At 35.5% G+C, this 60,948-nt stretch overlaps 1 protein-coding gene across 1 annotated transcript; it reads left to right on the top strand.

The window, feature by feature from the left end:
* Positions 1–588: 588 nt before the first annotated feature.
* Positions 589–11,260, top strand: LOC138709083 (hemolymph lipopolysaccharide-binding protein-like). Its single transcript, XM_069839596.1, has 5 exons — positions 589–631; positions 3,547–3,641; positions 4,705–4,822; positions 6,348–6,617; positions 8,964–11,260. Exons 3-5 carry the CDS (start codon positions 4,804–4,806, stop codon positions 9,119–9,121), a joined length of 447 nt encoding a protein of 148 aa, XP_069695697.1. The 5' UTR covers positions 589–631; positions 3,547–3,641; positions 4,705–4,803; the 3' UTR covers positions 9,122–11,260.
* The last annotated feature ends 49,688 nt before the right edge of the window (positions 11,261–60,948 follow it).

The raw sequence follows: 60,948 nt of genomic DNA, 5'->3' as shown, positions 1-60,948 counted from the left end.
GGAATGAAGAGAATATATATTTATTCTAGAAGAACAACTGGATTCACTACTATATATTATTCGAAAAATAAAACTAAATCTGCTAGAAAGGTAAAACTCTCATATTCTTCAAACAGCAATAAGAAATGAAATAGTATCAAATAAAGTGCAACAATGACTACATATTTCTCCACATTTATTTTAAATGACGGCGAAATAAAAAAATAAGATTACGCAGACTTGTAACAAATTTGGCAGACAAAATTCTTCACCCAAATTAGACGAAATTATTTTTATGTCGAATTCTGTGGGATATTTCCTCCTACAATTTCGGATTTCACTTAATTTTCCATTCTAGTTGTTTGTGAATAGTCTTTACAATTAGAAAGTAGTGATGACTGGGACAAAATATTCCTTATCGTACTGTACACTTAAGACTAAAGCAATATTCTAATTACAGTTAACTCCTGCACCAGACATAAGCAACAGCTTACTTCTCAGAAAGATTATCTTTGTGATCCGTTCTAATCCAATTTGAAATGGTGATTCGTCTGAACAGTACCTATATAAACACCGGACAGATCAACCTCAAGTGAGTAGCCTCTTCTACAGATCCAAGACGCACATTGGAGGTCGTTGAAAACGTTCATAGGTGAGTAAATGTCATAATAATAATAATAATAATAATAATAATAATAATAATAATAATAATAATAATAATAATGTGAAAATATGGGCTAGGAGTGGCAATATGGACTACCTCATTTTTTTTTTTTTACTATTTATGGTGTTGTTACCTAGCGAAAAATCTAAAAGTATATCGCGTGTCCGTCAGCCTGCGTGCACAAAGACACAAACCAGATGCCTTTGTGGTGTGGATGTGGTGTGTCCTTTCCGTTTTTCATCAATTTCAAAGTTTTTGCAGGTATACATTTTTAATTTTATTGAAAGAAATATATTTCGTGTTTAGAAATCACGCATAACATGATATTAGAGCAATATTTACAAACAACAATTACCATAAATAATCTTAGTAACCTTCATGAGTCGATGCTGCTAATATGAGCTACCGCTGTGTCAAATGGGATAGATAGCCCTTATTACCAGCACGTTAACACGTCCTGTATTTTCACTATCGTGATTTGCGGTATTTGTTACAGAATATTGCCACTGATGTGCACAGGTTTCCTACTTATGTTTCTTTGTATTTTTCCAATTTTATTTTTAAATTTTTGTGGTATCCCATACTTAGAGCCCACTACCTATAAAGGAAAACTTCTTATTTCTTTCAAAAAAGTAATTATATGCAAATATCTATTGCAACTATTGACCTTTAAGACTGAAAAAAATTGTATATGAATAATTATTTTGTATGTCAATGAAGATTTCCAAGCAATATGCCGCACCATTTTCAATTATTATGAGGAATACAATATGATAGGCCATATTTCCAACCTTCTCCTCTAATAATAATAATAATAATAATAATAATAATAATAATAATAATAATAATAATAATAACAATAATAATAATCTCTGATTGAGATTCTGACTGATATCTACATCTATTATCAGGCAATACATCTCACTTGACGATATGTGTCAGAGAAAGCACAAATGCTTGTACGAGTATATATTTGAAGTGTGAATAGTTGAATATGTAGCTAATCGGCGATGTACGCATTGGCGGGGGAGACGAACTAGCCACCCTACCCCATTATCTCCTGGCCTAGTTGCCTCATGATTGATGCCTTATTGGTGTTACATAAGATGTTCAAATCTGTCTTCGGATAGTTGACTAAACAAAAACAATAATAATAATAACAATAATAATAATAATAATAATAATAATAATAATAATAATAATAATAATAATAATAATCGCCATCCCTTCAAGTAGTAGGGCATGTGGCTCCTTACGGTCTCAAAGAAGAATTTTCCCTCCAGTCCAGCGTTTCTTGGGACATCCCAGTGATCTCTTTCCTTGAGGGAGATAACGAAGCATAGCTCTTGGGATTCTATGCGATGACATCCGTTGTAGATGGTCCATCCAGTTGGCATAGTAATTTTGTATATAGTGGAGAATTGGCTTCGGTCCCAGTTCTTCCACTATTTCCTCATTTCTTTTATGGTCCCATCTTATATCCTGCTGTATATCGCATAAATCACATCTCATTAGCTGTTATCCTGCTTTCATCCCTTCTTATTATCCATGCTTCGCTACCATAGCTTAACACTGGTCTTGCAAGGATATTATTTAGACGTATTATTGTGTTCTTTTGTACTAATGATGGTTTCATGATACTATTAAATTATTTCCATGGTTTTTATAAATTTTGTAATTTTATTTGTTATAATATTTCTTCCTCAAATGACAAATTATAACCCAAATATGTGAACTCATTTACTCTTTCCAAAATTACATTGTCCAAAACTATTTTGCTCAGTACAGGGCATTTTTCACTTTTGTCTTGTTTGTATTGATTTCCATATTATACAGGATGTTTCCGAGCTGGTGTTACAAACTTTCAGGGATGATGGGGAAGGGCACATGTATCAATTTGAGATAAGAGACCCTGGTCCGGAAATGACTGAGTCGAAAGTTGTAAGCAAAAATAGTTGTGTGGAAATGAAATTGTAATTTCGCACCACGTGCCCTTCTTCCCTTAACCTTTGGAACAGTCGTGGAAAGATGGTATGAGCCGAATGTCTCCTACGTGGGTACTAGGCCCGATACAATCTGTGAGCTTGTCTACTGTTCCCATTGGCTCATCCGTATTCGAAAATCAGGTCAGCATATTCCGCTCTCGTGTGCTCCTCCATTTCACTAAGACTGATCGACTGGACACTGCAACTTATACACATATACTGCTGTCTACAGACGTGCATATCAGGACCGACCATGTCCGTTACACATTACGCTATCTGCATTGCTTAAGTGTAGTTTCCTGTCCTCACCCCTCAGACAGCGCACTGAATCGAATATTGTAAGTAGACAACGTAAACAACGTCAGATGAATACAGTATGTGTAAGATGTACAGATAAATACACATAAATAATGTGTATAGAGGAATAAAATTATTTCATTTCCACACAACTATTTTTGTAACTTTAGACTGTCATTTCCGGACCAGGGTACCTTATCTCAAATTGATACATGTGCCCTTCCTCACCATCCCTGAAAGTTTGTAACACTAGCCCGGAAACACTCTGTATAGCTTTCCGATTATATTCAAATTACGTAGACAGTACTACAGATCATTTTCTGTGTTTGCTATTAAAACCAAATCATCTGCAAAAATCACGGATTCTATTTGTTCAAGAACAAAATGACGGACACATTCAACATTTAAATTGAATCTAATAAACTCCATATCTTAAAGAGTATAAGTGTGCTTTTGTTTGTGTATATCTTATTTCTTAAAAAGGTTATGGCGACTTCAAAATGTAACTTACTTTTGAATAACTTTATAATAATATAATACAGTTAAATATGTTTATTTCTCAGATGATTATGTTTCTATCAACTTCCTTGAAGGTCATCTTGTTTCTGATTTTTGCCAAAGTAACCGCCTCATCTTTCTGCAATTCCACGGGACAGCCACAATTCCAATTATCAATTGAAAGCTACAGGAACACCACAGGACAATGGGTTGCACAGGTAATAATATCCAATTATCGTGTCACAGGATCGAATTGTAGAATAATTTTAAAGTTCAGTTTTTACACAAAGATAACTATTTGAATGATATTTCTTGTGTAAATGATTGAGGAACTCAAACTTCCTACAGAAAATCCCCACATATAATTTATATTCACCATAAAATTCATTTTAAGTTTATATCGCTGAGATTGTTACGTGAAAATAATGTCATTTCAGAGTTATAACATAGTCATTACTGTCATTACGTACTTTCCAAGATGCAATTACCACTCGTAGCTCAATATGAAATCCACGGCTTATTTTGCGAACTTCAGTTTGATCCTCAGCAATGATTAAAGTGATATTTGTGATCAACATTACAAATTTCACTGTGTTTATATAATGTTCAGTTGTCTGCCTTCATTTTTATATACTTTTTCCGTGCCATGTTTTGTGCATTTTAGTGTATAATTTCAGTGAAATAAATAGGTTTGAAGCCTAGATCATATGTGCCTAAAATGCCTAGTTCTACTAAAAGAGAGCCTAATTTATTAAATTTGAACTTATTTAAGACATAAAGCTACAATTTCTAGTACAAGGATTTGATTGTTTTCAGTCAATGACTTTACTTTATATGTGTGTAAGGTACAAGTCCTATGCTTATCTATGTATATTGAATTTTTGATCACAAAGGCACATGAATTGATTTAAGGGATTATGATATTGCAGTATAAAAGTTGTATCTGATGATGTCGGCATGACCGGCGAAAGCGTTAATACAGTAATAAACCATGTAATGTAAGGATTTGTACCTTACACACATATAAAGTCCTTGACTGAAAACAATCAAATCCTTGTATTGTATATCACAGACTTTTCTGAAAAATTATTCAAAATGAATTGTAAAATTCTACAATTTCTAGTGCTTAAATACGATGTCTAGTTATTACACATGACAATGTATTGAGAGAATTGGACCACCGGTATATAACAGTGATAAATATATTATCATTCTGAGAGTGGAAAGTGTAGTGAGAAATAATTTAGTACACCAAAATTAGTTAAATGCCTTATATCACAGGTGAAATTTGACCATGGAGCAGAAAAAGATGACGCGGGCCCTTGGAAGGTGCACATAAATCACGCTACAGCGAAATGTAAAGGCAAGGAATCCGTCCAAATGGTGACCACAGTCAGAGGTAGGACATGGATGTTAATAAGTTAACTTTCAAACATCCTCAGAAACCGATTCCTATTATATTTTAATTATATGGAAAAATTATTTCGTGATTTTACAAAATTAATTTAATCTCTTATGAAAATGTTCTAACTATAACCAAAAAATGTTTCCACGCTTCAAATATATTTAAATACAATGAAATTAAATTGGAGAAACCTGAATAAATTTGGAGCAGATTATCTGTTTGTTTGTCTTTTTTCTTTCCTACTGTACGAATCAATTATATTTAATGGTCACTAGTATATTCAATTACTAATGCCGATAAAAATTAACTGATTAAAAACGCATTTATAGTATGATGGAACCTTCCGGGAAATTTAGCATCGCTGCACTTCAGAGCTTCTCGGCAAGCGTGCACTGTTTATCTATGTTCTTACGTTGTACCACAGTCTAGTATATACAGTCACGAAGCTCAATACGTAGGGAATATGCATCTATAGATAGTTGCTAACCACTAGGCTCGCTATTGTCGCCTTATCACAGACAATGCGAAATAGTACCGGCACAGTCTATCGTTCCTAGTACCCCCAATAACTCAAGCTTCGTGACTGTATATATACTAGACTGTGGTTGTACCTCACCAGTAGCAAGTTTTTATGTCAGTCTTTTCGTAGGATTCTAAAGGTGAAGACAATACTAAAATTTACTAATCGTGAATACAAGAATATGCTTTTAATTTATGGGGAATCAAGACTGAATTCCCATGAATCAGTAAAGCTGTATCAGATGATATTTCCTAACAGAAGAAAGCTGTGACACGAAGAGTGTTAGAGACTGGAGTGTGATTCCACCCTGTAGAAATCCTGGGATTGCGGTACTAGCGTACCTTTATGTGTTATATTTGTTCTGCACAGAACTGAGTACTACCCAAGTTCAAGTGGAATTTGCCTTTATTTTTTGCAGTGAAAGGCCTAGCTTTCGATGCAAACAGAAGCGAATCATTTGCTTATTATTATTCGACCGAGGCGAGTGGACTGCGGGCGTAATGTGAACTATCGCTATGACGTATTACTAACGCAGAAGCAGTACAAGTGGCGCTCCGGGCTCCAGGACTCCACTGGCCTCGGTCGAGTAATAGTACTGCATTAGACTTCGTACTTTCTCAGTTGTAAACAATGCATTGCACTGTTGCAACGTATCCACTTCCAAACTCTCAATAGAAACTCGATTTTTTCCATAATCATTAGAGATAAAGAAACGGTTATTCGAACTTATCTACTAGTTTTATTGATATATATTACGAGTTCAAGTTAATGCAGTTATACCCCTTTCCACCGTATGGGCTTGCCATATAAGAGTATTGAAATAAATATTTTCAATCATTCAAAAACATAGTCCTAGATTCGGACTTCGGATATTCTTTTTACAGGAAGGTAGTCTATGCAAGACACAACACATATTAAGTATAAAGTCAAATTCGGTAAATATTGGACTTGAGATGTTTGTCAATTCAGGACTTCAATTGTACACTACACTTGTTTCAGGTCCTCCGAATAGAGCAGGTCCGTTCTATGAGCTGATTCCTGGACTGGGGTACTACAAGTTCCACAGCGAGGTGAAGAACTGGTACGAGGCTCGCCAAATTTGTGCCCAGGAAGGAGCTCATCTATTGATCGCCAACTCCCCTGAAGAAGCAAAGTCAATGAGCGTCTTCTGGGCTCGTCATCCTAAAATAACCAATGACATTAGAAACGACTGGGCCCACATTGGAATACATGATCTCAATCAGGAGGGCAAATGGGTCACTATTTTCGGTAAGTTTTGGATTGATTTTTCCCCCTTTCCTGAAACGCAGGCTCCCACTAATGACCTTTCTGGTTTCAAAAACATGGAACTTACGTTTAATGAAACTCAGATGCTCGAAATTCATACCGACAGAAAAAGAAACTCAGAAAAACTTTTTCTTTTGGTACATCACATGTGGTAAAACTGCAGCGTAAAACATTTGTTCGTTCATTCATTCATTCATTTAGTGTTCTGCCCAAGGGCAGGTCTTTCACTGCAAACCTAGCATTTCCAATCTTTCCTATATTTTGATTTCCTCTTTGTCTCCTCATATGATCTATATATCTTAATGTCGTCTATCATCTGATATCTTCTGCCCCGAACTCTTCTTACGTTCACTATTCCTTCCAGTGTATCCTTCAGTAGGTAGTTTCTTCTCAGCCAGTCCCAACCAATTTCTTTTCCTCCTCCTGATCAGTTTCAGCATCATTCTTTCTTCACCCACTCTTTCCAATACAGTTTCATTTCTTATTCTGTCTGTCCACTTCACATGTTTCATTCTTCTCCATATCAACATTTTAAATGCTTCTATTCGCTTCTCTTCATTTCGTCGTTATGTCCATGTTTCTGTCTCATACAATACCACACTCCATACAAAGCACTTCACTAGTCTCTTCATTAGTTCTTTTTCCAGAGGTCCGCAGAAGATGCTCTTTTTTTCATTAAAAGCTTTGTTGGCTATTGCTGTCCTCCTTTTGACTTCCTGGCAGCAGCTCATGATAGTACTTATAGTACACCCCAAGTATTTGATGTTGTTCACTTGCTATACTGCCTCATTTATAATTCAAAAGTTCATCTTCTTTACTGTGCTTCCTATGACCACAGACTTCGTTTTGTTTGCATTTATCTTCATTTCATACTACTCACAGATGTCATTTGGCTTCAGTAGCATATCCCTTAGTATCATTTCCTCTTCTGCTAACAACGCCATGTCATTAGCCTTATCTTATGCACATTATTCTTGTTCCTCCTACTATCACTCCTCCCATGTTCTGAAACCAGAGTTGAGACAAAATGACTGCATACTCTAGCAGAAAGAATATCGCAGCACTTTGTCCTCTGGTTTTAGGACCTGTAGCACTTTATAATCTTCCACACATTCAACTTCAGTATTAGCAGTTCCCTACTGTCTCCGATGGTAGATCTTCACGTACCCCATGAGAAACTTCCGCGGACATGTTCAATTGAAGAATGTGATTCCCAAACGCGTTAAGTCCATTTTTATGAAAGAACTGGGCTAGTTTTTTTTTATGTACTGGTCTATGAACTGAGCGAGCTCTCAAGTGAAATGCACAATACCACAAACTTTTAGACAGGTACTGGTGTTACTTTGGAAGAAAACAAGCTTAAAATATGATAGACGTCTTAAACATAATGATATACAGAGTGATTCAAACTTTGTGGGTGTAATATAGAGGTAGAATTAAGACTAAAATATTCTATTCAACTTTTCTCGGAAATCCTTATTTTCAGAGTTATGATGCATAATGTCCTACTTTGCTAGGCATCAAAAACATGGGCCAGTAAAGACTTCGGATGTGTCACGTTCGCCTACGTAGCGACTGCGGTAGACGTTTGTTATTCGTACACCCCACAGTTGATTCCGACATTTTGAAAGACCGTTGAAAAGATGGGCAGACAAGTAAGCAATTGGTGCAAGTTTGCAATCGCAACAAATAAAGAAGGTATAAACTCTAGACGTCGGTGATGATGATTATGACGACGACGACGACGATGATGATGATGATGATGATGATGATGATGATGGTGGTAGAAAATTCAGAAAAATAAACATGAAACATATTAATCTTTATGTCGGAATCTCAATAGCTCCATATTCGAATCTAGAATAGAAAATGAATTGTATTAACAAAAGATGTAGGTGAAAGAAACTTTCGCTGCCGAAATATTTGGAAAACCTTGAGAGCTGTGTAACTTTGTTATGCATCGTTTCATACAAAAATTTTCACCCAATATATTGCAATTTTAATTTATCCCAAAACGTATCCGTTGTTTATGTTTAATGTGCAGATCAATGCATTATTCAACACAGACGAAAAAAATAGCGAAACTTGTTGAGAAGATAAATAAAGCAAGAGGTTTGTATTCTATATTGATGATTTCAAGACAAGATTACAGACTAGCTATAATGCGCAAACAAATAATGACCATATAAATATCATCCACTCTTAGGTGATTATGATTGTCATTTTTAAGTCAGTGACAATAGAGAGCGAAGTTGTATTGGATGGTTTATATCTGTAACCTAAGTTATATTTGTATCGTACTGAAATGTATTTTGATTTTCATTACAGACAAACCATTGAACACAACTGGCTATATGAAGTGGCTAGGGAATGAACCAAATGGTGGCACACACGAAGACTGTGGCGACATCAATCGATTCAATGGACAACTAGCTGATGTGGTGTGCACTCTAGAACTACCCTTCATTTGTGAACATGAGCTTTGAACCGGATAGTTTCATAAAACATTACTATCTCCTGCATTTTCTGTTCTTACTAAGATTTAAAATATATATCTTTTTCATTGCCGCTAGATTTTGTAAGTCCAACTTTATATTGAACATCTCGCTTCCAAATAGCATTTTTGGTACTGATATTACTTGTAAAATTTCATAATAGTATCTTTCCGAGTTTTATTTTTTAAAGTTCTTCTTACTGTACCATTTAAAAAATTAAATATGCCATCTTTTTCTATTAAATCTAGATTTCCATCAAGTGATAGGCCTATAAAATAACCTAAATATTTCAATCTGTTTACTTGTACAATGGAGTTATTTTCTATTATTGTTTTACATCTTATATTTTATATACCGCAGAAAGTTATAACTTCGCTCTTGTCAACTAATATTATCATATTATTCATATCCATATTTATATGTATTCATATTATTATCATATGGCTTTTTACGTAGTGGTTTCCCCTCACATTTCTGCATACGGTGTGCCACTACACTTTATTAAATTCAAATATATGTCCTAAAATATTTCTCCTATCATCTATATCTTCCCAATTACCTAAATATAAGCCTTATTTCAGTCTATTTTCTTCCTCCATTCCTTCTGCTATACAGTAATTTTCAACTCTTCGCCTTCTCTATCTTCCCTCAATCCATTCCCGAATACTATGCAATATTGCCTGCCTTATTCTTGTTTACAAACATTCCCGGCTACAATCTACTCATCCATCCCTACTATCATTGTCATCTTTCATTACTATTATCCCTAATTTTCTGTTTATCTTAAAACCTTTTATATCTCTGTCTAATATTCACTAATTTTTTCAAGTTTCTCATTTACATTACCGTACTACATTATTTCTCTCATTTATTGTTTCAATGTTCTACTGTTTGTAATACTTCCTTGTTCAATTCACTTGCCACTTTTTCACTTCATTGGATAAATTTTTACGATTCACACGCACTACTTGCACTCACTTTCTATCTCCTCCACTTCCCATATTCTTCCTCTCTCAATTACATAAAACCCTCAATATTATTTACTTACTATTTCTAACTAGTATTAGCCTCACTAGCTTTATTACTTTTCTTCTCACTGCTTTATTTTATTCATCTCCTTCTTAGCACTTCACTTCTTATTCCTCTATATAATACTTAGTTCCAGGTTCAGAGCCATAGTGGGTCAAGCGCCATTTATTAAAAACGGAGAAAACAAGTGAATACCGTAATTCAATTAAACATATAGCAAGTAATATAAAGTATACACATTAGTACTAAATTATATGTCATTCTTCATTAAATTATGCTGTTTACTTAATTTTAACCCTTGTTTTCTCCGTTTTTAATAAATGGCGCTTGGCCCACTATGGCTCTGAACCATTCATTTGATCTAATTCTCATATTTTTTATCGCATCAATGTCTCCAACTAGGTAAATTTCTCCTCTAGTTCACTTATTACAACTCACATGTCTTTGTTTGCACTTCCTTGTTTCTGTAACTATCTTAGATCTCGTTTAAAATTTTTACAAGTTTTCTCTAGTTTTTCGCACATCTTTAATAACCTATCAATATCGCCAACGGTCGCTGGACTTGGATCATCTCCGCTCTCCTTATCTGTTATATTCTCGACTTTTTCTTCTCTTCATCGCACTCCCTTTCGTAATTTACACTCGGACTTGGACTTGTCAAGACTCGTTTCATTACACTCTCCATATTCACCTTAGATGATTCTCTTATTATTCCCAACTCTAGACCCCTCACCTTCTTCTTTCCACTATTATCTCCTCACTCGATTCAATCCATCAATAGCTCCCCCTTCTTCACTAGACTCATTCATCATTACACAGACTAAACCTTTTTTTTTCCTATCATTCGCATACTTCTTTGCAGCCGTATCCTTTATGCCACTCTTCTTTGAAGTTTGCTTCTCCTTGTCTGCCAGCTTGGTAAAATTTTTCATGCTGCTAGGACTATCATATCATACACTTTTGTTATTTTATTCGTTTCGTATGCTGCTTTATGAAGGTTGTTATCAGAGATAGCTATAACTACTTGATCATTTGCAAATATAAGTGTTATAATAAAAAATCTTTCTGTTAAGATTATGTGAATAAAATTTAAAAAATGTATCCATTGTTGCCTATATTGGACGAGTTTTTTTCTTTTTCAATCCCATGCCTTTAATTATGATTCAATTAAATCAAAATATGATCTAGTACATTCTACATTCTATGTACTTTCTTCCTATAATGTTATATTTTAAATTACACAATTCCTAATAAATAAAAAAAGGTAAAACCAAAATCATGGAAACTGTCCAAATTGGGAAACTGGTTGCCTAATTTGGACTCATAGTGTCCTAATTTGTACCTGCAAAAATATATTAATAATAGTAAACAAATACGTAGAACAAGGGTAGATCTATTTATTATAAATCAATTTAATTCACTAAATTTTATGTTAAAAATTTATCAGATATTAACATTTGGTGAAAGAAGTTACACAATTCTTTGAACTTTAATGAAAAATTAAACAAAAAGAAGATAAATTAATTACAGAAACAATATTGCATTCAAGCTGATTGTTACACTCAGAATATTTCTCTTTGCAGTGAATTAGTTTTATATTAGTTGCTTGTCTCGGTTACATAGTCTATTTCAAAATTACAGGAAAACTCATAGAAAAGTAAAAACAAAACTGCAAAAATGTCACATACAACTGGAAAGTTCCCTCTGTTTGGCTACGAAACTCCTGTGAATAAGAAAACGTGAATTTAAAAAATAAAAAATTGATATGATTTCCTCTTGCGCTTGAAATTTATCATTGGCGGTATAAAGAATCCCGTCGCATTGACAGCACAGACTACCATTCTCATCGACAGCTTTTTTCAAGCAGGTCGGAAAACTGGTTAACACTCTCCCTATTGAACCCCTTAACGAAATTTCCGGTGGCGAAAGCCCTAGACACGTCTGGTAAATGTCGCAACCTTCAGACTCCCGAGAATATAGCATCAGTCAGGCATGCTATTACCACATCTCAAAGACACTCAGCCATTAAACATGCTCTAGTATTGGGAATATCTGATAGGAGTATCAGACGAATTTTACACCTAGACCTCACAAAGTTATGGTGGTTCAGGAACTTTGTACAAAGTGATTGGTTCAACCACCAAGATGCTTGCGAGACCATATTGGCAAATGTTCCAAGCGATGCCGTTGTGCTCAGCAATGACTAAGCTCATTTTCTTTGTCGGGCTGCGACAACAAACAAAATATTCCATATTGGTCTCCAGAAAGCCCTCGAGAAATGCATCAGCGATCTCTCCACAGTGAGCGTGTTATCACAGTCTAGTATATACAGTCACGAAGCTCAATATGTACGAAATATGCATCCATAGATAGTTGCTAACCACTAGGATCGCTACTATCGTCCCATTACAGACAATGCGAAATAGTACTGGCACAGTTTATTGTTCCTATTACCCTCAAAACTCAAGCTTCGTGACTATATATTAGACTGTGGTGTTACTGTTTGGTGTCCTGTTGCACAATGTGGAATAATAGAGCCATGTTTTTTTTAGGAAGAAGGACGCACAGTAAAAGCCCATTCACAATGGAAATTAAACATAACCGTAACATAAAGACAGAAGTTTGCGGCCAGGCTACCAAATGCGATCATTCACATAAGCATTGACATAAACATTACCGTAAGACGTTAACATGAAAGTTTGCAAACTCCAAACTTTCATGCTTATGCTTACGTGGAGCGCTGAAGTATACAACAGAATATGTGGAAATGGCGTCGTTGTTATGTTTCCATGGTTACCAAGTATGTTTGCGGTTATGTTTATGTTCCCATCGTGAATGATGGTATGACGTCTTGATTTTACCGTAACGTTTATATTCTTAAGTTAACGCTTACGTTATGTTTAATTTTCATTGTGAATGAGCCTTAAATGTTTGAGGAGTGTATAGCTCGTGAGGGCTAGCATTTGGACGATATAATCTTTAAAACAAAGTGATGTCAAAATGGCAAATGTATTTTTGTAAGATCGTAAAATAAAATTTTGAATAGGATCTATGTAGCTCTTGTTATGTTCCTAATGGGAGAGATGATTTTGCCGGACCCTGTACAACCTTGTCGTAGTCCTAAATTTATCGTTTCAGTGTTATTGTATTTCGATCCAAGTATTGCTATTGCATAATTACTACACGTTTCTCTTATTACTTCCAGTAAGTGAAGTGGTATGCCTCTTCGGGTCATAACTTCCCACACAAGTTGCCTATCTACGTTATCATTTGCTTTAATATAGTCGGCATATAATATAAGTGTTTCTCTGTGAAATTTCTATGTTCCTCTAGAATGTGTTGTAATATAAATAGGTTATCTATAAAATATCGTTTCAAATATTAGTTTCAACTCCTTTGTTAGTATTTCAGAGTGTATTTTGTAAGCTTGTGTTGAGTAAGCAGATTCCTCTATAATTGTCACATTTTAGAAAAATTATTTACGATGCAAGTGTTAAAATGATATTTAATTTTGTGATTAGGGATGTCCTAGAAACGAAGTCACAGGCCGCGTGTAGTAAACTCAACGAAAACAAAATAATTTTTAACATATGTGTCATACATTATTTTTAGACAGCCTTTAGTCAGTTTAGTCCGTGCTGCTCTAGAGATAATTCTTATGATTTCTATACAGCTGTATTCTCCCTCATTGTAATAGTGAAACTTTATTACATAATATGAATTATAGAGGAAGATATTTTCTCAAATATAATCAAACAAGGAGCTAAATTTAAATGCTGTGGGATGGATCATCGTGCTCACTACATATTACCTCGAACTGGTTGAATGAACGTTCATCTCTGTTAAGATATGTGGACTTTAGTCCATCAGGCGTCTTAACGTTTTCGGCCCTCTACAGTTTGTTGCGCCATGGATTAAATTTTTCAACTAATTATTGTCCGACACAAATAATATTTTGGCAACATGTTTTCAGTTCCCTTTTCAATTTGTGTAAGAAAAATATTTAAGAAAATACTCGTTAAACTATTTTTAAGGTAAGACATTATTTTGTACTTTTAAAAATCAATATCTGTTAACATGTAAAAAAATTAATATTCTTTGTGTGAATTGCTTCCTGATAAATGTCCATACATATTTAAAATTGATAAGTCAACCGAGTAGTTAGGCAGATATGGCAATAAGCGAATAGAGGCATGACTTGGCTTCAGTGAACGTGTAAATATAATTTTATTTTATGACTACTTTATGTTACACTTATATAATGATAAAGTGAAATAACGTACTAATAGTTAAACATTGTACTTGCTCTATGTTCTTTAAACCTCAGTCTATAAAATATTTGACATTTTCTTCACTACCATATTGAAACTGTCTTGTTCTGGTTTCCTTGTTGAAATCTAGTGTTTCGTATAAATATTGGAAAACTTTTAAAGGAACCATCGACTTAACTTAGCGTTAAAGAGCTGGTCTTCTGATGCGAGGCTGCAATCGGGCGTGGGTTCATATCCTGATTGGGTTTATTACCTCGATTGATTTCTTCCGAGATTTTCACCAGCTATAAGACGATCTTAGCCTTACCAAAATACAACGTGGTTTCTTCCTTCATTTGTCCGAAGCTTGTATACCCTTTTCAAACAACCCCTCCTGATAAATTACCTGTCAAATTCCTCAAAGATGTAGATCTTATTAAGAGCTCAATTAAGGACTCCCTACAACTTCCTGGAGATATTCCAGACAATATGTTGTATTCCGACAAAAAAATTAAAGGCATAGGTATTTTCTGCGCACGTTGGGAAGCCTACTTGCAACACGTCAACTCTTGCATGAAGTTGAATATGTACATAAACAACACTAGATGTCTAATGGAGGAAGCTAAACATTGTTTGAACAACTTTCAAATCGATGGAACTGAAGACCTCACATTTACGAGAGGAGTAATAAACACCAGAAAAATTAGGACCGAATTACGCCAGCGAGAGTACAACGCATGGTGCAACTTACCTCGAAAGGGAAAAGGCGTTATTCTGTGCAATGAATTCATTCCCTCTAACAAATGGATAACTAAGCCCGATGGAATGACTAGCGGTGAATGGAAGGAGGCTATCAAGATGACTGCCAAAGTAAGTTCTATAAGATCCATACCCGGTAGGTTTCAGGACAACCACTGCAGGCGATGCCGCAGTGAGATAGAAACCCTTGGACATGTCCCGGGAGCCTGCCCTTATGGCGAAACATTGCGTATACATAGGCACCATGCAATTAGAACTAAACTGGCCGATGCCCTTAGAAAACTAAAATACATCGTCTATGAAGAAGTCCTCGGAACTGCCGACAATGGCAGTAACAGACGAATTGACATAATCGCCAATAGCGAATCCCTGTCTCAGGATAAGATAATCGACCCCACCATCAGGTTTGAAACGTATAAAGGACAGCCTGAAGACGTACATGAGGAGAAACGAGCAATCTACGTTCCAACCATCCCGTATTATAAAGATAAATACCAACTTCACGATATCAGTGTTACGGGATTGATGTTTGGAGCAAGAGGAACGATACCTAACTTCTGTTCTCAATTCTGTAAGACCCTAGGACTGAACAAATCGTTTCTGAATGAACTGGCCCTCCTCATAATTAGGGAGTCAGTCAAACTTTTACGAAACCACCTATATGGACTCTAATTCAGTGTACTGAAAAAATTAACGCAACATTATCTTTTTTCTTTCTCTTATTAGCTTTCATTGCTTCTTTACTTGTAACTTTTTTTATTCTGTAAATTGCCATTGTTTGTTTCTTTGTTTGTGTACTTGTTTACTTTTTTCTTACTCCGTTATCTGTCATCATTTATATTGTTTTGTATGCTTTGTCTAATGACAGCCTCTAATTTGAGGAAGCACAATAAAACAAAACAAATATTTATTTAAACTAATATTAACTCTTTGCTAGATATACCTACTGATATAATTGTTTTCGTAATTTTACTAACGATATAAGCAGTATTACGCAAATAAAATAAGAAAATAAATAACAATTCGTAATAATGAACTTACCCGAAAGTTCGTCTATTCCATAATCTTAATATGGACTTTGTTGAAATATGGTTTAATATTGAAATGACCTTAAGTAATATGAATTGTCCATCTATACTATGCTATAAAAAGATGTGTGTAAATTATAAATTTACTTGTGTATGAAATATTTGTTTGTATGATTATGTCTGTATATTCCACATTGCTCTAGTATGTATCATAATATTTGTTGACTTATGGACGCTATATGTATTATTTCATGCCAAATTCTATGTTATTGTTATTCAATTATATTTTGTATTTACAGATATCATTTTTTCAATGTATTTCGTATAATTAAGCGCTTTCTTTATGATTGATGTAGACTTCTCATGTGTTTGTGCTGATAGTTGTAACTGTCGTAAAATTAAGTTTACATTTCCCTTATTCATAACATCGACAGAAAAAAAAATGTTAAAAATGTATTTATATTAAATTATCTCAAGTAAATAGAAAACTCTAACCCTAATATAGGCCTACTTATGTAAAATAGGGTTTTATGTGGAAAATAAAAAAAATATTGAAATGACGAGTAGAAATAAATTGGATGGGACACAGTACATAAGCAATTATTTCGTCTTCTTCAACAACAAAATAATCATATTTCCATTTCCTTTGGAAGTAGTAGGCTATTTCTTCATGGGTTTAGATTTTGCCATGTTCCAGTTATCTTCAAACTGCAGTACACGTATTGAGTATTTATTTATTTCTTTCTTTCTTTGGCTGCAGTGCGTTACAATGTCGAATAACAGCATTGAGCTCCGGTCATATAGCTATCACTCACTTATCAACATACAATTAATATATATAGTTACATAGGTAGACATTCTTACATTATATGTACACATACAATTTTAAATTTATTTTACATGTCTTTTAGCATATTTATTTCCCTCATTCCTTTTTCTCTTACATTCCAAAGGTATGTTCCTAAGGATTTTATTATCTGTTCATTTGTAATTTTTGATAGCGTACTGTGTACCAGCCGCCGCGAAAATGAATGTTGATACAGCCGAGCGCAACTAGAACGCTATGACCACACGGGCAGAAAAGGTAGGTGGGGTAGAAGGGGTACGAAGTCAGTCGCTCTGAGGAGCTACAGTCCTGCAGGTCTCCTGTAGACCGTCACCGACGACTGTGAAAAGGACGACGCTTATACTCTTTACACTCTGTATATAAGCCACCACTGAGCAGTAGCAAGAAGTGCTTGAGACAATCCAGCATACGAGGTAAATGAGTGCAATCACGGTAGAACTGCTAAAGATGTAGAAATGTCTACCACTGAATTAGACATTTGGTTGAGAATTTTTGTGGACGTCACTGTCTGACCATTTTACCAACTCCAAATCTTTTCTATTCGAAACTGTTTGCTACTCGACATCCTTGCTTCGATTCTATACCTCTAATTGAGTAATGTGTTTGAACGATCGCTACGATGAAATGGATTGAAGAGCTAAAAGGCTGTTGCAATCGTGATGACATGTAAGCTATAGACAAGCTATGTGCCATTTACCGCATAGAATACTACAAAGAAAAGTCAGCTGTAGTTACATGCAACATAGTGACAGGGAAGCTTAAAGTTCAATGCAAACCGCGCGTGCCTGCAATTTTATTATTATGCAGCCAATACCGCCCACTTACACTCATTGAACGATTGGTACCGTCGATATTGGCTTTCCGATTCTACACAGCTCGGTGCTTTCAATTGCTAATGACTGATTTGAATGCAACTGTTTGCATATGCATCCATGGACCTATCAAAGGACTTCTTTGTTAAGAACAAATGTCCACAAGTGGACGGTTAAATGAAACAAATTAAATGAAAAGATATTCAAATTAAAAATTAATATCAAGGTCCCATTTAACAAATTCAAAGAGGTAAAGTTTTTTTATCAAAGAGTATGATACCTCTGAAATTGTCGAAGAATTATTGCAATTAATATGTATATACTTATTTACATATAATAGAACAGAGTTTAATTGATAAGGAATAGGGTTTAATATGACTGCAATACTTTTCAATTGACAGAATCATAAGGAAAAAAATTAGTGAAATGCATCCAGTGTAAACTAAAGCACATAACATTTTTATGACAAGGGGATATATATTTTCACATTTAAAATTAAAACTTCACGGAATTTACGAAAGCTTAAACATTTTCAATTAGGTACATTTTCTCTATAAGTAACTAACGTGTAGGCTACTTATACCCCTTTGCTTCTGACATCCTCAATTGTTGTTTTGTTTCGGTTTATTTGATGAATTTTATTTTGAAATGTAACAAATCCTATTCAGTCAATTCTTATTGAGTTTCTTTTCGTGAATTTTCTCTTAAAAATATTACTACTTTCTCTACAACCGCGAATTGATTTTATACAATATTATGGGTTCAATAAGATTATTCAACACATTGAGATGTTACAGAACTCTAACGTATTCATTCTGAAATTTTATCCGGAAAATACGAGCGTATTTGTATTTTCTTATATTTTTGTTTGTTTTTTTTTTTTTTACCTGAACAGTCCCTATTCTTTAGTGAATGAATAAGTCTTTTATGTGTATGCAAACCTCCTTAAAATAATTTTGAAAGTATTCAAATCTACCCTTTTTTAATGGTCCTAAGAAAGTTTTCGTGGACCTTAATTAATGGTTGCACTTCGATTATCCCTTTATTGACGTAAAGTAATATGTCGTCGATATGGATGTTATAGTGAAGTAGTCTCTGTTTTTGAAGATTTACTCAAGAGAAGTAAACTAAAACATCTTATTACAGAACTGAAATTGAAGTGTTCTCTTTTATTTCGTGGCGTAAAATTCTCGTGAGTGAGTGAGTGAGTGAGTGAGTGAGTGAGTGAGTGAGTGAGTGAGTGAGTGAGTGAGTGAGTGAGTGAGTGAGTGAGTGAGTGAGTGAGTGAGTGAGTGAGCTTTATATTTTAAACAAGTTATAAAGAGAACATTAAAGAGAAATATAAAAATATTAATATCTTGAGAATCAATAAACTCATGTAGTCTAAATTGGATACAGTATATACTAATACATGTAGTAAAAATTCGATAGCACTACAGGGTTATTTCCGATCTCTTGAAACGAATTTTGAATGACGTCATGTGTGTCAGGAGCCACACGACAGTGAACTATGGTGAGAGGTGACAGAGTGAGTGATTTCATAGTCAGAGTGCACGGTGTCTCACAGCAGCAATGCCCAAGAAAATCGAGCCTTTTTGGGAGGGGTACATTACGATCCTTTTCGATGCCAAGTACAGTTACGTGAAAATCATTCATTCTTCATTCATTCATTCATTCATAGTGTTCTGTCCAAGGGCAGGTCTTTCACTTCAAACCCAGCATTCTCCAGTATTTCCTATTTTCTGTGTCCCTCTTTGTCTCCTCATATGATTCACATTATCTTAATTTCGTCTATCATCTGTTATTTTCTTCCGCCACGAATTCTTCGCCCGTTCCCCATTCCTTCCAGTGCATCTTTCAGTAGGCAGTTTCTTCTCAGCCAGTGACCCAAACAATTCCTTTTCCTCTTCCCCATCAGTTTCAGTATCATTCTTTTTTCATCCACTCTTTCCAACACAATTTCTTTTCTTATTCTGTCTGTCCACTTCACACGTTCCATTCTTCTCCATATTAACATTTCAAATGCGTCTATTCGTTTCTCTTTATTTCGTCGTAATGTCCACGTTTCTGTCCCTTGCAATGCCACACTTCACACAAAGCACTTTACTAGTATCTTCCTCAGTTCTTTCTCCAGAACTCCGCAGATGATGTTCCTAGGAGCCTGCAAAAAACGTGGTTTCGTTATTTCCAAGAAAGGCATCTTCTGTGTACTGGCAAAGTTCGAATGATATTATTTCCATAGGGGAAAAAAGCAAGCAAATCCACCCCTCGTCACAAGCCGCACCACCCCAGAAGTTGATACAAATTAACCCCATCCGAGATTTATCAGTCTTATTAAGTACATAGAAAATGCTTTCCTTGGAAATAACAAACCACTTTTCTTGCAGGCTTCTTTTATTTTCACGTAACTGCACTTGGCATCGGAAACAGTCGTAATGTACCCCTCCCAAAAAGGCTCAATTTTCTTGGGCATTGCTGCTGTGAGACACCGTGCACTCTGACTATGAAATCACTCACTACTGGTCTGTCACCTCTCACCACAGTTCAGTTGTCGTGTGACTCGTGACGCACATGATGTCATTCAGAAATCGTTTCCAGAGATCTGTGTAAGAAATTCAGTCCAATCTATCTCTTAATATGCTTCCAGAGATCGGAAACAACTCTGTGTAAGAAATTCAGTCCAATCTATCTCTTAATATGCTGTTTGCTTCCCCATAAATAGCTACAGTAGTCCCTTTGTTTTAATTATATTTGCAGCCTATATCTTTAACGGAACTAATAATGATTTCAATATCATTTACTCGCATGTTCCAGTGAGGTATACCTATAATTAAATCACGGAAGCACTTTTATTTACTAGAGGCACTGGTAGCTGTGCAGCCAAGAGTTTCTAATAGTCAGCTGAAATAAAGCGTTTGTGGTCCATAAAGCATTAAGCAAGTTTCGTGTTTCTTCGGCAACATTAATTTTTCGAATTGTCACCAAACCAAGTGGAAGAGAGTGGCGAAGGAATGGAGAGGGAGTGAAGAGTAATAACAGTGAAGTAGCGGCAGAGCAATGGGACTTATTGAAAAGAAAGCAGAGGGAAAGGAGCGATTGGAAAAAGTGATCGACTTAGCTTGGTAAAGCAATTAGTTTTTCTAGAAAACGAATACCCTCTAAACTTTCCAACAGCATTGTTTACTGCAGGAAGGGCAATGCAGAAGAACGATGACAATTCCAACATAAATTCGTCGTACTTCCACTTTATACAAATATATCCGACTATTCTGGATCAATTAATATTAGTGCATAAAAACCGAAAATGGAAACAAAATAACATCTACAAACAAATAGATCTCCTTTATTCTCCCGAATCTAAAAACTGAGTTTGAAAAAGGAGATAAATGTCACCTTCGACGTAAATACCCAAGAAGTGAAAGTCATTAGCTGAAAATGTGATATTTTAATAACACTCATATTAAGTTTTAGTGTCTGAAGAAGAGATTTTAATATCTGTAGCTCTAGATGTAGACGGCTAATAATTTAAAATAAGAGTGTCACGAGGTTAACACATACTTTCTAATTACAAGTTGTATCAGTTTTAAAATAAAAAATGAGGTTATTATTTTGCGGATATATTTTACAGTTTCTTTGCTTTAAGGGGACACTCCCCTAAAACTGACAATTATTTTCTTAATCATGTTAACCAAATTTTGAGAGTATGGTTACTATGTAAAAGACTAATAAAATCCTAATTTTTAACTCCCAAATTTTTTTAACTTCTAGTATATTTTTTTTCTATTCTTTTTAGAAATATTTTCAAATGCAACTTTTTAGTATATCTCAACTTTTAAGCTTCTTCTTTTGGTTACATTCACATGACATTTTATGAAATATCTCACATGTTCACTTTGAAATTTAAAAAAATGTTAATTTTCCTATAATTCACAAAAAAATTAATAAAATAAACTAGCAGCATTTCTCATAAAATAAATGCATAGAAACATGCAGCTACATCATAAATATTTGAAGTAAAAACTTCACCCACATTGTTTAATTTTGGTATAAAAAGTTGGTGTTGAATCAACAAATATAAACTAACGGATAAATGGATTTGAAAGTAAAATGAATATTTATTTCAATTAAAATTCTCCTCCGCTACATTGATCTAGTAACTTCAGGGAGCCAACTTTGGAACAAAAAGTTACTAGATCTGTAATCAGAAATTCGTAAAAAAGAATTCTTTGATGAAAAAAATAATTTTGACAGCTTTTTAAATTCCACGCCACTTTACATGCTTACTTAAAAAAATTAAACATAATTTTTAATCAGAATTTAAGTAAAATTAAAAATATTTGTAATCAGAATTTAATTAAATCCATTTGGGGTATGAAAATATACATTCTAAAGAAGAGAAATAGCTAATAAAATGTTTTTGGAAAATTTTCACGATTTTCAGCCTAGGTAACATGATTTCTACCTCTGAGAAACTAATGGCTATTTTTTGTCAATTGTTATATGCAGAAAACGAATATATTGTTTAAATTAGTCTATTAGGTCTCAGTTTTCATTTACATTTGATTCCCGATTATGGTCCAATTAATATTATGTACAGTAAATACTAAGACATAGTTATTATGTTTTATAGAATAAATACTAAAAATTTTATACGCAGTTTAAAACAATTCTTACACTTCATAATGTGTGTAGATCTACTTAGTATGTTCCTTAATCCCTAAAAGTATAGGCTAAATATTGTATGTAATTTGATTATATGTAATTTTCTACTTTATTTTCTATTGCCCTTATATTATATAACTGATCTTAACTGTTTGTAATTTTCTACTATATTTTACGTAATTTCTAAGGTATCTTCTTTTGTGTTGTTTTGTAATCTATCACATAATTTTGTATTTTATGTATATTATTGAAGCCTGGTTGAGTGGAAGATAAGGCCGGCAAACTACTGCTGCTGCTGCTGCTGCTACTGCTACTAAAACTATTGTATCTGTCATGCACAAGGCAGGCAGGAATTCATTACCGGATGTCCCTTGATTGGAATCGGAGGACCAGCCTGAAGAACTGAATTGTTTTGTATTGAAAATAAGTGCTATCTTAAAATATAAATATATTAATAAACATGTTATTATTTCTTTTAAAATTGTTCTGGATGAAAATTCCGTTTGGGGATTTGATTTGATGATGCTGTTGTTCTTTGAGGTAAGATAATATTGTCTTATTGTTAGATGATGCAGTGATTTTATTTCTGTGCTCAAGATGGATAAAAGTAACAGATGTCAGTGCCGTAGTCATCCAGACAATTTTTATTTTGTTTGTGGAAAATTCACACCAAAATTCCAATGGAAAAATTCTACAAAATTAATAAAACAACTCTCTTTTACTACTTCGGTTGGAAATTGGTGATCGAGATATAAATTGTACTCCAAAACATTATAACATTAAACACTGGGGAAACTACTAGACAGGAATTCATTCCTGGTCAATACAACTGAAGCATAACCCACTTCTGAACTCCAGAAATGTTTCCCTGTCTCCTCTACACATAGAATTGGGATTAATGAAATATTTAGTCAAAGGACTGAATAGAGAAGATAATGGTTTGTGTTAACTACAAGACTTATTTCCTAGTTTAACATACGCAAAGTTAAAGGAGATTATTCTCGTTGGCCACAGATAAGGGAATTTTTAAAAGACGAATTTTTTTAAAACAAGTTAACATATGTGAAACTGGCTGCTTGGCGTCTTTTCAAGGCAGTGGTTTCTTGGAAATAGGAAGGATGAACAATATATATGTATGTACAAATGTATGTATGTATGTATGTATGTATGTATGTATGTATGTATGTATTTATTAACATTACAATTGGGTATACATCCGGTGGCAGTGATATATAATATACAATAATACCATTACAATTATACAGTAATTACAGCAATAAAAAATAAAAAATAAACCTAAATTTATTTCTAACTATAAATAAATAGATGCAATAAACCTAGGACTATAAATAAAAACTATTCTATAATAACGTCTACAATAAGCAAAAGTAAACCTAACTTATAAGTACTTCTATTTCACCCAACTATTACCAATTTAAGTAGTTACATATCACCTTAATTAATTACAAATCAACTTAATTAATTACATATCACCTCAATTTATTTACATTTTAACTAAATTGCATATCATCTTAATTAATTACATATCAACTTAATTAATTACATGACACAACTTAGATAACTACACTGCACCTACAATTACATTTTTAGTCTAATCTTTTCAACCTTTCCTTAAATGTATTGATTTTGAGAGGACCACCCTGAAAGAATGCCTCATGTAAGCTGTTCCAGTCTACTATTGTGCTGTTAGCAAAGGAAAATTTTGCCACGTCCTTTCTTTGTTTTCTACATTTAAACTTCCTAATATGATCAGCCCTGCCTAAGTATGATGGTTTTGCTAACCTAGCATTGATGTCGGTCCATGCTTTGTGTCCCATTTGTGCCTTAAACAGTGCGGTGAGTCTGGTTTTTCGTCGCCTTGATTTGAGAGATTCCCACCCTGTCTTTTATTGTCTCTTCACCATGTCCTTTTCCCATTTTGACATATTTTTCTGCCTTGCGTTGGACAATCTTTGTGGATACAATACTATTGAATACAATGTTATAAAGAAATTGGCTGTAGGATGTCACAGAAAGTGCACTTAGACTTCTTTCCTGAAAATATGGTATTCTATGTACGTGTATCAGATGTTAACACAGAAACTCCATAAAAAATACAGACAGGCCTACGTGTTTCCTACACTTATATGTCAGTGCTTTCCCTCGATTGACCAGCACATAGATGCTCAGCTATGTTGTACGAAACTTCTCCTTGCCTCTCAACAAAGAAGAACGCAGAAGTCTGGATTCTTTGTGAGAGAGATTCAGGTTTGTAATCAGTTCCGATGACTTCAGCGGTTCAAACGTAATGTACATTGCAGAACTGTATACTGCAGTAAGGAAGGTCTCTTAGAATTTTTGGCCTGCTAACATAACAAGGTGGAAAAACGCTTTGATAATTTATGAGTAGAGATAAAGACAAGACGAAATAAAACTCCCCGGTGTGCATTAATTAGCTCTCCTTTCAAGGAATCCTGGAGCTCGACGATTTTTGGCATAAAGGACCTCCACTTCCAAATACACATGCGCATACAACGTTCTCAAAAATATTATAATATGATTGCAAAGTTAATTGTTATTGTGGAATGACTAGTTAAGTCTATTTGGGTAGAAGTGATTATTATAGTATGTCTTTCTTTCTCTTCGTCCATAATTTCTAACTGGTGCAGTAATTAATCCACAGTTATTTAAGGTTTAAAGGCCTAATATTGTCAGTTCCAAATACAAGTTCTCCGAAGCAAAAAAATGTAATCACTTACCGCAAGAAGTCTAACGACAAACATGTATTATGAAAGGAAGGTGTTGCTGGTTGATTTATTGAATCTAGGAAACACAATATTAATGCTTAGTAGAGATGAAGAAAACTAACTGCCGCTCTCGCTCTCTGTGTTCGTTGCATTTGTCTTTCGAGACTCGACTCGTCATTCTCGTGCGCTTCGAGTCTCGCTCATAGCATTTGGTCGGCGTGGAAAGATTTCGTAACTTTGAAAAACTTAGATCATTCAAATAAATAACATTATAAATGTTTAAATGAGACAAAAAGACAAAACAGAACAGTATCTTAGTTATCAAAATGTGCTGGTTCTATTATATTATATTACCTATGGTTATACAGTATAAATAGAAAAAAAAATTTGCATTTCTAAGAAACATAAAACATAACATTAATATCTTTTTACTTGAGATTGCACACTTGATCTTAAACATTAAAAAAAATTCCTTGATTTTTGATAAGGGCCTAGTAATTAAATAAAGACTGGGGAAAGCATTATTATACACTAAAAGGTAGAGATGATGTTTCAAATAGGTTACTTGATTGTTTATACATATACAACATTTGCCAAAGTAGATAAAAGTTCAGTTAGGTATAAACAACTGTGGCATTTCAAGGCTGCTTGACTTCGGTACTCATCAATATCGAGTCTCGGAACACTCACAACCAGTCTTTACGTCAAGGATGCGACGTAATACAACATTGTCGTGCGGGTTTTCGGCTTTGCGGGCGCTGTTAATCTCGCTTTCTCGATCGTTGTTCATTTCTAATGCTTAGGCTTACTATAACACCCTGACAAAATTTATTGAGATGGGCAATAGAAGCCAAAGGCTCTGTCTGTTAATTCCTGGTGTTGTCCTCTTTTAAGATCATTAACGCGCTGACATCACACAACTCATCCATCTTCTGCTTCCAAGTTGCAAAGACTTGTTTGACCAACTGGTACAGTTCAGATCTGGTTTCGAGCGATTATTTTCTCCTTTTATACCTCCACAGGCACTACTCGAACGACCAACAAGCAAACGTTCTGATGGGGGCAAAAAAAAAAGTTATTTGTTTTTTCTTCCACCATGTTAATGTCAAAAGAAGGGCTTATACAAATTTTAGGCCACGCGACTGCAATTATGAGGGTCATAAAAAAATAAATTCGCCAGGGGCCGTTAACGAAAAAAAACACAATTTCATTGGACAAATTTATTGAAAAAGACACAGCAATTTTTTAGTTATTTTTCAATACATTTTCCACCGGAATTGAGACATTTCTCACATCATAGGATCGACAGAGAGAGGTGCAGACGCAGTAAAAGGCTGGTTCCGATCTGAGGCGGCTGACTTCTACGACACAAAAATTGATCCCTGGTATGACAAATTCTCAATTCCAGTGGGGATTATGTTAACAAATAGCGTAACAATTGCTGTATTTGTTTCAATAAATATTTCCAGCAATTGTGTTTTTTTTATAAACGGCCCCAGGAAAAATCACTTTCTGGACGGCCTCGTAATTGCGGTCGAATGGCCAAAATTTGTATAAGCACTTCTTTTGACATTATTAATATGGTGAAAAAATTAACTTTTTTATCTGCCCCCATCAGAACGTTTGCTGTTAAGATAGCGGAGCTTAGCGAACTACGAGGTGAAGATTTTGTTATAATTACACTGGACTAGAGCAAAAATCGTCAGAAATAAAAATAGGTGGACTTTAGTAAAATCGACATGCTGATTTAAAATAATATGTAATTAGTTTTCTTATATGAGATATAATTTTGGAGACGACTCATATTTTATATATACTTTTCAGGAAAAAAAAATATTAAAAATCAGGGTATAATGGCTTTTATTTTTCAAAAATTCTCATAATAATTGTCTACAGTGCCTAAGCACTTTTCTGGTGATTGCTATTGACTCCTCCCCCAAATTGTCTGCGGTAGATCGCTAAAGTTTGTTACAGTTGATGGTCCAATGGTACAGTATTTTGCAATGACGTTAACGGCCTGTTCAAGCAGCTGAAACAGGACCATTCTGTCATTGACTGGAGACTTTTCATTGATTCCATAGCGCGAAGTTTGAGAACAGTTCTGCTGCATAATGGGAATACAATTATTTCCTTCATCCCTCTATCAGTCTATCTGAAACAGGTTTTATTTAAGTAGGCTATCGTAAGTCTACGACACGTTACGCACAGCTTTATTCTCCAAAGAAATCATGTCAAGTATTTTATCGCCTTTCCCAGGGTGTGAATCCGAAAACTTAGAAAACATTGCCTACTATAGTAACCATTAAATCGCAGAGGAGAAATAGGAGAAAGGAGAGATGAACACACAGACATACAGATAGAAACACAGTATACTTCAAATAACTTTTCTTTATGAGAGATGTTGAAATGTAGGCCTATTTAAATCTAAAATTATACATTGTACTGCGAGAAATGTATTATTTAACTTAATGTCAAGGTGCTGGATGACATATCTCGTAGAGAGCGCTGGACTTGCACAAAAACACAACCCTCCCGTCATCTCTCTTCTTACGACGCGTTCTGGTTTAATAGCCATCCCACGTTTCACTCTCTCTTGTCGTTTTTGGTGTAATATACCAACAGAGCAAGAAATTTCTATAACGGGCACTTTGTTAAGCTATGAACCCAAAATATAGGCATTAAAATAAAAGGATACAAGACACTACAACTTTATGTAAGTCCAGTAAGTTTATTAGACACATAAACACGAATTCACCCATTTTATTGCCTCTATTCTGAAATTCATCTCCTTTTACAGTCGCACACTATGTTCAAGGGTATAGAATATTGTTCGGGACATATAAATTTTAAGGTCAACGAAGAGCACGAGCTATAATAATGGCTTTCATGAACAAATTCTCCATCCACTGTGAGATTACGCGCCTTTGTAGGTCATTTGTTTTCATTATCAACTCGCGTCATCTTTCCAATTGAATTGACCACATCAACTTGCTATAATAGAAATTCTGCTATCTAAAATCACGAAGAGTAATTCTGTATTTTTAGGTACAATTAACAACGGAGTTCTATCTCCGTCGGGAAAATAATTATGAAACGTCGTTTGTCAAAAGAAGCAGAATTATGCGATTTTTACTTTCTCACTATATGTAGAATGAAAGGAAGGTACTGTAAAGTGAAAAACATACATTTTGAGATTGCCATGGCAAAATATATAAAAAGTAGCCTCAGAATATCATCTGTTTGCAACGATTTAACCTAAACTGCTTGAGTATTGTTAATATACTTACTTACTGGCATTTAAGGAACCCGGAGGTTCATTGCCGCCCTCACATAAACCCTCCACTGGTCCCTATCCTGAGCAAGATTAATCCAGTCTCTATCATCATAACTCACCTCTCTCAAACCCATTTCAATATTGTCCTCCTATCTACGTCTCGGCCTCCCTAAAGGTCTTTTTCCCTCCGGTCTCCCAACTAACACTCTATATGCATTTCTGGATTCGCCCATACGTGCTACATGCCCTGCCCATCTCAAACGTCTGGATTTAATGTTCCTTATTATGTCAGGTGAAGAATACAATGCATGCAGTTCTTCGTTGTGTAACTTTCTCCATTTTCCTGTAAATTCATTATTCTTAGCCCCAAATATTTTCCTAAGCACCTTATTCTCCAACATCCTTAATCTCTGTTCCTCTCTCACAGTGAGAGTACAAGTTTCACAACCATAAAAACAACCAGTAATATAACTGTTTTATAAATTCTAACTTTCAAATTTTTTGACAGGCGACTAAATGACAAAAGCTTCTCAATCGAACAATAACAGGCATTTTCCATATTGATTCTGTGTTTAATTTCGTCCCGAGTGTCATTTATATTTGTTACTGTTGCTCCAAGTTATTTGAATTTTTCCACCTCTTCGAAGGATAAATCTCCAATTTTTATATTTCCATTTCGTACGATATTCTAGTCACGAGACATAATAATATACTTTGTCTTTTCGGATTTACTTCCAAACCTATTTCTTTACTTGGTTCAAGTAAAATTCCCGTATTTTCCCCAATCGTTTGTGGATTTTCTCCTAACATATTCACGTCATCCGCATAGACAAGCAGCTGATGTAACCCGTTCAATTCCAAACCCTCTCTGTTATCCTGGACTTCCCTAATGGCATATTCTTGATTGTTAATATACTACATTAAAAATATAAAAATCAATTTATCCGGGACTGATACATAGGAAATACAATCAAATTAATAAAAAAATGAATGAGACTTTACTTAAACTCACCAGCACATAGACTGGCGATTTACTGCAAATCGAAGTAAATGATACGCTGTTTGAGTCTTCGTGACATATAGATTAAATCTACGAATGAAATTATACAGATTGTTTTGGGACAGAAATGATCTTTCCACTTAAATTAATCACTATCCTGAAAATGTTTTGCAGTCTTGGATTCTAATTTTCGACTAAGCATTCACTTCCCTCCATCACCTTCTAGATAGAAGATCAAGATAGACGACCATCCGACGTGTAGGTCAGGCTAGCCACTTTGCACCTGCCGTCGTGGGCTGTACAGGGACATCATTTTAGTTTTACTTCAATTTTTATTGTACCTAAGTTCTTCAATGTACTTCACTCCCATCCCTTCTACTAGTGAACTTCCACCCAAGGCCGCATATGCAAAGTCGTCTTACGGTCACAGTATACAGTACTGAGCATAGTATGTTCCAGAAAAATGGTCATATTTTCCAGTGAATGAAGTGCATTCATTATTGAATCATATTTTTCGCGCAGGTACAGTATCCGTTTGGTTACGTCGCTTTCCTGTTTCCAACACCCGTTTCTACTGGTCCCTCTGCAAAAACTAGTGACTGGACTGTCTTAGCTCTTTCCTGAAAACATTTGCTGCCAGGAATTGGACATCTACGTAATATTATACAACTGCTTAAAATAATTTAAATAAAAGGGCCTCGTCAAGTGACTGCCACGTGATTTCTCCCCTTTCTACGATCCTGCGACATAACTACTTGGACGGACAGTAGACAGCAATCTGAGTAAATTTATCTGTACTATTCGGGCAGAAGTGAAGTGATTACAATACGTAAGTAAGGCACTCTGTTATAGAGTAGGTACAGAATTACTATTTCAAGAGGCACAGGATTATGCCCCCCATGTCGACTGAAGCTTTGCATTATTTCTTTTGAGCTTACTGTAGAACAGTTTTGTTTGTTAAACTTCCAACAACAATAGAAGAATTAAAGAATTACATTCCAGAAACAATACATTCAATTTCAGAAAATGTGATTAAAACGTTAAGAACTGAAGCCCGTATAGAAATGAACGGCCATCATTTTCAACAATTTGTTTAGATATCCAGATTTTGATTATTTTTCCATTTAAATACAATGCCTATATTGTGTGCTAATATGCTGTAGACAATATATTATTATACATTGAATAATGAATACGTCCGCCTGGATAGTTCAGTGAGTGAGTAAAAACACTTATTGTTAATACGGTACTGTATTTTGAGTAAATAAAAACCTAACGAAAATTATCAAACTGAAAATCGTAATATTTCCTAATTTACGTAAATGGATGCACTACTTTTCTTCCCTCCTATACCTAGTAAAGTGATTTGTTTGTATTTTACACTAGTATCATCAAACTCCGGTCGTGGAAGGGGTTAACATAGTGTTTTCGGTTCTCAACCGTTAATCCAAAGGTATAGCCAGGTTAATATTAGAAATGTTAGTCAAAATAAAATGATGACCCGGTACTATCAATGAGTGACAGTAAAGGAAAAATTATAAAATAGTGAGAAGAAAGAGCTTATAATTTTTGGCAATTGAAGCGTTGGGCCGAATAACGGTCTATGTTACAATTTTTCAAAATCGAATTTTTAATGGAATAATGCTCTGTATAGTCTTACACAGCTGTCACAAAAATTGTATCTCAATATCTGTACCAGAGACGCTTCTACAAGAGTTACAACTATAAACTTCTCGGTTGGCATAACGGTCCATGTCACTAGTCACTTCTAGCGTATCCAGTTGTTTACATCGTAACGGAAGTTATTGCACGGGAGTTTGTTCTCTTTACGAGTACTGAATAGTGGAACTCTATATATCAGGTTTCGGTTGATCTATTACGTAAAATGGACGAGTGCAAGACAGTGAAGATTTTTACTGTAGATATTGACCGGTTAAATAAATCTAAAAAAAGGATCTAAGTCAATGGTACCTGGATTTACTTCTTGTAGAAGCTTGTCATTCAGAATTATCACAGTTCATTTTTCATTGTCTCAATAAACGTACCTAATTTGATTGTTGTCTGTTGCAGGAAGCCATGGTTTCTCTGTGCTTACAATAAAGAGATAGCTTTTAGAGTTTCCATGGAAACTACGATGCAATGTACTAATGAAGATCATGATAGCTAATTCATATCTTTATTCTGTGTTGTGACAAGGAAATAAATGCAGTCATTTTATTGAGGAAGATCTCAGGATGAAGATGAAAGGCCCTTCTACACGTTCTTCAGTTGAATTCACCCTACAACCCATCACTAAGGACGAATGACGGAAGTATGACAGCAGCAAATAAGGTTTGATAGATAATAGCATATTACTTTTAGGTATTCAAGAGCAAAGTTAGATTATTTTCTAATTCCAATATGAATTATGATTGGACTTAAAGACAGAGGGTATATACAATGAAAATATAATTGAATTGATATACCGTCAATTTGGGACAACATTAGCCCACTTTTACCGTGCAGTGCAGTTTAAGTGATGTATTTTTTATGAAGTTAATTTCAAATTGTTCTCATTTTCATAGTTGGGGTTCCTAAAATGTCAAACAGTATTACATTGCAAAGACAGATATATTACTGGATTTTAAATGTTGTTATTGTTTTCTTTTTAATATCTGAGCTAATGTTACTCTGAAATGGGGCACCTTTAACCCAGTCAACATATACCATAATAATTAAGATTTTAACACGTCTTGGGTCAAAGTGTGTCCATTTTGCGTACCTGCATGACACGGAAATACTAAATAAAATACAATATTATTATAATAATCTAGTTTCTTATTTATGTAATGAATAAATAAATAATTACATTACAGCAATTGAGAACAAATTATAAAAAAGGGATTTATATGTTATCTAGCTGGCATAGGCCTACCCATTTAAGAACTAAACAGATTACTGTAACAATCGAGGGACAAAAAACAAACTCCTCGTTCCAATTATTTTTGGTGGCTCAATTATTCGTTTTAAATCACCTCATCGTAAACCTTTTGTTACTATCTTGGTATGTAATCCTTGATAAGTACCTTCTCATACAATATCGGGTCGTGCTCCAATTCATGTTAATAAGATTACAATATTTGTTATTAATCAGAATATAATCTGATTAATGGGATAAAATTGTAAATTAAAATGTCCTTTTAGTTTTTTCGTCTTCGTCATGCAATCCACAGTCACACCAGATTCTTCATTTGGCGGGAGTTTTATCACACGTCCAGGAAACAATTCCATCTCATATTGTACGATGACAAAATCCCTTTCTTGCAGTATCTCTTTTAGACTGAGAGAAATGCTGATTTCTTACATCAGTCGCTGTCGATTCCTCTGAACTGATGTCAAGTTGAAAATCTGTAATGTTGTCAACATGTATACTGATCTTTGTCATGTTCAGCAAATGTGCAACAATTAATTTTTCTTCTTCCAGGGTGAATACTGTTGGACGTCCAGAACTATTCTGATGTTTGGATTTCAATTTTAGCTCAATCGTGTTTCTGGGAATTTTGTAATATTGCGAAGGCACTCTGTGTTCTTAGTCCTGTCTTGATGTCTTGTAGGCATTGTTCAAGATCTTCCTTTGTGTAATTTGCATATGTGCGGGTCTCTTTTGCTTTAATATGTGTTGTTGGGATTCTTCTTACATGACAAGTCGCATAAAAGAATGAAATAAACAGTAAATTAATTTGCATATTAATATTGTAACTACTATAAACACGTTAAAATTGATGACATACACATTAGCCTAGGAATAAAGCAAAATAGTTGTGTGGAAATGGAATTGTAATTTGGCGCCACGTGCCCTCCTTCCCTTAACTTTTTGAACAGTCGTGGAAAAATAATATGAGCCGGATGTCTCCTACGTGGGTACTTCACCCGATACAATCTGTGAGCTTGTCTACTTTTCCCATTGGCTCATCAGTATTCGAAAATCAGGTCCGCTCATTCCGCTCTCGTGTACTCCTTCATTTCACTAGGACTGATCGACTGGACACTGCAACTTGCACAAATACACTGCTGTCTACAGATGTGCATATCAGGATCTACTATGTCTGTTACACATTACACTACCTGCATTGCTTTATTGTAGTTTCCTGTCCCCATTCCTCAGAAAGCGCACTGAATGAAATGCTATAAGTAGACAACGTAAACAACGTCAGATGAATACAGTATGTGTAAGATGTACAGATAAATACATATAAATAAAGTGTACCCAGGAATAAAATTATTTCATTTCCACAGAACTATTTTTGCTTGTAACTTTCGACTCGGTCATTTCCGGACCAGGGTTCCTTATCTCAAATTGATACATGTGCCCTTCGCCATCACCCCTGAAAGTTTGTAACACCACCTTGGAAACACCCTGTATATAAGATAATTAACTGATTTAATTTGTGGTCTGGACACAAAAAAAGGTTTCCAGAGAGTAAATTGATGTGATCTAATAGCTGATGTACTAATGAGTGTGCTGCGGTCTTGAGGTAAATCTGATAAACTTAAAATGCACTGAATATGTGCATAATATTATCATCTATAGGCCAATTAGAGAAATATTTTAGTATCTGAAGTCGAATGGCAGATATAAAAATTCAAAACACACCTTTTGTTTGGGCCAAAGTTATACCGAAAGGACTAAAGTTGCCCCATGTGACGGTAAATCAGAACATTATTTCGTTCAGGTTTCTCTCTTTATGAAACGTCTGTTTCAAACAAGAACTTTGTTGTGAAGATAGACAAGCTACAAGTTATACAAAAAACGAATATATATATATATATATATATATATATATATATATATGCTATTTACCAAACTAAATAAGAAACTGCGAATAAACTTAGGTACAAAAATCAATTCCCTCGAAGATACAATTTTTTTTCCAATTGACGTGATAATAGAGAAATGCTACAAAATTCATATACAATGCGAAGGACAAAACCTTTCACTTCCATGTGTCCACATCTTGCTTTAAGGGAAACAGTGCCATTTGAAGAGCTGCATTTTCCATATTTAAAAAGATATGTTTTAGATTCATATACAGTACTAAATGTTTTTGGCATCATGTCAATTTGCTTATAAGATCACTTAATCTTAATTCCTTACATTTTTGCCTGTGGGATAAAGGCTTTTATAAGTTATATTCAAAGCCTACAAATTACAAGGTTCCATTATATCAATAGATTGTGAATGCCTGTTAGCAGACGCATGAGCAACCAGGTAACCTGAAAAAAATTGCGTTCTTTGCCACGAATGTCTGAATATTATATATAAATTACTGAACACTACAGAGGATTACAGGTAAATGAAAATGTAATGGGCTTTGGGGGTTGTTCCATCAAGTGACCGGTCTTCTATTATAAGGCTTTTCTTGAGTGTTGAAATTTAAATTTTCCCCTTTAGTCCATTAAACGCAATTTCATTGAGAATTAGTGAAATTCCATGTGATAAAATATTGTTACGCCTCTAATATTACCAAGTATTTAATTTGAGAATAACGGAATGACAGCTAAATTTTTGGAATGGCCTTCCACTTTCTTGCTCATGAATTTAAAAGACAGGTAGGACTGGTATAGTTGAGGCCAAGATTTCACACTTAAACGCTTACTATATGCTCCGTTTATATAAAAAAAACTACAGAAATATGTGTATAATGTATATAACAAAGTAATAATGTGTATAATATAATGTTCTTTTTTGCAGAAATTATTATGACTTTTTATTTCAGCAAATTCGGTGTACTTATCTTCTGCGATAAACTTACCAGAAAACTGTACTTGATAGAAAGAGAGAGGCGTCTGAAGTACTATACCTCTCCCTGTCTCTCTCTTTTAACCCCGCATCTTGTGGCAACAGTGTACTAGACAGAGCCCCCCCCCAAAACAATGCTTTTTTTCTTAACCTTGAATCCTCTATACATGAAGCAGTTGCTATAACAATAAAATTGAAGGCCTTGTGTTTTTATATTTGTTTATTAAAGGATTTTTACTTTTATTATGAATACTCTTTGCTGTCGAGTTTAGGAAAACTGTTTTCGATCATCGGAACAGATGCATTATAGGGGCCACCCATCACACATTATACGCAAAAAAAAAAAAATCAGTGGAAGTAATGGTTCGATTGACGTTTTTAGTATTCGATATTTGATAGGCATTATATGCTATCAAATTAGAAAAAATAATGTAACATCCGTTCTCCATCGAACGTAATAATTTAATAAATGACAAGAGACATTTTCCAATTGTCAATAAGGCATATTGTACACTACATAAACATATTTTTCAGTAATTGACAAGTACAAAATGAAGAAATAAAGAAGATAGAGTTGTAGAATTACACAAGACGAGGTTCATTTTTCTTTAATTTAGAATAAAATTGAAAAGAGTATACAAGAAAAGGCACATTTCTAGTCAATAGACACATTGTTTAGGTGTTAATATCAATAATGTAAACATAAATAAGGTTCATTTTTCATAGTAATGGTAGACCTATTAATAAATCAAATTGAAGGAGTACTTACACATTTGTAGAAATCATCAATAACTATTATATTTTCGGAATAGAAATGGTTGTACTTTTTGTTCGACTTGCTTGCCTTCCTTTTGTATTTTGCATGTGGTTCGTTTACATAGATCTAGGAACTCGTTCCGTAGGTTTATCGTATGATACCTGAACATCTTCCTTTTTCTCTGAATCAAAATATTTTATAACTTTGTACAGGTTGAACCGTAAGTAATGTCATTACTTTCTGTAATATTTTATAGCGTGTTTTGGTAAAGCCATTCACTTAATTCCCAATATGATGAGTCAATTTAAAGAGCAGTGCATTATGATGACTATTACACTTTTACTACGTCACACTACTTTTGACCAATAAAACGGTACGAAAGGACGTCTTTCAACCAATCGTGGCTGCTTATTGCACAATTTTATCGCGTACCTAGCATTTGTTTAATTTTATCGCGTCCCTAGCATTTGTTTATTTTTATCACTACCCTAACATTTGTTTCTTTGTTTGCCAACATTTTAAACTGCATTGGTCTGGACTTAAAAAAAAAACAAACAAACAAACAAAAACAGAAAACTACAAACCACTCCAGTCGATGCACAGCACTTTCAAATATGACTCGCATTGGCATTCAAGAACAAGAATTAATAAAGATCACTGGTCATAGCTATGCATCTTCCCTGAAATCCTATTTACAAATAAATGAACAGCACCATTCGGAAATCCTGAATAAGTTGAGGAATATACCATCTACATCAACGAGTTCCACTTCTTTTACGCACACGTCTAATATAACATCGACTGAACCACCAACCACTAAAACATTCAAATTTGAAAATTATACTTTCAATAATTGTTCCTTTTAAAATTATTAATATTTATTTTTTACTTCAACATCGTTAATTAAAACTTTCCTTGTTTATTTCTTCATCCCTAATTAAAACTTTTGCAACACTTGTTTATATTATTTAGGTTATGTTATACCTCCTGCTATATGATATTATGAATAGTCGCGTATCAGAGATTAATACTAAGATTTATTGAAAATCATCTATCAAGTGACATTGATTACTGGGATCTGGATAATTGAAGTGGAATGCAACTTTTTAATGAAAATGAAACTGAATCAACAAAGCCTTCTTGACTAGTAACCGTCCACAGAGTTCAATGAAGATTCCATAATTGGCACAACTGATAACAAGAAAACAGCTAAACATAACACACTACTGTCATCTAGCGTAATATTTGTAATTTAGAGACAGTACAATAATACATTTGAAGACAGTTGTATTTCAGTAAGTCAATTAATATTTTATTGTATTGGAGTACTTCGTTCCTTCTGATTTGTATATACTTTCTTCTAATCGTGTAATAGTCAATTAAATCCCACTCGAGTTTTGATGTTCTCTAGATAAATCAAAACCTCTAGTGAGATTACTGTTGATAAATCTATCTTGCATGGGATTAGCGATAAGTTGACAACAGATAAAATCTAACTATTCTGCGTTGAGCCTGTTCAGGTGCCAATTCGTGAAGTACAGATCATAAACTTCTGTATGATTTCTGTATTTTATGTTGACAACTGCCACATGCTCACAATACGTAATAATCAGTGGTGGTCGCTTATGTGGTGCAGTACACAATTTTCTGTCCCTAGCATAATCTTATTTTATCTTTCGTTCGTTTTGTGCGCTCCAATGTACAAAGAATCGGCAACTGCTATCATGACGCTGTTATTTCCGGCGTGACTCCGCCTCTTTGCTTACGCCTTAGAAAGTGAAGGCTCTATAAAGTCTAGGTAGGTAGCATCATTCACCATTTTTGTTCTTACGTTGCCGAGCTACCATACGAGGAATCTATTTGCAACACCGTTAAACATTATCATGTCGTAACTCCTATGATAATAAATCAAACGCAATGTAATTCAGCAAATAATTGAGCGGCAAATAACGTCATCGTGTGCTTTCTGCGAACGCCAACTAAAGAGCTAAAATGGCGGGCGATTAAATTAAATATTTATCGAGCCTCAAGAAATGAATCAGCGAATCACAATACGCACACGTTTAAATGTAGCCGACCTGCAACGCGATTGGATGCCGGAAATTAGAGCGACGGGACTATAATTGTTGATAGTTTGTGCGTCGTCTGCAAGTCCCAGTCGGTAATGTGTGTTGACTTCCTTATCGCAATGAACAGCAGTGGAATGCAGCGAACCTTGCACATGCGCACAGAGCTTACATTCTCTTGATGTATGACGTAATCTATGGTTTCCCAGTATAAACAGTATGAGCTGCAAGAGAAGCAGCGAGTTAAAATAACTCGTCCGCATCTGTTATTTGTGTTCTTGGCGCAATCCATTGGCTGAAAAGATCAGTAAGAGTATTTTCACATCTGCTGTGCATAGTTACTAATAGCAATTTCCCTCTCGACTCTATCAAAAACCCAGTCTTTACACAAAATGACATCGATTGTATTTTTTCCTTCTACCAAATTTTGATTCGTCAATTTCGATAATTATTCTAATTCCTCCAATTTTGTCGCTTTGTAACTCAATGTATTCAACTGTTGCTTTTTCAGTAAATTGTTTCCAGTCAGTAACCGTATGACTAGCAAATAATATTCATTCATAATTTATGTATTTGTATAGCCATGCAATAAATCGCAACTTAACAATAATTTCTAGCATTGTTAATGTGCTCAGCGAGAACCAGGATGCATGTCTTTTTGACTTATTACGGCCACAAACCCTGTTAATTATTTTTTATGAAACAATCTCTTTTGTGACTGCATTTCTTTAAAGTCGTTTGAACATTACGTTTCCCTCATATCATTTCAATCTTGATGACACACAAATGCTTTGAATTAATTTTGACTAATAATTAAGTACATTCAATGTTCTATTTATGATGCTATACTCACAGTGCACAGATTTGCATTTCATACCTACAGGCATTTTTTTCTTTTATCAAATTCTGATATTTCACTGTTACTGCCGTTATTTCCATTTTTAAGTATAGAATGAGTCAACAATATAAAACTTCATTTAGAAGTTGGCAACATATTTTATACCGATTGTAACAACAATACATATCCATAGTAACAGTCATACCATTCAACCAATCAGGAGCTTGGTCCCTATAATGCATCTGTTCCTCGATCATCGTCTACCGTAACAATGTCTGTGGTTATAATCTGTTCTCTTTACATAGAACGGTCTTAAGTCTTTATTTTTACTTGTCATGCATAGAAAAAAGACGTTATAAATCCGCTGAAATAAAGTAGAAGAACATTGGAAGTCGGGATAGTAGTATGAAAAGTTTGAACTATAATATAGCCATTAAGTAATAGAGATATTTTCTTGAAATTTCGACAATATCATTGACACAAGGTGCAGTGCTCTGCACATAGTAAAATAATTCTTCCTCGAAATAGAGACTCCAAACCGCTGGCGTAGAGGAAAGCCGAAGGTGTACTTAGTTAAAAATTTCAACTTCTTAATAATGATACAGTAGAGCATCGATTATCCGAAAGAATTGGGGACGAGGGGTGTTCGGATAACTGATTTTTCGGATAACCAAATATTTACGAAAACAATTTGTAGGCCTACCCGTGTCATAGGAGCAGTATGGAACAAAGAAACATTGATATTGACTACAAAACTGTACATACAGTATATATTTTGTATCACACGTATTACAAATGACACAGAGAACTGACTAGCCTAGTTTGACAAGTTCAAAATGGCCATTAAAGTAGGCCTACAGTTCAGGAAAAGAAGTCCTATTTTTTTTTTGCCGCTAAATCTCGCAAAGAGCGCTAGGGAAACTTCTACATGGCGCGCGCGCAAATTTGAATTTGCCGACTGGAATGCTTTCGGTTAACCGAAATGTTAGGTTTTATTTAACGACGCTCGCAACTGCAGAGGTTATATCAGCGTCGCCGGATGTGCCGGAATTTTGTCCCGCAGGAATTCTTTTACATGCCAGTAAATCTACTGACATGAGTCTGTCACATTTAAGCACACTTAAATGCCATCGACCTGGCCCGGGATCGAACCCGCAACCTTGGGCATAGAAGGCCAGCGCTATACCAACTCGCCAACCAGATCGACGGGTTAACCGATATTTCGGTTGATCGGGAGGCTATTCGGATAATCGATGCTCTACTGTATTAATAGTTAAATAATTATTTTCATGAGTAACGAGTTGTGAATATACCTTGATTATCTTCACCATAATTAAGAGAGCGAATTTTAGACTATGGGATGTCTATAGAAGGTTACCTGAATTGTCGGAAGACAGCTACTTGTTGCAGAATAACAACATTTTTTACAGAAGAATTAGAAGCGAAGTAGGCATACTAGTCATTTAAAATGTTATGATTGGCAGGAAGGAAAGCATTGTTTTAGAACGGTCTCTAGCAGAAGCCGTAGAAGTTATGTTGCCAAAGTTTGAAAATCGGTAACAGCCACCTGCGTAGTTCAGGAGGTAACGTGTTTACCTGCTGATCTGGGGATGGGCTAGGACGTGGGTTTAATTTGATTACCTGGTTGGGTTTTTTTCGACTTTCTTCCAACCCTAAGGCGAATGTCAGGTAATTTAGAACGAATCCTCGGCTACATCCTGGCAAATACCGGCTCACTATCACCAAATTCATCGACGCTTATTAACCTAGTTGTTGATACAACGTCATTAAATAACCGAATAAAATACGTAACGGAATACTTGGAGGAAACTGTAGCTTTGCTTTAATGTAGATAATATTTGCAAGTTTGTGGTATTGAACCTATTCTGACCTTGACGAAGTTCTTGTCTCCTATTTCTTAGCTTTCGATGTCATGCAGAATATATAAATTATATTAATTGTTCCCTCATTTATATTCTGAGTTCTCAAACTACTAACAGTATCAAAACTAAGAATAAAGAGTAATATTTCGAAAAGAAAAAGTTTATTACAGTCAGTGGATTAGGCCCTACTGTGAGAAAGTTACGAATTTCAATCGGACGCATGCACTATTGACATGCAATATATAGAGTGATTCACGAGGAGTTAAAAAAACATTTTGAGCATAAAATGTCATATCAACTTGGGTCCTATTCTCAATATTTTTAGACTTAACACTAATTTGAAGTTGTTAGTAAAATACTATTTTTATTCAATTTTAAGGGTAAAAAAACATTACAAATACAGAATGAACTATTCATGTGTATTATGTCTTTAATTAGCTAATCTTCTGAATATATTATTTCAATGTACCGAAGTACATATGATATTTCCATGCAGATATTCTGCGTCATCATCGTAATCTTCTGAAGCTAAAAATGTGTTGTAAATTCTATAGTTACTTCATACAGTATTTTTTTCGATTTTTAACTACAAAATTACATTTTTCTTACGCATTTATCACAATTGTTACAAATCATTCCACTCTTGTCAATTTGTTAAGACTGTACACTAGGGTGCAGAATTAAACTGTAAAGAATCAAGTTCCTAAAGGCATACGATTTGTAACAATTTTTGTGTTAAGTGCATATGAATTACGTAATTTTTAGTTAAAAATCGAAAAACAAAATCTGTACGTAGCAATTAACAACACATTTTTAGTTTCAGAACACTAGCCACTTAAACAAATGGTACTTCTGAATAGTTCATTCTCTATTTGTAATATTCTTTTACCCAACAACTTCAAATTACTGTAATTCTGAAAATACTGAGATTACGATACTTGTTTATATGTCATTTTTGCTCGGAATGACTTCGGAAATGAGCTCCGTAAGTGCCGGTAAATCCTCGTTAATTACTCTGTATATTGAAATGTTTGACTCAAATCTCAAAATTTTAGTATCTGTCAATCATTAACTTCCAAAACTTTTGGGTGAATTAAAATTAAGAATCGTCTACCTTCATGCGATATGCAAACGACAGACGCATGTGCAGTATAAAGAGTGAAGACCTCAAGAGTGTATGTGACTTCAGAGAGAAAGTTACCTTCTAGTACGTGTTCATACCAACGGGCGCATTCACTTGCAGCAGATGATGGCAACTACCACCTTCATCAATATTACAGTCCTTCATACAGGTAGGACTTACAGGTAGGACATATATTATAACATAAGAGTAGGCCTAACCAGTAAAACAGATTATATTCGGAGATGAAATTCACTAATAGAATATGAACAAAATGTTTCCATTTAGTGGATGAATTGACGACTTCGAAGTGCTCGGGAATTTATCCATAATAAATGAACATCTGGCTTTATATCAGGGTAGATCGGAAAGTAACAAAACAATTTATTATTTTACGGAATACTATTTTGGTTAGGACGTTCAAAATTGGCAGATAGTTAGTTTGAATCTTGCGCTACAGACAGCAATGATTCGATCGGATGTCACCCTGGCGGGACGAGCTGTAACTACTGAGTAAAAATGGTGCGTTTTCTTCCATCGGTCGCTTGTGAAGGGCAGCGAGGTGTATTCCGTTTTTTTTTTTTGTGAAATCGAAAAATTCAAGTGAAATTCACAGGGAAATAATGGGCGTGTGGGGCGCTTGATTGTGTGGACCATAGCAACTTCTCCAGGTGGTGCAGGTTCTACGAAGACGTCCGCCGACGAAGCACGTTCCGGCCGACCAGTGACTGCTGCAACACCACCCAATGTCAGAGGCATCATTAAGGCGGCAGTCACTCACCCTACAGTCCAGGCCTCGCACCGTCTGACTTTCACATCTTTTTTTTTTTATTTTTTTTTTAATTTAGACCGGCCAGAGGCCATTTACCAAAGTTATCTTTGTTTTTCTGTTTTCGTTTTCACTTGTTTTCCTTTGTTTTACTTACATTAATACAAACACAACACCCATGCCCGAGGAGGGACTCGAACCCACAATCCTTCGGACCAAGCGATAGAGACATGCCGTGCCCCTACCGCTTGAGCCACCCGGGCCGGCATTTCGGACCAATGAAGAAATTCCTAGGATGACAAAGCTTCGGATCGGATGAAGAAGTGAAATCAGTCGTGAGCAAGTGGCTATGCGCCCAAAAAACGGAGTTTTATGAACGAAGTTAACTGAATATGGTGTCACGATAGGATAAACGTGTCGAGAGATTTGATTCCAATGTCGAAAATAGGTAAAATCTGTAACTTTCTTGTGCATTATTTCATTTTGCTTACCTATGAAATACGTTGCCACAAAAAAATTGTGCGTTACTTTTCGATCCACCCTCGTATTTAATATGGCTATTCCGTTAATATAATAGCAAACAAATATTTAAAAAGTGAAACGGAGTTATTTGGTGATTTCCAATCAAAATATCATTTATGTTTTTTTTCTGAAAAAAAAAAAAAAAACGAATAAGCAATCTCACTTATAAATGAGAAAATATCAATCCTTTACGTCCTTGGGATATGTGAAAGGGCACTTCAGTAGAATTTCATCGCAATCTTAAGACGTGAATAATGGATTTACAGACTTTACAAAATAATAGTCACGATAGTTACAATGAAAGAGGCCATTCAGACTTCAACAACCATTCCTATATATAGATTTGCTAAGGCGGAATGAGTCCCAATGATGACTGCGGTGCTAGTATTGGGCCCTTTCTTCGTAAAAAAAAACTTGATACTTCGAAAAAATATAATTATAAATATATGTGTTGCTGTTAATTTATTTTAAGGATATTTATGTAATTAATGAATTTATTATTAGCAATATTTAGTGTCAAAACATGAGAAATCCTCTTGTTGTAAAGTGTGATTTCACAGTCACACAAGACAATAATATAAGCACAATTCATTGAATTTGATATTGTTATAGCAATATTCACAGATAAAAGGTTATAATGTTCTCCAGTTAATTTCAGTAATTATCTTAACACGTAAAACATCAACATACTCTTCATAACTAGCTCCCGCTATTGCGTTTGTAGAATATTCTAAGTGGCATCGGAGTTCTTCGGAATTTAAGAGTATTAAAAAAAATTCTTGCAGAGTAGAGTGGAATGCAGTAGAATAAAAATTTTAACTTTAATATAAATGCTTTCAAATTGTTATAGTAGTGTTTCTCCCAAATGTGTAAAATTAGCTATTTCTATTTAGAAGTTTAGTTACTATTTACTTTGCACACAAAATTAGCCAATTCTTACACTACCAGTAGTATATACTTTATTTGCACCTGTAGTGATTTAATCCCTGATATTGATATTTTCTGACACCTCATTTTGTACTCCGAATTTCTTTCTTTTATATCTAGTGGTGTTGCAGCAAATGCCTGAGACAATTTTCTCCAAAAGATTATGTAAACAAGTAAAAATAATTAAGTAAACAAATAAATTACAAAATAAATTCATAAATAATTATAAGAGTAAAAATGCAGCAAATAAACAAATGATACCTGATACAATAAATAAGGATATTATTACAATTTATAAAAGTAAGAATCTATGAATTTATTACATTAAAGAAAGCATGGTAATAAAATTTAAAAACACCTATTTCACTATTTCCCACATCGACTGAATAACATAACAAATAATTTCGAACTGTTCACAGGATAACAGTATAATGAAACGCTCTTCTATTCAATATCAAAATAATTTAAAATGAAGACATCATATAGATTATGACTCAGTTCACAATAATATACTTCTGCATTTCTATACACAAGCCAAAAATATCAGGTACATTTACCATTAAGAAAGGTGAACATCTCATCCCTCTCATTACAAGTAGATGAGTTCCCTTTTATCATTTAAGGTTACCACTCTTCCTCAATCTAAGTACATATACAGGGAGATAAAAAATTTGTGAATGTCTAGTGACGGTACATAACAATCGTACAAACAAGAATATGTTTAGAGGAAACAAATTTAGTTCCAAAACACAATCCAATGAATAAGACTATTCCATTATAATAATGCTATTGTTCTTCAAATAATAATATAATGTAGAACAATACATAAGACATTGCAAACCTAACGAAAAAACGAAAAAAAATTAAACTCATTATAAATTAATCATTAAAGAAAGCATAGAGAAAATCAAAGTAACAATTAGTAACTTTACGATCCAAATTATAAGCCATTACAAAACACGGTGAATGCAAAAAATGTATTTCTTCTTTACAGGTATTAAGAGAGCAGATACAGCTGAAACCCATTTACCACAACAAAAATGTGTGTGTATGTATGTATGTATGTATGTATGTATGTATGTATGTATGTATGTATGTTTTTATATATGTATGTATGTATGTGTGTATGTATGTATGTATGTATGTATGTATGTATGTATGTATGTATGTATGTATGTACTAAATGTGAGAGTGCTTGAAGGCCACTGGCGAGGGAATAAACACCCCGTAAGCCTGAGTGGACAGAAGGGTCTCTACAAGAGTCTCAAACTTCTGTAAACTCTTTCCGTCGGTTGTGTGTGTGTTCGAGTGAGTATATATGTATATATGTAAGTATGTATGTATGTATGTATGTATGTATGTATGTATGTATGTATGTACTAAATGTGAGAGTGCTCGAAGGCCAGTGGCCAGGGAATAAACACCCCGTAAGCCTGAGTGCACAGAAGGGTCCCTACAAGAGTCTCGACCTTGTGTAAACTCTTTCTGTCGGTTGTGTGTGTGTATTCGAGTGAGCATATATGTATATATGTATGTTTGTACGGTTGTATATATGTGTGTATGTATGTATGTACGTATGTATGTACTGAATGTGAGAGTGCTTGAAGGCCACTGGCGAGAGAATAAACACCCCGTAAGCCTGTGTGGACAGAAGGGTCTCTACAAGAGTCTCGACCTTGTGTAAACTCTTTCTGTCGGTTGTGTGTGTGTGTGTGTGTGTGTTCGAGTGAGTATATATGTATGTATGTATGTATGTATGTATGTATGTAGGCTATGTACTAAATGTGAGAGTGCTAGAAGGCCAATGGCGAGGGAATAAACACCCCGTAAGCCTGAGTCGACAGAAGGGTCTCTACAAGAGTCTCAAACTTCTGTAAACTCTTTCTGTCGGTTGTGTGTGTGTTCGAGTGAGTATATATGTATATATGTAAGTATGTATGTATGTATGTATGTATGTACTAAATGTGAGAGTGCTCGAAGGCCAGTGGCCAGGGAATAAACACCCCGTAAGCCTGAGTGCACAGAAGGGTCTCTACAAGAGTCTCGACCTTGTGTAAACTCTTTCTGTCGGTTGTGTGTGTGTGTTCGAGTGAGGATATATGTATATATGCATGTTTGTACGGTTGTATATATGTGTGTATGTATGTATGTACGTATGTATGTACTGAATGTGAGAGTGCTTGAAGGCCACTGGCGAGGGAATAAATACCCCGTAAGCCTGTGTGGACAGAAGGGTCTCTACAAGAGTCTCGACCTTGTATAAACTCTTTCTGTCGGTTGTGTGTGTGTGTTCGAGTGAGTATATATGTATGTATGTATATAGGCTATGTACTAAATGTGAGAGTGCTAGAAGGCCACTGGCGAGGGAATAAACACCCCGTAAGTCTCTACCTTATGTAAACTTTTTCTGTCGGTTGTGTGTGTGTTCGAGTGAGTATATATGTATAAATGAATGTTTTTATGGTTGTATGTGTGTATGTATGTATGTATTCGTATGTATGTATGTACTAAATGTGAGAGTGCTCAAAGGCCAGTGGCCAGGGAATAAACACCCCGTAAGCCTGAGTGGACAGAAGGGTCTCTACAAGAGTCTCGACTTTGTGTAAACTCTTTCTGTCTGTTGTGTGTGTTCGAGTGAGTATATATGTATAAATGCTGTTTGTATGGTTATATGTATGTATGTATGTATGTACTAAATGTGAGAGTGCTTGAAGGCCACTGGCGAGGTAATAAACTCCCCGTAAGCCTGAGTGGACAGGTCTCTACAAGAGTCTAAACCTTGTGTAAGCTTTTTGTGTTGGTTGTGTGTGTGTTCGAGTGAGTGAATATATGTATGTATGTATGTATGTATGTATGTATGTATGTATGTATGTATGTATGTATGTGTGTGTATTTTTTTATTATTGAACAACATGCTCTATTACAGAGTAATAATACATGTTTTAGATTTCCGTTTCCTACGATAAGTATACATTTGGATACATTGATATTACCTAAGGAAAGGAAGATAGAGATTTAATACAAATACATATATATGGCTTAACCTAAATAAAAAGAAAAGAAAGTATATATACATCATTGGAATATATTGCAATTGTAAGTTTTTTAAACAAATTGGTAATTTTATAAAAGTTGATTGATAAATATGTGTAACCTAGCAATAAATGCATTCCTACAATTGTTCAAAATCTATTGAATTGATGAAAGTAATGAATGGTTGAAATGTAATTTTATAAGCTGATATTTGTTAGGTGGCCAGCTTGCTGTCTTCGAGATGCTGTTTCTTAGAATTTCCCTTTGTTTTCTTAATATTGTGCAGTCATACAGCAAGTGATCTATAGTCTGACGTCCACTATTACACGGACACGTTGCACTCTCCAGTAACTTGAATCGATGGAGGTAGGCTCTATTCATCCCGTGTCCTGTCACCATTAACGTGAAGAAGGCTGTAATATTTAATTCCATCTTAAGCCTCTCTTTTACATTAGGAAAGTAGGACTTTGTTATCGCTGCCTTTGTGGTGTCGTCCCATTCTTTTTGCCATTTTAGTTTTCTTTCTTCTTCTATTTCACTTAGAATTATACTTTTTGGAATTTTATCATAACATACTGCTGCATCCTTGTTTTGTGCCGCTGCCTTCGCTAGTCGATCCGCAAGTTCATTACCGTATGTTCCGACGTGGGCCTTGATCCAGAAGAATTCTATCGTCCAGTTTACTTTCTCCAAAATTAAGACTTTCTTCCTGATTTCTTCTATAAGATATTTGGGGTTGTGATTGTTCTTTAAGGAGTCTATTGTTATTCTGCTGTCTGTGAGAATTGCTGCTTTGCGTGGTCTGTTGTCCGTGATGTCAATTGTTTCTATTGCTTCCAGTGCTTTAATGATTGCTACCTGCTCGGCTTGATTGTTGGAATATCTGTAATTTAGCTTGAATTTTAATTGGTTGGCGAGTTCATTTCCAACGAAGATGGCGATACCTGCTCCAACTCCATACTCACTCTTACTCCCATCTGTGAATATTTGAAGGGTGTAGTCCTTATCTTCTGATCCCTCGTTGACCTTGACAGCGTCTGCTGGATGAGGCCAGTTTCTGATTTCCACTTCTCGGTCTATGGTATAAGTTTGGTTTTCTCTTCCTTTCATTATGTTGTATAATTTAAGTGACTCCTCAATTTTTATGGTAATGGCAGTTATTCCTGTCAACATACACATAGCTTCGGTAGATGTTGTGCGAAAGGCTTTTGATATCCTTATGTTGATTAGTCTTTGGACTCTAGTATATTTCGCTTTGTTAGAATCGTACTTCATCGCTTCAGCCCATGCTGGTGTTCCGTAGAGCAAGAGAGGTAGAATGGCTCCCTTATATATCGTCTTCAGAGCTTTATGTTGCAGTCCCCAAGTTATTTTGGCCGATCTGGATAAAGTATGGATTAATTTAGCACATCTTTCAACTGCGTAGTTTACATGTTCACTTAATTTAAACTTGTCACCGAGGATTATTCCTAAATATTTCATCTTCGTGATTTGTTCCATCCGTTTGTTGTTTAGGTAGATGTTGATTTCTTTTTTTTTCTTTTCGTTTCCTTCTCGATATTAACATTACCTTAGATTTCTCTTCATTGAAGATTATTTTTGTTCTTTCAGCCCATATAGCTATTTTATTGATTTCTATATTCGTGTAATTTTCTGCTTCAACTACATTGTCTGCCTTGATTATTAATATTAAATCGTCTGCAAACGCTACCGCTTTTGTTCGTTTCATGAAGTTAAGGTTTAGTAAGGAATTATACAAAATATTCCACAGAGTCGGCCCAATACACGTTCCTTGTGGGCAGCCTTTACTGGCTTCTCTTTCTAATTTTACGCTGTTGGTTGTATTACTACAGTTCTTTCATTAAAATAGGATTTAACTAAGTTGTATAGATTTCTTGGGCATCTGAGTTCTTTAAGAGAATATATGATACTAGGCCACCACGCGGAATCGAAAGCACCTTCAACATCTAGGCTTACGACGACTGCAATTTCTCTTGCTTTTAGGCTTTATTCTACGAAGTCATTCACTGCCATTGCAGCATCTATTGTGCTTCTTTGTGGTGTGAAGCCATACTGATTGCTGTTCATCAGATCATGAGAGAATACATGATGATTTATTCTGTTTACTAGTACTTTTTCTAGTATCTTTCCGCCGATAATGAGAAGACTTATAGGTCGGAATTTTGATGGTTCCAAACTGTTCTCTTTTCCAGGTTTTATAATTGGAACCATTTTCGCCCTTTTCCATATCTTAGGAAAAATTCCTCTTTTTAAGCACTCCTCGTACAGAGTCGTTATGAGTCTAGGAAATATTTTGAAAGTTTGTTGAAAAATCTCACAGGTAATCCCGTCTTCCCCTGGCGCTATCTTTTTTTCCATATTTTCAACTGCATTTCTGACTTCATCTAAGGTAAAACTTTTGTCATCGGTCGTGTCTATAGATTTCTGAGACTGTGTTCTTATTTGCTTGCGGTATTCAGTTTCTTGTTGCTCGCTATCTTCCGGTGTGAAATACTCCAACATGCACTCAATCATTTCACGTATGTCAGCTGTTAGAGATCCATCAGGCTTGCGAAGTGTTGTCATTGTTGTCTTGTTGCTTCTTTTTCCAGTTGCTAATTTGTATACTTCGTTCCATGGGTTAGCTGATGAAGTCATATTGCAGAATTCCTTCCTGGAATTTAACTTTTCCTTTTTGATTGTTGCTTCATCCATTGTTTTCCCCACGACATACTGTATTTTACGTTGTTCCCTCAATTCTTCATTGTTTCTTGATCTTTGGTACCTCCGTTTTAATGCGTTCGTTTTCATTCACAATAAGGTGAGGTCATCTGTCCACCAAGGAACGGATTTAGTTCCTGATGTCTTCCTTGAGCCCAGATTAATCCTAAATGACCGGTTGCAAGCTGCTTTCAAAGTCTCGTGAAATATTTCAATGCAACTTTCAATGTCAGTTTATTTAGCAACATGAGATGATAATATGTTGTCAAGTTCTTCTGCCTGTTGCTTATGTATGTATGTACGTACGTACGTACGTACGTACGTACGTAAGTATGTATGTATGTATGTATGTATGTATGTATGTATGTATGTATGTATGTATGTATGTATGTATGTATGTATGTATTAAATGTGAGAGTGCTTGAAGGCCACTGGCGAGGGAATAAAACCCCGTAAGCCTGAGTGGGCAGAAGGGTCTCTACAAGAGTGTAAACCTTGTGTGCCTTGTGTAAACTCTTTCTGTCGGTTGTGTGTCTGTGTTCAAGTGAGTATATATGTATATATAATAATGTTTGTATGGTTGTATGTATGTATTATGAATGTATGTACGTATGTATGTATTTATGTATGTATGTACTAAATGAGAGAGTGCTTGAAGGCCACTGGCGAGGGAATAAACTACCCGTAGGCCTGAGTGGACAGAAGGGTCTCTACAAGAGTCTCGACCTTGTGTAACCTCTTTCTGTCGGTTGTGTGTGTTCGAGTCAATATATATGTATATATGCATGTTTTGTATGGTTGTATATATGTATGTATCTATGTATGTATGTACTAAATGTGAAAGTGCTTGAAGGCCAATGGCAAGGGAATAAACACCCCGTAAGCCTGAGGACAGAAGAGTCTCTACAAGAGTCTCGACCTTTTGTAAACTGTTTCTGTCGGTTGTGTGTGTGTGTGTGTGTTCGAGTGAGTATGTATGTATATATGCATGTTTGCATGGTTGTATATATATGTATGTATGTATTTTTTAAAATTAATTCAACCTGCATGCTCCATTACTATGGTGTAATATTACATGCAAATATATTATCTTGGTATGCATGCTATGTTAACTAAATATTACAGTTATTTTCTTACAAGATGATGGATATACAAATTATTCTTTTCATTGCAACTTGTTAAAATCTATATTTGCAAATTTAATTAAGTTTGTGGTATATTCTGAGATCAGCTTATTTTTGTTGACTGGCCAATTTTCTAACCGTAGAACTTTTGCTTTCAAAGTTTCTCTTTCCTTCTCTATTAATTTACAATCATATATGAGGTAATCCATTGACTGTTCTGCAATATTGCAAGTGCACATAGGATTGTCTATAATTTTATACTTGTGTAAATATGACTTTATATTACCGTGACATGTTATCAAGGTTGTACAATTAGGAGAGGTATTAATTTTGAGTATTAGTCTCTGGACTTCAATTGGGGGAAAAAATTTTGTAGTTGCACCTTTCGTCGTTTGGTCCCATTCTCTTTGCCAAGCCACTACATTATTTTCACTCATTTCCCTTAACACTACACTTTTCGGGATACTGTTGTAGCACTCGTTGTCTCCCTGCTGGTTGCTGTCTCCTTCGCGAGTCGATCTGCAATTTCGTTTCCGTGATGCCCTGCGTGAGTCTTGATCCATCTAAATTCTATGTTCCATCCCTGCAGCTCCATCTCCTTCGTCTTTTTCCTTATTTCTTCAATCAAGTTAGTATAAATTTTTCGGTTCTTCAGCGACTGTAAAGTTATCCGGCTATCAGTTTGTATTGTAACTGTTTTTTGTCCATTTGATTGCTGTAAGTGTTTAGTGCTTTCCATATCGCTAGCTGTTCTCCCTGATTGTTTGTGCATTTCCTGTTTAAATTGTACTTCATCTGGGCTGTAAGATTACTGCTGGTGAATATTGCTATGCCTGATCCTGTGCCATCTGTACTATAACTACCGTCGGTATATTCCTCTAGTTGATGCTGGCTGTCTTTTTCATCATCTACGACTTTGACGTAGTCCGCTGGGTGAGACCTGAACTTCACTTCTGTTTCTCCATCTATCAAGTTACCTTTCTCTCTTATGTACTCGTAGCATTTTGAGAATTCCCCTATTTTAATATTAATTCGTGTTAGACCTGTTACAATGCATAGTGCTTCATTTGAAACTGTTCGATAAGCCATGTATGTAAATGTATGTATGTATGTATGTATGTATTTATTTATTTATTTATTTAGTAATTGTGAAAGTGCTTGAAAGTCACTGGCGAGGGAATAAACACCCCGTAAGCCTGAGTGGACAGAAGGGTCTCTACAAGAGTTTCGACCTGTAAACTCTTTCTGTCGGTTGTGTGTGTGTGTTTTCGAATGAGTATATATGTATATATGCATGTTTGTATAGTTTTATATATGCATATATGTATCTACTTATGTATTATATGTGAGAGTGTTTGAAGGCCACTGGCGAGGGAATAAACACCCCGTAAGCCTAAGTGGACAGAAGGGTCTCTACAAGGGTCTCGACCTTGTGAAACTCTTTCTGTCGGTTGTGTGTGTGTCTTCGAGTGAGTATAAATGTAGCCTATATATGCATGTTTGTATGGCTGTATATATGTGTGTATGTATATAAGCATATGTGTATGTATGTACGTACGTACGTACGTATGTATGTAATTAATTATGTATGTACTACATGTGAGAGTGCTTGAAGGCCACTGGCGAAGGAATAAACACTCCGTAAGCCTGAGTGGAAAGAAGAGTCTCTACAAGAGTCTCGACCTTGTGTAAACTCTTTCTGTCGGTTGTGTGTGTGTGTGTTCGAGTGAGTATATATGTATATATGCATGTTTGTATGGTTGCATATATGCGTGCATGTATGTATGTATGTATGTATGTATGTACTAAATGTGGGAGTGCTTGAAGGCCACTGGCGAGGGAATAAACTCCCCGTAAGCCTGAGTGGACAGAAGGGTCTCTACAAAAGTCTCGACCTTGTGTAAACTCTTTCTGTCGGGTTTGTGTGTGTTCGAGTGAGTATATATGTATATATGCATGTTTGTATGGTTCTATATATATGTATGTGTCTATGTATGTATGTACCTATTTTTTTATTATACTGTATGCTCCGTTACATAGTAACACTACATACAATTCATTCACTACTTTAAACTCTTTTAATTACAATTAGGATTGGGATTACGAATTAACTATTTAGGTTACAATTATCATTACAATTCCTTTAGTTATAATAAGGACCAATATTGTCATTTTGCCTTAAAGTTTGTCAAAGTCAATTCTTCTAACAAATGTTATAAATTCTTTCAAGTAGACCTTGACGAGATCACAGTTACTTATCGGCCACTGACCTCCTTTTAGTCTAGTGTTTAGTTTTAATGCATCCCTTTCACTTTTGAGTAAGGAACACTCATATATCAAATGATCCCCTGTCTGTTGTTGTTGACCGCACTTGCACGTTGCACTTTCAGCAATTTTGAATCTGTAATAGTAATCCCTAGTCTTACCGTGACCGGATAGGATGGCTGTTATTTGGCTAGTCGACGAGTTCTTTGTGATAGAAGAAGACAAAGAGTGGGGGAAGGGAAGTGGTCCGTGGCCCAAAAGAAATGGGCCACGGACCACTTCCCTTCCCCCACTCTTTCTCTTCTTCTATCACAAAGAACTTGCTAATTTCTTAGATACCAACCCTGAATTATGATAATAGGGGAACTTAAATATATTGTAAGTTCACAGGGCTAACGGCTTCGATGCTGGGTACCTGGTTCTAATGAAGTGCACTGGTAGCAATCTAAAACATGGGGGCATGAGATAGTTACTCTGCCTGCCATTAATAATTCACTTCACTAAGTCCCCAAGGTAAAAAATAAAGTCGATCCCGCACTACCGGGAAAAACCCTTTGCCGGAATTCCCTTTCGTTGTCTTCTCCCATTCGTCCTGCCACCTGCGTAGTCCTTTCTCCTCTGCTTCACGAATGATGTGAGTTCTAGGGATTTTATTGTACATTACCTACTCACTGTCTTCCTGTGCAGCTTCCTTCGCCAGCTAGCCTGCTATTTCGTTTCCGTACAGTCCCACGTGTGCCTTCACCCAGTTTATGTGTATAGTCCAACCATTGTCCTGCAGTCGTTTGATCTTAACCTTTATTTGTTCTATTGTTGTGTTGTGTTTTTTACTGTTCTTGAGAAGTGCTACTGTGATCTGGTTATCTGTGTTGACGACACCTAGTTTTCTCCCATCTGCAGTTCCCTGTTGCCTTCTATTTCCTTCAGTGCCTGTTGAATCGCTATCTGTTCCGCTTGGTTATATGTATGCACCTATGTATGAATGTATCTATGTATGTATGTATGTATGTACCTACGTACAGTATGTATGTCTGTACTAAATGTTAGAGTGCTTCAAGGCCACTGCCGAGGGAATTAACACCCCGTAAGCCTGAGTGAATAGAAGAGTCTCTAAAGAGTCTCGACCTTGTGTAAACTCTTCCTGTCGGTTCTGTGTGTGTTCTGATGAATATATATGTATAAATGCATATTTGTATGGTTGTATGTATGTAAGTATGTTTGTATGTTAGTATGTATGTATGTATATAATAAATGTGAGAGTGCTAGAAGGCCACGGGCGACGGAATAAACACCCCGCAAGCCTGAGTGGACACAAAGGTCTCTACAAGAACCTCGACGTTGTGTAAACTCTTTCTGTCACGATGTGTGTATGTGTTCGAGTGTATATATACATGCATATATGCAAGTTTGTATGGTTCTATATACGTCTGTGTATGTATCAATGTATGAATGTATTAAATGTGAGAGTGCTTGAAGGCCACTGGCGAGGGAGTAAACACCCCGTAGGCCTGAGTGGTTAGAAAGGTCTCTACAAGAGTCTCGACCTTGTGTAAACTCTTTCTGTCGGTTGAGTGTGTATTTTCGAGTGAGTATGTATGTATATACGCATGTTTGTATGGTTGTAAATATGTGTGTATGTAAGTATGATTTATGTATATATGTATGTGTGTATGTATGTATGTATGTACTAAATGTGAGAGTGCTACAAGGCCACTGGCTAGGGAGTAAACACCCCGTAAGACTGAAATGTCTCTATAAGAGATTCGACCTTGTGTAAACTGTTTCTGTCTTTTGTGTGTGTGTTCCAGTGATTATATATGTATATATGCATGTTTGTATGGTTGTACATATGTATGTATATATGCTACTATGTATGTTTTTATGTACTAAATGTGAGAGCGCTTGAAGTCCAATGGCGAGGGATTAAACACACCGTAGGCCTGAGGATAGAGGAGTATGTAGAAGAGTCTCGACGTTGTGTAAAATCTTTCTGTCGTTTGTGTGTGTGTGTGTGTGTGTTCGAGTGAGTATATATATGTGTGTGTATGTATGTAGTATTAAATGTGAGAGTGCTGGAAGGTCACTGGCGAAGCAATAAACTCCCCGTAAGCCTGAGCGGACAGAAGGGTCTCTACAAGAGTCTCGACCTTGGGTAAACTCTTTCTGGCGGATGTGTGTGTATTGGAATGAGTATATATATGTATGTATGCATGTTTCTATGGTTGCATATATGTATGTATATATTATATATGTATGTATGCAATTATGTACTAAATGTGAGAGTGCTTGAAGGACACTGGGGAGGGAATACACACCCCGCCAGCCTCAGTGGACACAATGGTCTCTAAAGAGTCTCGACGTTGTGTAACCTCTTCCTGTCCGTTGTGTTTGTGTGTTCGAGTGAGTATATATGTACATATGCCTGTTTGTATGGTTGTATATGTGTGTGTATGTCTGTATTTTTGTATCTATGAATGTATGTACGTGTGTATGTATGTACGTATGTATGTACTAAATGTGAGAGTGCTTGAAGGCCAATGGCGAGGGAATAAACACTCTGTAAACCTGAGTGGACAGAAGGGTCTCTACAAGAGTCTCGGTCTGGTGTAAACTCTTTCTTTCGGTTGTGTGTGTGTTCGAGTTTATATATATGTATGTATGCTAGTTTGTATGGTTGTATGTATGTATGTTTGTATGTATGTACTAAATGTGAGAGTGCTTGAGAGCCACTGGCGAGGGAATAAACACCCTGTAAGCCTGAGTGGACGGAAGGGTTTCTACAAGAGTCACGACCATGTGTAAACTCGTTCTGTCGGGTGTGTGTGTGTCTGTTCTTGTATGTTTATATGTATACATGCATGTTTGTAGATTTGTATATATGTATGTATGTAAATATTAATTGTGAGAGTACTTGAAGGCCACTGGCAAGGGAATAAACAACCCGTAAGCCTGTGTGGACAGACAGTTCTCTACAAGAGTTTCGACCTTGTGTAAACCCTTTTTGTCGGTTGTGTGTGTGTTCGAGTGAGTATATATGTATATATAAATATGCATGTTAGTATGGTTTTATATATATATATATCTGTATATATATATGTATGTAAGTATGTATAAATGTGTGCACGTATGTATGTATGTGTGTATGTATGTAAGTATAAACTAAATGTGAGAGTGCTTGAAGGCCACTGGCGTCGGAATAAATACTCCGTAAGCCTGAGTGGACAGAAGGGTCTCTACAAGAGTCTCGAAAATGTGTAAACTCTTTCTTTTGGTTGTGTGTGTGTTCGAGTGAGTTAATGTATGTATTTATGTATGTATGTATGTATGTATGTATGTACTAAATGTGAGAGTGCTTGAAGACCACTGGCGAAGGAGTAAACACCCGGAAGCCTGAGTGGACAGAGGGCCTCTACAGAAGTCTCGACCTTGTGTAAACTCTTTCTGTCGGTTGTGTGTGTGTGTGTGTTCGAGTGAGTATTTTGGTGTATATATGTTTGTATATATGGTTCTATATATGTGTATATGTATGTATATATGTAAGGATGTATAAATGTGTGTACGTATATATGTATGTGTGAATGTATGTATGTTTGTATGTACTAAATGTGAGAGTGCTTCAACTCCGCTGGCGAGAGAATGAACATCCCGTAAGCCTCAGTGGAATTATGGGTCTCTACAACAGTCTCGACCTTGTGTAAACTCTTTCTGACGGTTGTGTTTGTTCAACTGGGTACATATGTATATATGAATGTTTGTATGGTTGTATATATGAGTGTATTTATGTATGTATGTACCAAATGTGAGAATGCTTGAAGGCCAAAGGCGAAGGAATAAACACCCCGTAAGCTCGAGGACAAAACAGTTTCTACAAGAGTCTCGAACTTCTGTAAAATCTTTCTTTCCGTTGCGTGTGTGTGTGTGTGTGTGTTTTTGTGTGTGTTCCAGTGAGTATATAAGTATATATGCATGTTTGCATGGTTGTATATGTGTGTGCATGTATGCATGTATGTATGTATTAAATGTGAGAGTACTTGAAGGCCACTGACGAACGAATTAACACCTCGTAAGCCTTAGTGGGCAGAAGGGTCTCTACAAGAGTCTCGACCGTGTGTAAACACTTTCTGTCGATTGTGTGTGTGTGTGTTCGAATCAGTATATATGTATATATGCATCTTTGCATGGTTGCATATATGTATGTATGTATTTATGTGCTATATTTGAGAGTGTTTCAAGGCCACTGGCGAGGGAATAAACACCCCGCAAACCTGAGTGGACAGAAGGGGTCTAGAAGAGTCTCGACCTTGTGTACACTTTTAATTTTGGCTCTGTGTGTTCGAGTGAGTGTATGTATGTATGTATGTATGTATGTATGTATGTATGTATGTATGTATGTATGTAATATGTATCTATGTATGTATATATGAAATGTGAGAAAGCTTGAAGGCCATTGGCGAGGGAATAAACACCCCTTATATCTGTGTGGACAGAAAGGTATCTACAGGAGTCTAAACCTTGTGCAAATTCTTTCTGTCGGTTGTGTGTGTGTGTGTGTGTGTGTCCGAGTGAGAGTATATGTATATATGCTTGATGGTATGGTTGTATATGTGTATTTATGTATGTATGAACTGATTGTGAGAGTGCTTGAAAGCCACTCGCGAGGCAATAAACACCCCGTACGCCTGAGTGGACAGAAGGGTATCTACAAGTGTCTCGTCCCAGTGTAACTCTTTATTTCGGTTATTTGTCTGTGTTCGAGTAAGTATATATGTATATATGCTTGTTTGTATGGTGGTAGGTATGTATGTACGTACGTTCGTACTTACGTATGTATGTATGTATATATGCACTAAATGTCAGAGTATTTGAAGGCCACTGGCGAGAGAATAAACACCCTGTAAGCCTGAGTGGACAGAAGTGTCTCTACAAGAGTCTCCACTTTCTGTAGACTCTTTCTGTCGGTTGTGTGTCTTTGTTCGTGTCAGTATATATGTATATATGCATGTTTATATGGTTGTATGTATGTATGCATGTATGTACTAAATGTGAGAGTGCTTGAACGCCACTGGCGAGGGAATAAACATCCCGTAAGCCTGAGTGGACAGATGGGTCTCTACAAGAGTCTCGACCTTGTGTAAACTCTTTCTGTCGGTTGTGTGTGTTCGAGTGGCTATATATGTATAAATGCATGTTTGTATGGTTGTATATATGAGTGTATGTATGTTTGTATGAATGTATGTATATATGTATGTATGTACAAAATGTGAGAGTGCTTGAATGCCACTGGCGAGGGAATAAACACCCCGTAAGCCGCAGGACAGAACAGTGTCTACAAGAGTCTCGAACTTGTGTAATCTCTTTCTTTCGGTTGCGTGTTTGTGTGTGTTCGAGTGAGTATATAAGTACATATGCATGTTAGCATGGTTGTATATATGTGTGTAGGTATGTATGTATGTATTAAATGTGAGAATCCTTGAAAGCCACTGATGAACGAATAAACACCTCATAAGTCTTAGTGGACAGGGGTGTCCCTAAAAGAGTCCCGACCTTGTGTAAACTCTTTCTGTCGGTTGTGTGTGAGTATATATGTATATATGCACGTTTGTATGATTGTATGTATGTATGTATGTATGCATATACTAAATATGAGAGTGCTTCAAGGACATTAGCGAGGGAATAAACAAGCCGCAAAAACTGAGTGGACAGAAGGGTCTCTACAAGATTCTCTACCTTGTGTAAACTCTTTCTGTCGGTTGTATGTGTGTGTGAGTTCGAGGGAGTATAAATGAATATATGCATGTTTTTATGGTTGTATATATATATATATATATATATATATATATGTGTGTGTGTGTGTGTGTGTGTGTGTGTAATTATGTATTTATGTATGTATGTATTTGTATATGTATGTACATATATACTAATTGTGAGTGCTTGAATGCCACTGGCAAGGGAATAAACACCCCGTTAGCCTGAGTGGACAGAAGAGGCTCTACAAGAGTCTCGACCTTGTATAAACTCTTTCTGTCGGTTGTGTGTGTGTTCGAGTGGGTATAGATGTATATTTGCATGTTTGTCTGGTTGTATATATGTATGTATATATTTATTAAATGTGAGAGTGCTTGAAGGCCACTGGCGATAGAATAAACACCCCGTAAGCCTGAGGACAGAAGGGGCTCTACAGGAGTCTCGACAATGTGTAAACTCTTTCTGTCGGTTGTGTGTGTGTCTTCGAGTGAGTTTATAGTATATGTATATATGCATTTTTGTATGGTTGTATATTTGTGTGTATGTATGTATGTTTTAATGTATATATGTATGTATTAAATGTGAGAGTGCTTGAAAGCCACTGGCGATGGAATAAACACCCCGTATGCCTGATTGGACAGCAGGGTCTCTACAAGAGAATCGACCTAGTGTAAACTTTTTCTGTCGGTTTTGTGTGTGTGTGTGTGTGTGTGTTCGAGTGAGTATATATCTATTTATTCATGTTTGTATGATTGTATGTATGTATGCACTAAATGTCAGAGTGTTTGAAGGCCACTGGCGAGGGAATAAACACCCCGTAAGCCTGAGTGGACAGAAGGGTTTCTACAAGAGTTTCCATTATCTTTGACCTCTTTGTGTCGGTTGTGTTTTTTTCTTGGTGTGAGTATATATGTATGTTTGCATGTTTGTATGGTTGTATGTAGGTATGTATGTATGTATGCATGTATGTACTATATGTGAGAGTGCTTGGACGCCACTGGCGAGGGAATAAACATCCCGTAAGCCTGAGTGGACAGATGGGCCTCTACAAGAGTCTCGACCTTGTGTAAACTCCTTCTGTCGGATGTGTGTGTTCGAGTGGGTATATATGTATATATGCATGTTTGTATGGTAGTACAAATGGGTGTATGTTTGTATGTATGTATGTACCAAATGTGAGAGTGCCTGAAGGCCACTGGCGAGGGAATAAACACCCCGTAAGCCGGAGGACAGAACTGTTTCTATAAGCGTCTCGAACTTGTGTAAACTCTTTTCTTCGGTATCGTGTCTGTGTGTGTTCGAGTGAGTATATAAGTATATATGCATGTTTGCATGGCTGTATATATGTATGTATTAAATGTGAGAGTTCTTGAAGGCCACTGACGAACAAACAAACACCTCGTAAGCCTTATTGGACTGAAGGGTTTCTACAAAAGTCTCGACCTTGTGTAAACACTTTCTGTCGGTTGTGTGTGTGTGTTCGAGTGAGTATATATTTATATATGCATGTTTGTATGGTTGTATATATGTATGTGTGTATGTATGTATGTATGTATGAAGTCTATATACAACAGCATGCACCACCACTAGTTCCTGCAGTACTACATGCCTTGGTTTACATTTGACAATACGAATATATCTATATACAATATTAACATGTGATGAATACTTCCTTCCTTACATTTAACGTTATATACTCACTAATCCTGAGCTATCTAGTTATTATTCCTATTTACATTTCATTGAAATATATATTGTTCATTGATTATAACATTGACTTAGCCTAACAAGTTATGGTTCTTATTTGCACTTACTTAAATTATAATTGTTCGTTACTCATCCTAACAAGATGTGATTCCTA

Source organism: Periplaneta americana, chromosome 11, assembly GCF_040183065.1.
Source record: "Periplaneta americana isolate PAMFEO1 chromosome 11, P.americana_PAMFEO1_priV1, whole genome shotgun sequence".
NCBI classification, from domain to species: domain Eukaryota; kingdom Metazoa; phylum Arthropoda; class Insecta; order Blattodea; family Blattidae; genus Periplaneta; species Periplaneta americana.
The sequence above is the reverse complement of the archived record's forward strand: the minus strand, read 5'-3'. Positions and strand labels throughout refer to the sequence as shown.

Bases quoted from the DNA above. Each gene is read 5' to 3' on its own strand.
- LOC138709083 (XM_069839596.1), top strand. The intron at 6,618-8,963 runs GTAAGTTTTGGA...TTTTCATTACAG, and splicing joins CAAATGGGTCACTATTTTCG to ACAAACCATTGAACACAACT.